We start from the raw sequence: 70,774 nt of genomic DNA, 5'->3' as shown, positions 1-70,774 counted from the left end.
CACTCAGCAAAGGATCTGCTGTAGTACTTCTTCCTCGTAGCTCTTCTGACTTTTCTGTTTGCTCAAAATTACGCGTTGGATCACAACAACTAAAAGTGAACCCTGACTTTTCTCTCAATGAATACAATTATGAGGGAATGGATTCCTCAGATTTTATTTCTAATGACCTTATGTTCAACAGGAATCATGGAATCAAACAAGTAAAGAGTTTTTATTCTGTAAAAGAGAAGTTTGTTACGTTGTGTGAAAGGAACAGGGTTTTGCCATTAAGTTCAAATGGGAACATATACACTTCAAGTTCAAAAACACTGCAAGGAGACAGTGAAAAGGAAACAGATAAAGGAGATGGATTGTCAGATCAGAGACTATTTTCATGTGTCACATGTGGAATATTAAGCTTTTCCTGTGTTGCCATTGTACAGCCCAGAGAACCAGCAGCTACGTACCTTATGTCGGCTGATTGTAGTTTCTTTAATGATTGGATTGTTGGTTCTGGAGTAACTAGCAATAAATTTTCAACTGCCCATGAAGATGCAAGTATTCCCAAGTCAAGAACATATACAGGCAGGTTATATTTATAAATGAATACACATCCTTAGGTATTTTTCACTCCTGTGTGTCATATGCCCATTAGGAAATGTATGTGAGAGCTGAGCTTCATGTACTGCTTGTACTGATAACTTTCTGCTGTAGAAGTGTAACCCAAATCATAACTTTTGCATTAGCATGAGCTAGAGCCATCCAGCTTTGTTATGTGCAGTTTTGGGGTTCAGTGATTGTTTTTTCCTCACCGTCTTTTACCTGAGTTGAAGAGTTTACGAGTGAAGAGAGAACGTAAAGTGGGAGATGTTTTCCATTGGTATCAATAAATAGGGGAGTTATCAATTCTTTTAAGTTTTGTTATGCCACTATAAGTTCTTGTTCTTTTCTTTTTTGTTTCCCTTCTTCTGGTTGTGGTGTGACCAGATTTTTCTTGCAACTATTTCTTAAAACATTATCTTCATATTTCTTTTTTCTTTAGAACAAATATTTCCTTTTCTGAATAAGTTTGATAGTAACATATTAGCTGAAGGAATAGTCGTTTGGCTTTAGTCCTGTCTGGTATGGGTCTTGCAGTGTTCTTGTAGACAAGGGAGATCGTTGAGTTGATTAGTTATACATTTGTCTCTTGAATGCTGAATCGCAGACTGGTCCTGCCATGTGCTTGTCATTCTTTACATAATGAGAGAGAAGAAATGTGCATGAGTATGCAAATCTTTATGATGTGCATATGAAAAGTAGCAAGTTACCTTTTTAAGCAGCCAGATGCCTTTTGTTTTGTATCTCTTTTACTTTTTCTATAAAATGTTTTTTCTGTATATAAATTCCTAGTTTCAATCTTCCTTGACTTAAGAAAAACCAGTGACACGTGTTGTTCCACAATGCAGGATGGACTAAACAAAATGCCCAACATGATTCAAATGGTGTTCCCATTCAATCTGTTGAACACCATGCACAGATTGCTGATGAAAATTATGAGGAGGCTTTAAATTCTGGAAGAGAAAAAGGCAATACAGCTCTTGCATTATTGGCATCAGCGTATGGAAACTCTTCTGACTCTGAGGAAGATCAGGGGGGATTAGATATTGCACTTGATGGTGATGAATTGAATACAGTAAACCATTCAGCCACTGATGGATCTCGGGAGATGTCTAGTATGCCTTCTCATTTTCAAGATCCACATGCTAGTCCCTTGGTTAGAGTCATTAGACTTAATAAAGGAGATGATATTCATTCAAGAAGAATAGACAATTATGAGTATTATATGCATAAGAGAGTAGAACAAATTATGACTCCTTTTGACTACTCTGTTAAGTCAGAAGATCATGACAACACTTCAGGGGTGGCATTTAGAAATACCAGGGCTGTAACCCATTCCACATTGAGTTGTTCCCAAGATACTCACACAGATGAAGACTCGTCTAGAATGCATATCTTCTGTTTAGAGCATGCTGTAGAAGCAGAGCAGCAACTTCGCCCAATAGGAGGAGCACACATATTGCTCCTATGTCATCCAGGTAAGATATTTCAATAATTTAGTACTCCCCCCTTTTTTTTTATTAAAAATGGAACACATTTTGTACTGATATTTTATCTCAAGCCCAAGTTCTTTGGAAAAACACACTGCCTTTTTTATTTGAAGTCCACCTTGGTCATCAAGCATGGGAGTCTTTGTTGGAATTTTTGTTCAATTTAGGTTGCATTGTATAAATGTGTGAATTTTTCCCCCTGTTGATAAGTCTATTCAAGTATACTAATATGAAAACTTCAAGTGGTCTGATTGATCCATTATCCTTGAAGATGTAAACACGTATGAAGTTTGATGTTTATGGTTCTACATGGACAAACTATACTTTTTTTCCTATTTCATGGTTTGAGTGAACATTTGCTATAATTAGTATATAGTGTTTGAACTCTTTGCTACTGATTGATGTTTGGTCATTATTAGCATATTTTTCATATTTGTGAGCTTGCCTTTACAGTGTTTAAAGCACACTGTAACTCGTTTCCCCTCCTTGCCAATCTTTCATGATTTGTTTTGCTTATTTCTACAGATTATCCAAAGATAGAGGCTGAAGCAAAGTTTGTGGCAGAAGAACTGGGGATTGGTTATACGTGGAAGAATACTGTATACAGGCAAGCCAACAGGGAAGATGAGGGGAGGATCCAATCAGCTCTGGATAGTGAGGAAGCTATTCCTGGAAATGGGGACTGGGCTGTAAAGCTGGGAATCAATTTCTTTTATAGTGCCAATCTTAGCCGTTCAGCACTTTACAGTAAGCAGATTCCTTACAATTCTGTTATATATAAAGCATTTGGTCAAAACCCTCCTGCAAGCTCGCCTACAGAGCCCAAGGTCTATCAGAGAAGGACCAACAAGCAGAAAAAGGTAGTTGCTGGGAAATGGTGTGGCAAAGTTTGGATGTCCAATCAAGTCCATCCCCTTTTAGCAAAAAGAGATTCTGAAGATGTTGAGGATGAAACAAGCTTACATGGGTGGCCATTGCCTGATGAGAAAATTGAGAGATCAGAAAGTAACCATAAAAGCTATACCTCAACTCGAAAATCTGGTAAGAAATGGAAAAAATCTGTTCAGAAAGGAGGAATCTGGGAAGAAAGCTTTGTCGAGAGAGATTGGCTTTCAGATAATTCCATTGAAGATAAATCCAATAAATATCAAAGGAGGATTATTGGGAGTAAGCGCTCCAGGCATATTGGGAGAGATGATACTGCTTCAGAAGGGGATTATTCTCCTCTGCCACTTCATAGAAAGCCTATAACGAAGCATTCAGAATCTAGTGAAAATGATGCAATGTCTAATGATTTGCTGGATGATGATTCTTGTTTACAGCATCGGAGGAGGGCTAACACCAATGAAGCTAAATTTATTGACAGTGATGTGTTTTCAGATGATACAATGGGCTATGGTTCTGATTGGTTGCGGAGAGGGGAGCTTAGCAATGAGCAAGATGCTATTTCAGACGATTCATTGGGTGCTGGTTCTCTTCAGCTGCGTGGAAAGACTCCCAAGGGCAAGTATTGCAAATACATTACTGAAGAAGACGTGATTTCTGATGACCAAAGGGAGGTTTATTTTTGGAAGCAGAGAGGGAAGATATGTAAAGGCAGACAAAGATCACTTTCTGCTAAAAATGAAGATGGTCTGAAGCACCATAGGCAAAAGCAGCAACAAAGGAATCTGAGAAGCAGGCAAGACAAGCCCCTTGGAGTAGAGAATATTACATCTGATGACCAAATGGAGGGTCGTTTGTTCAAGTGTCAAAGAAGGATTCCTAAAACCAGGCAAGCGAAGTTCATCGAGGAGGAAGATGTAATGTCTGATGACCAGTTGAAGGATCACTTTCAGAAGCCCCAAAGAAGTACTCGAAGGAGCAGACAAAATAAATACAGTGATAAAGATGTCATGAATGACTTGGCAGAAAATAATTTTCATATACTGTATAGAACTCGTAAAAGTAAGCAAGTTAAAGTTATGGACAAGGACAATATAGATTCAGATGATCAAATGGATGATATTTTGCATCAGCAGCACAAACGAACTCTTCAAAGTAAGCAATCTAAAGCACAGATTCTTCAACAAACAAAAACTAATCCGCTCCATGCGAGAAACAAGACATCCCGTCCTGTGAAGCAGAAACAAGGTGCTCACACGCTAATGAAATCAAAGGCTGCTCGGCAGGCAAAGAATCAGTCTGGTAACTCCAAAGACTTAACATTACATGTGGAAGAGGACGAAGATGGTGGACCTCGCACACGACTTAGGAAGAGAGTCCTAGAAAAAGAGTCTGAAGGAAAAGTAAAAGAAAAGAGAACCAAAAGGGAAAAGGAGAGGAATAAAACAGCTGCAAAGGTTTTAGTTTGCCATACCAAAACAAAGGATGAGGAATCAGAATATCAATGTGACATGGAGGGTTGTACCATGAGTTTTGGGTCTAAACAGGAGCTGTTGCAACATAAGAGAAACATTTGTCCTGTGAAAGGATGCGGAAAGAAGTTTTTTTCACACAAATATCTAGTGCAGCATCGTCGAGTTCATGAGGATGACCGCCCATTGAAGTGCCCTTGGAAAGGGTGCAAGATGAGTTTCAAGTGGGCATGGGCACGCACTGAGCACATTCGGGTCCACACTGGTGCTCGTCCTTACGTGTGCGCTGAGCCAGGGTGTGGGCAGACATTTAGATTTGTTTCTGATTTCAGTCGTCATAAGCGGAAGACTGGTCATGCAACCAAGAAGAATTGTTGATAGCATGTGTGCTAGTGATATATGTTAGCATTGTTGATAAATTTATTAATATATTGCTCAATGTCGTCTAGGACTAGGTGTTAATTAACTGTTTAGGATAAATTCCCTGAATCTGTCATTGGGAATGACTATTAATTCTGCTTGGTTAGGTGTTTTTGTACCCATTTATTTTAGTAGCAAGCAAAGCATTTTCTTAGATATAGAAACATGATTCTCATCCATCGCATATCTCCTGCTTGGTGCGGAATTCATATTCCAAGCTAGAAGGTCCTACTTATGAGATACCAAAGTCATGCTCTTTTGATGCCAACTGTTCACAAAATTTTATGGGTCTGATCTTCGGAATTGTAGCAGGCACATTTTTGTGCAGCATGGTCATGACTTCTATTTACCCTACACCAACTAATGGAATGGCCGAATTTCCAATCACCAATAGATTGACGTGCATTTGGCATATGGGGAATCTTCTTAAGATCAACATGTGGTCATTTTTAGTAATTTGTTCTCTTCCATACTCTTTGCTTACAGTTCCTTTTTCTTTACCATGTTTCCCGTTTTCATACTACTTTTAGTACTTTATTTTTAACCCCTACTCTATTTGAATTATAGAAACAGAAAAAGAGCTGTGATGGCGATTTAGATGAGGAAAGAAGAGGATGGTAAAGATACATGAAAATGGTTCTATATTAATAATGTCATTTGAGTGTTTTTAAGTTTACTTGGCCAACAATCTTTGTCTTTCAGACAACCAGGCTAGTGTCTATACCTTTGTTTCTCTCAATTTCACTGATTCTCTCTTTTCTTAATTAAAATTGTGTTGAATCTGTCGTAAAATTAAGGATGATAAATTGATCAATTAAGAGTTGGTTTCCTCTGTAGATTCTTTCTGATTACTTTTTTCTGCTTGATCACGTGTGACCGTGCGATACTTTTTCCTGGAACTTTCTTATCAGAACCCTGTTGGTAGGGAATTGTAGATTCCTGCATGAGTCATGAGCAATGGGAGAGAGAGCTTCAACAGAACAAGTATCTGCACTTCTACTATTATTTTGTGTTGGATTCAGTGCTGCTGATGGTGTGCTTGATTGATGCTCATTCTTTGTGTTGATTGCTGCTGTTCTTCATATTCATTATCAGTAACACTTCAAATCACACGATCAGTTAAAGGTGAGGATACTACTAGCTTCAGAATTCCTTTTTCTATACCTATTTGAAATTATGCCTTTCAATTATCAAGTGTAAGTATTGTTTAGTTAAGAGCTGTCTTGTAGCAGCGGCAATGTGGATTTAGTTGTTTCATGGAGCGCTGTTAAATGAAACGTGATTTAATTGAATTGTTTTGATTACACGTTTCACGCCCGTCAGACATTTTGACGGGATAAATTATATTCAGATTTTAAGATTTCTGATGCAGATTTTGAAAGACTAGCTCCTACATTAGTTGCCACTTTCTCCTTGCCGGCCATATCCTCTCTTTTCTTCTTTTGCAAATCTAGGCTTTAATGATTCGATTATGCTTTCACATGTGAATACATATTTTCTATTATTATTATGATGATTATTATTATTATTATTATTATTATTATTATTATTATTATTTGTAAATTAAGTCTTCTTTTCTTTTCTAACATAATGTTAAATAAGCTATATGTAAGTTGTACATAATCTAGTTGTTGATAGTGTATATTCTTGGCAAAAATGTAATAGTCAACTGATAATTTCCACTTTTTAATCTCTAATTCATTCTTAAATCCTTTTCTGGTCAAGTAACTCTTTTTTTTTAGAAAGGCCCACTTATATTTTTAAATAAATAATTTTTTTAAAACCAGTGTTAAAACTACCAACCTTCTTTAATTTTTAAAATCTACCAATTTGCTACTTATTGCCCAAAGCTTCTTAATTGCTTTTTTTTATGCTTTCCTAACACAAACTAAGGAAACATTTGTTTTATATTTCATAACTATTTAAACTTTGGTTCAAACCACTTTTGCATATTTTTCCCGTCTTTAACTTCATATATATATATATATATATATATATATATATATATATATATATATATATATATATATATATATATATATATATATATATATATATATATATATATATATATATATATATATATATATATTAACTATATAGTTGTTTCAGCACCACCCTTAATTATAGATATTTATTATTATTTTGTTTGTGCATCTGCCGTTAAGTTTATTTTCTAACGTAATTACATGAACTGTTCAAGTTTATGATGATTGAGAAGTTTTTTTACTTCATTTTCTAACGTAGTGTAACATAAACTGTTTACGTTTTTTATTTTCTAACGTAATGTTACATGAACAGTTCAAGTTTAGCATAATTGAGCAGTTTATAGTCTTGGTAAAACTGCATTAACTAACTCATAATTTCTAATTCGTCTTAAATATTTCTCTGACTGTATATATAACCACTCTTAAGAAAAAACTTTCCAATTTTAAACGCTTCAAAATATTCAAAAAACTGTAAACTAATTTTTAAAATCATGGGTAAAAGAACTCTTTTAGTTCGATTTTTCCCCAGACTTCTATTTTTAGCTGTCGCAGTTCGTAACCCAAAATATAAGTAAATACAGTATTACAGTATTATATTTTAATAGTAATTGTTAAATCTGCCCACCATTCATAATGAAACTGTCCGACTTCTTTTACTATCCATCTCATTTTATATATTTTATTTTATTGATATGTTTTCTTACTATTATGTTCTTGAGAGTAAAAAGTGTCTTTTGTTAGTTTGAGGAAAAAGTGAAGTCAAATAAAGAAAAAACATTTATCATTTTTAAGAATTATAATAAATAAATATATTAAAAATAAGTACCTGTTACTTAGCAGGAATACGAAGAATAATTTTGAATTATTAATTGTTAAGAAAAGATGGAAACTTGATGAAAAATAATATTTTGTTTTATCATTCTGGTGTCAATTTGGCCCCAAGTCTATGGGCCGGTCCTGGCCCACTCTTCATAAAGCTTCCTTTTAGGGGTCTCTCAAATGAGGGGACCAAAAAAAAGTCCCAGCCCCCAAAGTTCCCTCTCTAGTGGGTTAGGGCTAGGGCTAAGATGGGTTAGTCCCCCAAATAATACTACATTAAGTCAGAGTCAAAGATTAAGTTGAGCGACCCAAATGGGCCCGATGACCCGGACGGGCTCGACAACCCGGACGAGCCCAATGACCAGGACAGACCCGATGACAAGGACAGACCCGACGACTAAGATGAGCCCGACGACCAGGACGGGCTTGACAACCCGGACATGCTAAACAACACGGACGTGCCCAAAAACCCAGACGGGCCAGACGACCAAGATGGGCCCGACGACCAGGACGGGCTTGACAACCCGGACATGCCAGACAACACGGACGGGCCCGACGACCCAAACGGGCCCGAAAACCAAGACAGGCCAGATGAGCCCTACGACCCAGATGAGCCCAACGATCTAAACGAGACGACGACTCGAACGGGCCCAACGATTCAAACAGGCCCAATGATCCAGACATGCGCAATGACCCGAACGGGCCGAAGACTCGTATGGACCCAACGATCAAAACAGGCCCGACGACCCGAACGGGCCCGACGACCCGAACGGGCCCAACGAGCTAAACGGGCCCGACAATCCGAACGGGCCCGATGACCCAGACATGCTAGACAACCCGAACTGGCCCGACGACCCCGACGGGCCTGACAACCCAGACGGGCCCGACGATCCGAACAGGCCCAACGAGCCAAATGGGCCCGACAATCCGAACGGGCCTGACGACCCGAATGGGCCCGACGACCCGAACGGGCCTGACGATCCCGACGAGCCCGACGAACCGAACAAGCCAAACGATCCAGATGGGCTCGACGACCCGAACGGGCCCGATGACCCAGACGGGCTCGACGACCCGAACGACCCGATGACATGAACGGGCCTGATGATCCGAACGGGCCCGATGACCCGAACGAGCCTGACGACCTGAACGGGCTCGACGACCCGAACGAGCTCGACAACTCGAATGGGCCTGACGACCCGTTTGGGTTGTCGGGCCCGTTCGAGTCGTTGGACATCTCTGGATCATCGGGCCTGTCTGGGTTGTTGGGCCCGTTTGGGTCGTCGGTCCCATCCGGGTCGTCGGGTCCATCCGGGTCGTCGGGCCCGTTCGGTTCATTGGGCTCGTCTGGGTGTCGGTCCCAGTCTGGGTGTCGGGCCCGTCCGGGTAGTCGGACTCGTCCGGGTCGTCGGGCTCATCTAGGTCGTCGGGCTCATTTAGGTCGTCGGGCCCGTTTGGGTCGTCGGCCCCGTACGTGTCTTCGGGCCCGTTCGGGTCGTAGGGCCTGTCTGGATCGTAGGGCCCGTCTGGGTCATAGGGCTCGTTTGGGTCGTCAGGTCCATACAGGTTGTCGGGCCCGTTGGGGTCTTTGGGCCTGTCTGGATCATTGGGCTCATTCGGATCGTCGGGCCCATCTGTGTCGTCGGGCCTGTTCATATCGTTTGTCCCGTTCGGGTTGTTGAGCCTGTCCGGGTTGTCGGGCTCGTCTAGGTCCTATGGCCCGTCTTAGTCGTTAGGCCTATCCGACTTGTTGGGCCCATCTGGCTCGTCGGGACCCGTCTGGGTTGTTGGGCATGTCAGTGTCGTCAGTCCCATCTGGGTCGTCAGGCCCGTCTGGGTTGTAAGAGCAGTCCGGGTCGTCGGGTCCATACGGGTCATCAGCCCGTTCGGGTCGTCAGGCTTGTTTGGGTCATAGGGCCTGTTAGGTTCGTCGGGCCTGTCTGGGTCATTGGGCCCGTCCAGGTCATCGAGCCCGTCCGATCGTCGGGCCCTTCCATGTCATTGGCCCATCCGTGTTGTCAAGTTTGTCCTGTATTCGGGCTCGTCTTGGTCGTCGGGCCCGTTCGAGTTGTTGGGCCCGTTTGGATCATCGGGCCCGTTCGAGTCGTCGTTCTTGTCGAGGTCGTCGGGCAGGTCCTAGTCTATTCGGGTTGTCGTGCTTGTCCGATTCGTTGGGCCTATCCCACAGATAGTAATATATTTTAAAAAATAATATATTTTTCATGTGGAAGATGAAAGCCCATGGGTTGGCCCTGACCCACAGGACTTTTGTAGGGTTTTTGGCCCTATAGACTTCTTTGTTGGCGGCTTTTTTTCAATGTGGGCTTTTTTGGCCATGGCCCACATGGGCCAGGGCCAAACCCTGTGGGCTTGGCCAAATTGACACCTCTAATTCTCATAGTTAAACATAACAAAATAGAAAAGTATTTTTTTTTTTTTGTAAGTATTTAATTTTCAGTCACTTTTACATGAGGTCAACCTAATTCATGTTAGCTAAAATTGAATTTGATACTTCTTACTCTTAAACTAGAGCTGAAAATTGACATCAAGAATTTACTATGGTAATAAAATAATGATAATTGTTGTATATAAATTGGAGATGGCTGATACAATATTTTCTTTAACTTTCTTTGCACTTATATAACAATTTTCTTATGTATTACATAACAATCGCAGCTCTTTTATTTACTAAAATTGAATATAATTAAAAATAATAAAAAGTTTTGGGTTACTTGAAATAGTCTGTTAGATATGTAAGTAGTTATTCTTATGGACACCATTTACTAATATTTAACACATTACATGTCATATTCAATACCAAAAAGTAAGATAACTTAATTGATAAGAACAATTCACATCAATTTATTTAGTATTAAGGGTATTGCATAAATTGATTTTCAACATGTGTCAAACTTAGAGGTTAGAATGGAAGACTAGTCAAGGTTCTATTAAGATTATTGGTAGACCAAAGAGCTTCTTTAATGCAAAGAAGCATATGTTGGTGGTTTACTAACCATAATGTATATATATTTTGTCAATTCAATTCATACAAATAAATAAAAAAATGTGACCTTAACATAATTGTTAACATGGGAATAATATGAATTAACCAAAATATTTCATGCAATACAATACAACTTTGATTAAATTTTTAAAATATTTTTTTAATTATTTTTTCTATATTTTATTTAATTTTGATAGATTAAACTCTGAAGAGCGGATTCATGTTTTCTGACCCTTTAAGATTTGGTTTGAGCTATATATATTCTTTTGAAATCTATCGGTTTATATTTTCCTAAAATTTATTTTTAATTAATTATATATTAATAATAAAATTTATTTGCAATAGCTTAATACGATATGATACTATGTTGTTAATATTATTTATTTTTAAATAAGTATACGTTATAAAAAATATTTTAATTTTATATCTTAATTAAAGATGATGTGTAAATTAAATTAAGTTATGCATTATCGAATCTAAACAAATTACCGTTTTTAAGGGTGGAAGCACCCCAATCAATTCAAACACTCTCAAATCATTATTTTTCTTCTTCAGACGTCATTGAAATCACACAAATGCAGTTTTAAATGGACATGAATTTACTATGAACTGTTCTTCAAACTGAAAATCATAGGTATTTTATTTTAAAAAAATATGATTGACATGCCCAAATAACCACTCAACCACTGAGATGCTCTCACCTACAACCAAAATAATAATGATTAATATTATTGTATTGAAAAAAATCGTATAATTTAATAATGACATGCTTGACTTTATAATACAAAGAAGTGAAGTATGAAAAAAAAAAACTGAGTTGGATGTTACTTCTGTTGAAGCCACTATGAATTTAGACCAAAAATCCACCCATGGATTTTCTTTTATTTACAATTGGCAAATACTTCCAGAAAAAAAAAAAAAAAAAAAGAGGCCAAATTGAAAGATTCTTCCATTGTTTTGGACGTTAAACTGACACCTTTTATTTTAACTTCGACCCAAAAGAAAATATTGATGTAGTAATCATACATCATACATTCTCACATTTTCCACATGTAAAGACCCATTATTTATAAACAAAATAAACATTATAATTTCTTTAATTTTTTTTCTTCCATTTTTATCATTTTTCTTCCTTATCCTGACTCGCAGACATATTTTTACAATCGTTAAACATTATCGATGTTTGAATCTTGTAGAAGGAAAAAGAAAACATGGTAAAAGAATTCTACTAGAAAGAAAATCAACCAAATTCTCAAATCATATATTAATCAAAAACAAAAAAACATGTAAAAACTTCATAATTATAACGTGATGAGAATCTAAATAAAGTTGTCTTTTATTAACAAGAAAGTAAAATAAAATAGAGGGCAGTGTGGTTTCCAAAACAGTACACAGCACATCAACATTACAAAGTAGGACACTTTTTTTTCTCTCTTTTTATGTTCACACTCACTCCTTCACTCACACACTGCTTCTGGTTTTTGATTCCCCTCATATAAAAACGCAACCTTTTTCCTCCTCCTTTCTCTTCTGCTCTCTCTCTCTGCGACTTATTCCCTTTCTTTTCTTCTTTTGAACAAAAACCACCTTCTGTTATTAGGGTTTGAAATGTGGAGGGAGAATGGAAGGCTCTGAATCCGATTCTGCGCCACTTTCCATTTCCAATGGCGAAGATCCCCAATTGGGGGCTTCTTCTCCCCCTCCCTCTCCTCCTCCTCAACCGTCAGATCTCAATCACGCGGCGGAGCATGAGATACTGTCTGGGGAGCTTCACAGCAAGTTGGATTTGAAGGGTGAGGATGAAACTGAGGACAAAGTTTCCGACTTGAACGACCGTGGAGGAGTTTGCGACGAAGAAACCGCTAAGGGTGATGCAGATAGTAGGGGTTCGGAGACAAATAGTTGGGATGAGGAACTGGGTGTTGATGCTGATGAAGATGGTGTTGGTATTGGTGATGTTCATGGTGATGATGGAGAGGAGCACAGGGAAGAGAGAAACAGTGATGTAACTCACCACTACCCTTTGAGGCCCGAAGCTGAGGATTGTGCATTTTATATGAAAACTGGGAATTGCAAGTTTGGGTTTAACTGCAAGTTTAATCACCCTATTAGGAGGAAAACCCAGGTACTTCTTGTGCCTTTCTTCTTCTATGTATGCCTCATTTAGATGTTATGTTTGTTAGCGATGCTTTTGTTTTTGTATGATTGGTTTGTTTGCATTGATATCTGGTAGTGATCAATATTGCATTGTTGGAGGTTAAGCTTTAGAACAGTTCACTTGTGTAAAGGTTATCTTTTCTCCAAGGATTCCTTTACGGTGACATTGTATTATCTGTGGTGCTGGATTGAGAACAAGATAGTTTGCCTTTGGTGAAGGTATACTTTTGATTGAAGTGACTGGTAAATGGTCAGAACTGTTACATCGTGGCTGGTAGATACTTGATATTGAACTGTAATTTTTGGGGGCAGTGCTATTTTTGGTAATTTGCTTTTATGATTTTTTAATGTGTCTGTTTTGGTCGGTCTTTTTACTCTATAGCTTTGCTAAAATGACTTATTAAGGCTTCAAAATTTGCCTATTTTTGTGAGGTCACCTTTATTACTTCTTCAGACTTAATAAGGTGTTGGTGATTGAGTATGTCAATATATCAATGAGGTTCTCTTCACCATTTTCTGCCTGGAAATTTATTGTACAATGTTCACTTCTTAAAATACTGTTCTTTGTGTGGATGTTTTAACGATCAACAAAGGCTGTTAGAGAGAAGGCGGGTGAAAGAGAAGAATCTACAGACAGATCAAGCACAACAGAATGCAAGGTTATTTTCACAATTATGCTTCTAAGCAAATTTTAATTCTCACGTCTGTCATTTCTGCATTATTTTGACTTTTAATGTTCATATTGTAATTATTTAAATACAAGTTCCTCCAGCTATTTGAATTGCCATGGAAGATTGTGTGTAAGTCACTGTAAGGTCAAATCAAGGTGATTCAACCTAATTTATAATTTATATTTTTCATTTCCTTCCGCAACATTGAGATCATTGATCATTTATATGCTATATGTTCAATTTTGGGTGATGTCATATTCTGTAATTTCTGGACTTGTGGGATGTCAGTTCGGTAATGTATATAGATTGTATTCTATATCAGAATTCTTTTTTCAATATATATTTTCTGTGGCTGAGATTTAATATATGTCTGTTTTGATTACTTGTTTTTGGATTGTGATGATGTATGCTATCTTCATAGTTTACATTAGACAAGGACAGGGAAAACAGTGAAATGTCTGTCAAGATGGATGGTTTGGTTTATTTTTGTGGCATTTTTGTTGATTTAGCTCTTTCTCTTTTGCATTATTTTACCCTAGCAAAATGATGACAATGATATTAATTTTATTTAAATGAATGGATAAAAAAGTTATAAGCAAATGATATCAACTGTTCGGTTGAAAAAATTATTGGAACTTCAAAAGCAGCTTATGGAGAAAAGCAAGTTTGTGTATGATTTTTCTCTTGCTCAAACCATGTAAAATCAGAAAATTTCACCATTCATGACATGTTCATAACAATTTTTGTCCTGATCTTATGGCAGTATTATCAAAGATCTGGGGGTTGTAAGTTTGGCAAATCTTGTAAATATAACCACACAAGAGGAAAAATTTCAACAACACCAGCACCAGTACCAGTTTTTGAACTTAACTTTCTTGGCCTGCCTATTCGTCAGGTACAATTTTAGTTACTTTCCTATAACAAAAGATATATATGTGTGTGATGTCTGTCTCTTTCTGCAGTCTTCTGAAATAGTTGTTTCTTAGATATTAATAAGGTCATGTTTCATGATAGGGGGAGAGGGAGTGCCCCTATTACATGCGCACTGGCTCTTGTAAATTTGGAGCAAACTGCAAGTTCAACCATCCTGACCCTACAGTTGGAGGATGTGATCCTCCTTCAGGGTTTGGTAATGGAGGGCCTATGTCATTACAAGGTGTATCACGACCATCTGTACCCTCCTGGTCTTCTCCAAGATCATTAAACGAAGCATCTCCTTTTGTGCCAATGATGCTTTCACCTACTCAAGGAGTTTCTACCCAAAGTTCTGACTGGAATGGATACCAGGTAAATAGATAGATTCAATACCAATAAGCATCTGGCAAGGTTAATTCTCTGTTGCTGCAGATACTCTGGCATTGTTGCGTTCACTTTTACTTTTCCTTTTTGCAAATTTATATTGTCCTGTCATTGGTTTCCTTATGTTTTTTAAATAACTTTGTAAATTGTGAGATTATGTCATTGTCACTTGTTGACTATTGCAGACTTATCATTAATTTACATGTTTTGTTATAAGTACACTGAATACTGGAATAAAATAAATATTAAGCCATTTGAGGTTTGAGTGATATATACCCAAATCAATTAGTACAAAAATAGTTCTTATGATTTAGAATGTGCAGTTTTGTTGATCTGGTGTGACCTATTTTTTCACGTGCAAACATATTGAAGAATCATGCATATTAAGCAATGTATGTTTGGCTTTATGGCTAGAAGTGAATTTGAAGTTGCACCTATTACCGATCCTTAAGAGTCAAAATATGATTATGGCATGTAATCTTTAGATTTCTTGTGATCATTCTACAGCCCCATTTCCCTTCCTTCCTAGTGTCTGTTATTATTTTTTCGTTGGTATGCAATGCAAGACCTGAGTGGTCTTTGTTCCTTTACCTTAGTTAACGAACTATTCTGTCAGATGAACTCATGCAAATGGTTGTTTTCCCATTAAATTCACCCATTTGTTGTTTGTAAAGGCATCTGTCTACCTACCTGAGAGAAACATGCATCCACCTTCTACATTTGTCTTGAACAACCCAACAGTCGATACAAATGTTTACTTGCACCATCAAAAGCAGATATCCGTTGAAGAGTTTCCAGAAAGGCCCGGTGAACCTGAATGTAGCTACTTCTTAAAAACTGGGGATTGCAAGTTCAAATCTAATTGTAAATTTCACCATCCAAAGAACCGGATTGCAAGATTACCTCCATGCAACCTCAGTGACAAGGGTCTTCCTTTGAGACCGGTAAGGTTTTATATCTGAAAAGCTGGAAGATTTATTTTCTTTTGTTTAGCCTGTGGTTGTGTTAAATCTAAAATATATGGAATAAGCATGGCATTGTTACCTAGAGATGATTGTGTTTCTGATTCTGAAAAGATATATCCTTTAATTTGTTTAGTCAAATGGGACTACAAGCTTGATTGGGTAGTTTCTGTTATTTAATGTGAATTTTATTTGTGATGAAATGCAGGACCAAAGTGTCTGCTCCCATTACAGTCGCTATGGAATTTGCAAATTTGGACCAGCTTGTAAGTTTGACCACCCAATAAACTTGCAGCCCTTAATGATGTCTGGACTTGGTGACCAGCCATACTCAAATTCAGCTAGTGTTGAGGTGGTGGCTGGGATAGGTGAAAGTACAAGTGAAACTGATGTAACAATTCAGCAATCTGTGTAAACATGTCTTTGAGGATCTTCTCTAGCTATCACCAAATCTGTAGTTTTCTTCTTAAACATGATAAATTTATTTAACTTTTTTTCTAGCACTGTCCAAGTCCAATGCAGCACAAGCATTGCAAAGAATACCAACATATATATGTCAAACAGTTTATATGTATTTATCACAAGTAACATTTGCATGTGTAGATTATCTTATATTTTTGGTTTGTTTCTCTCTTTTGGATAAGTGTTGGATTATAATTAGTGTGGTTTGAAATGGTTGTTGTTGTGGGCTTTCTTATTTTACGTTTGTCTATTTCGTTTTGAAGTTTCTATTTTAACATGATAGTTTATTAGTTTTAGCTAGATTTATGGTTTGGATCTTTAATAAAAATGAAATAGAAAAATGATTAAAAAGTAAGTTGTATTCCTACTAGAATTCTTTAAACTTTATATCTTACATTTTTTACTTATTTTTTATTTCTCTCCATCTCGTTTTTTTTTTAACTAAACATTTTATTCTTCTCACTTTTTTTAAAGAAATTATACACCATGTTTTTTTTTTCTCTCAATCAATCACAACCTTAATTCCTAATACTGTGTACGTCTAGACCCAGTTTAATTTAACATGGCTCTAAAATATTTGTATGCTTAATTCTAACCATTTTTTAGGTTTTCACTTGTTTTCTTTTATCTAAATTTATGTTAAATTAGTAAGTAACTTGTGGATTTGAAAGAGACGTATTGGGTAGATTCACTATTGTTTTAGGAAAAAAAAAAATCAAAAGTACAATTGCAAAGCTTAATTGTAAAGTGAAAAACGATAACTTTAGCTCAGATCATATTACGTAAGAATTAGATAATAAGAGTTAGTTAACATTTTAGTACAAATAGAAATAAAATACCAATATTGAAGTTTAAAATACATAATTAGATAACATAATTTTTAGTAAATAAGTTAAATGTTATCATAGATGTTATTAGACCCTGAAAATAACATTTTTTTTAATGTTGTCGCAAATAATTAAAAATTTTAATGGAATAAATATGTAGTTCTCTATGTTTCTCTTCTTTAATTGCTAAGCAAGAGTCTGACTTACCTCTAAGTCCATTTAGATTTTATATTCCAGTAAACTAGAATATAAATAAAAATGACAAAAACATATTATATTACATTTTCTTTCTTTTTATTCGAAATAAGTTATATATGATTTCATTAAAAGAATATACCTATTTTTTAATAATTTAAATATATATATATATATATTTTTTTTTTTCTTGTGCTATTTCTGTAATAGATTTGGCTTTAAGGTAGATAAAAGTTAAAAAAAAGTTACATCAGTGACAATTCAATTTTGCTGACAAAGCCACAGTTTTTGACGATTGATATGACTACAAGTCTTCAAACAGTACCTACAAATAATCTCAACAAATGTAATCTGTTTTAATTTTAAATTAGCTTTTATGTGTTGTGGAACAAATTTGTACTTTTTACAATAATTATTACACATTTCTCTTTTCATTTTACTCAACGGTAAAATATTTTCTTGCCATAATAAAATGATGAAATAAGTATTATCTAAATATATTATTCGTTAACAAACGATAAAATTCATTAATGCATCAGTAAACGAAGGGATTTTAGCTTTTCACTTGTTTTCTTTTATCTAAATTTATATTTAAAAAATGTTTGAACTCATACATTTTTCAACATTTGTAAGTTTTTGATTGGTTTACTATTCCATGGTTTATTACAAGATTTGTTTTTTAAATTATTATTCTTGACAATTTAATAAAATCAGACTTAACCTACTTGACAATTTTAAATATTTTAAGCACCGCAAGAAAAATCAATTTAATTTCTAAATATTAGCATCGTTATTGATATTAATATCGGCTTAACCTACTTTAATACGATGTAAATAATTAATTGTTTGAAACAAATCGAAAAAAAATGTTTTTAATTTTTGTTATTAAATAAATATTTGTATCAGAATCAATTTAGAAAATACTAAATAAAATACATATTAAAAATAAATATGTATTTTTTCTTCAAATTTAAAGATGACAAATATTATCATTCATAATTTTTTTTTCTTATTTTTCTTATAAATATAATTACACTTATCTTTTTCATACACTCATATCTTTTATCAGCACTCATCTCTTTCACCAACGCTCATCTTTTTATTCATGTTTATCTCATTTGTTATCATCTTTTTTTTTCACACATATCTCATTCATCTACACATTTTTTTTCTTATCTTATTTATCAACATTTTTCTTCTCACCTCTCTCGTTTATATTCATTTTCTTCATTTAATTTTTTTTTTCATTTACACTCATATCCTTAATTCATATAGTTTTTTTTTTATGTTATTTGAATCCAGAGATGTTGTACAAATTTTTTAAAAGTTATTATCATTAGCGTTGGCCAAGCACAACGCAAATTAAACTAATACTAAATATAATAAAAATGTTTTAAAGTTGGTCAATTGAACTTTTTAATTAAAAAATAAATTTAAAAATTAGTGACAAATCAGTGAATGTTAGTTAGAATCGATCTTAAAGTCACAGATATGTTATTATAAGAACTATTCAACAATAACTCTTTCTTGTTAGCATTGACTTTTGACACGCTAAATCCTAGTTTTTTTTTTGAAAATTTATAAAATTTATTATTCAAAGATAATAAGTGATAACACAAGCACGACTATAATTATTGTTTTAGGTATATCTTTTAGAACTCTCATTAAGTTTAAGTTAAAACTAACAAAGAAATAAGTTTTTACTTAAAAATATTACCGATTCTCTGGGTGAAACCTTACATAAACCAACATTGAATTAAACATATAGTATTTCATATGCATAAGATTGTACACTCTTACTATATATAATATATATGTTCCGAGAATATAAACTTAAAGCATATATATGAGCTCCATGAAAAGTCAGTGAAATATGCACTTACTAAAACCAAAGTCGCACAAAGTACAAGAAAGTACGTTTCTAGACTGAAAATAGAGATAGCTCTCTATTGCATGGATGTAATACGAGAAAAAGTAAAGTTAGGCTTTTTGGTTTATCTTATTACAGTGAAGGTTGCTCAAAAACATTTGCTACTCAAATAATTGTTACAATGTCCATATTTTCTCTCATCTGGATAACATGTCTTAACAACATGCCTAAAAATGGATAGAGATAAAGACAGAAATATTGATGGAATTGCTACCGAAAAATCGTGAGAAGCCATAGAAAACTGTGATAGTGATTCGATTACTTAGACTAGAAAATAAAGGTTTAGTTCATCATGGCACTAAAAAATACAAAAGTGAAAATAAAACTAGAAGAGAAGAAATAACTATGACCAAGCCATTAACACTACATTAAATGGAAAAGATTGTTGTTAAAGGCTAAATATCAAATAAAAAATTCTTAATTTTGTTTTTTATTGTCGAAAAAAATCTCCGAGAATCATTCTATTATTAGAGAAATAAAATAAAATAAAATCATGAAAGTACACACACTCTCCATAGCAATAATTTAACTACATCTTACAACACTCTACTACAAGAGAGATAAAGAAAATCAAACACTAACTAAATGTATCTTAGACTAAGGAACAGACTTAGAGTTCATTATATAGTTACTAATACCCACCCCTTGATTATCCTAGACAAATTGGAACTTTTCAAGACATGTTATTTTCATCCACCCAACACTTATATTTTTTAAAATTCTATAATTTTTTCCCTATATTTTTCCAAACACTTAGATCTTTCATTTTTAATTCCCCATAACTTTAACCAACTTTTTGTTGCTTGAGAAAAATCCATGATACTCATGACTTGTTTTACGTTATTGAAAAGGATAGCAGTTGTACATTGCACAAAATAAGTGATAAAATTTGTAAAAATTAAACAAAAGTGATGTGTAATTAAAAGTCGTTGAGATCCAAGTAAGCTTAAGTCTTACATTAAGTAAAGATGTGAAAGTTGAGCACCATAAAGATGAAAATTCATAAATTTATTATTATAAGATTTTGGGTTAGAAATATTGTCAATTTCTTATATGTGAGTTAAACTCATATCTCATTGGTGTTGTATATCTTCTCAGTATATTAATAATTATTAATTTTTAGAAAAAAAATAGACAAAAATAATATTTTTCATTTATTATTATTAGTTAGGTTTTCACTCTAACCGTCACTATATTTTTCTTTGGCTATAACAATAAAGTGTTTTGGGGCAGTAGGGACTGCGCCATTGCTACAAGTGTATATTTAGGTTGAAGAACACAGAGCCATAAAACATAAGCCAACCTAACTTAACCACGAAGCTTTGAAAGCTCAAACCACCTAACTGTTTATGACAACAATTTTCATCACAATATTTAAGGTTTGTGGTTGCCATTACTCCCCCCACGTGGACATCATACATTCTCACAACTTCATACATATCAATTTGGAATCAAATTCCAATCCCTTATTTCCTCATTCATTCTCTTTCCCTTTTTTTATTTTTTTCAGTTTCTGTATAAACTATTTACACATCTTTAAACTATGTTTCACTGGTTTCCTCTTCTACAAGAAAAAGAACTATATTCCAATTGATCAAAAAAGACAAAGAGATGAACTCTTTATTTTGTTTGTGTAACTTTTCTATATAATTATTGATTCAAAACCATTGCTTATATAACTTTTAAAGTGTTTGGTGTAAAAATAATAAATTTATTATAAGTAATTTTCTTAAAAAAATATCATGTATCGTAAATTTAATTTAACTAACAAAATAAACTTATAAAATAAGATCTATATCTATTTATATATACTATAAATTTATCTTGTGTTTTGTAGATGTGAGATATCTAATACACATGGACATATAATTTTAAACGTTAGATTATTTATGAATGATAGTTTGATGAAAAGTAATACGATAAGTTCAATAAATAATAAATATCGTTAAAATAGATTTTAGATGATTTTGATGTTAAATTAAAATATGAATTTTAAATTTAATTCAATTCATAAAATAGATTTATAAGGTAAGATTTGCATTCACTTATATATTATAAATTTATTTTCTCTATAATCAATTTATAGTTAATGTGAAACTTCTAATCGATTTTAATAATAGTATAAAATGTCTTAATTACATTATATATTTTATTTTAAAAAATAAGGTGTAATAAAATAAAACAATAATTTACAATTAACTGTCTTCAAAAGACACGAGACAAAATTTGGGACGATGTTCTTTAGGTATTCACTGCAAAATTATATATATATATATATATATATATATATATATATATTTATAAGACTATCTCTGGCATTTGTTTACATTTTATTCAATCTCGTTTCACATTTCGTAGAAAATAATAATACTTTTCCAGAATTGAGACAGATATAAAGAAACAACGGAACTAATTAACATATATGTAGTTGGATTAACACATCAGGCTTTTACTACGAGAGAATTAGTGCAAACAATAAAAGAGATATCGCATCTATTTTATAATTAACATATTTTTGTTAATAATTATAATTATGTACTTTATAACTTTATAAAAATATAAACATTTTATTATTTATATATATCTCAAATGCAGGAATCGATTTTTTACCTATTTAAAATTTATATTTATATAAGTTAATATGGTTATAATTTGATTTATAAATTAAAATATTATTTATTCACTATTTTTCTCAATAATGGATTAGTCATAAATTATTAAAAATATTTTTTCTTAAAAACAATTATTTCACATGAAATCTACGCTTAGGAAACTTTTGACATTAGCTAGAAAAAATGGCCAGAAAAAGTTTTTATAACAATTAATGTTTCACTAGCCAATGTATATATGATTAAAATGTTAGGAGTATCTCATTAGAAGTTAGTGACTGACTATAGTATTAATTAGGAGTATATTAGGTTTTAATAATTTAGTCATATGTATTTAATAATTAGTTAGATTGAATCTCTCTTTTCACAAATGATATACGTTTAATAATGTCGATTTTCATTTTTTTATTAAAAACTAGCTATATATATATATATATATATATATATATATATATATATATATATTGGTTAGCTATCTTGATCATTTCCAGAATTAGTATATTTAATACCGCTTATGAAACATGTACTTTTAATATACTTTTTTTTATCAATATCTTCCACAAACAAATAAATAATTTTGTAAAGAGATATTTAAAAACAACCTTTGTCTAGCTAAATGTGACACAACATATATAATAAATCAAACGGTCCAAGTATTTTAAGAAAAAAATGTCTCTAAACCTCTCATCATATATTTTATAAGTTTTATTCTTCACTCTCTTCTCTTCTCTCTTCTCTCTTTCATCCCAACTTAATACAAAATAAAATATCAGCATTCATTAAAAACTAAATAAATATTTTGACAAAATATTTAACATTTTATTATTGACTTTAGAACTATGCTGATAGTTAGACACAAATTCATTCTTTTTGTTCTCATTTCTAACTAGTTCTCTTCTTTTAAGATAATAAAGATAACTTTTTCTTGTCTTTTGATAATAAATATTAGTTTAATATTTGATATTTAATATCTTTTTTCATCTCATGAGTTTTTTTTTGTATATTTATTTTTTGGATTAAATATACTTTTGCCCGTCATAACTTTTAGTGAAAATTGGAATTAGTTTTTCATCGAAACTTTGGTGCAATTTAGTTTCTAAACTTTCAAAATGTGTAGATTTTGTCCTTTTAACCAAATTTTGTTAAATTTTTTTTACGTTTTAAACGTGTTTCATATTAGCATTTGTTGATTACACTGGTTTAACATATTTCCGCTTCAATGTTAACTGAGAAACGTGTTTGAAATGTTAAATAAACTTAACAAAATTTAGTTAAATTGATTAAATTCACACATTTCTAAAATTGAATGACTAGATTGGACAAAATTTTTGAAACGGGACTAATTTTAATTTTAACTTAAAGTTAAGGGTACCAAAAACATATTTAACGGTTATTTTCTTATGAATATAAAAGGAAATGTTATGTATCATATGTTTTTTCATAATCTTTTTTTATTTGTAACTTAATTATCATATATTTTTCTTTTATTAATTAGGTCTCTCAATTTTCGATTAGATTTTGATAAATTATTTTTCAGTCTTAAATTTAAAAGAATGATATTGATGAAGAATAAAATATAAATTCATTTTTTTAAGTGGCAAAGGAAAGATAATCGTAAAAATGAAAACAATACATATTTACCTCTTCACATATTTTCAAGATATTAAAAATTTAATTATTGAATTAGAGGAACAATTTTTTACTAAAGATCTAATTATTGAATTAGAGAAACATTTCTTTAAGATTCAAAGAAGTATTGGTGGAAGTTTTATATTAATTATTTGAAACCTATTACAGGAAAATGTTCTTAAATATAGAAATATTTAAAACTATAATTTTTTTAAACAGAAACATATAAGGAGATGTGAATACTAAATCATATATAATTTTTTTTATTAGTGACAATATTAAATATATAAATTTTAAATATAGTATTTTAACCGTTTTAAAAATTTTGGTCAAGATACATCACTCTAATTAAACCTCTTTGAAAGAAAGAAAAATATTAACACTCATGAGATCCATAAATAAACTCCCTTGTTAAAAATATATGTTAAAAAAACTTAATAACCTTCTAGGGTTGAGTTTGTATATAAGACTTCTTTTATAATAAGAATAAAAATCTTAAATTTCAGTCATTATGAACTCGTTAACTCTGTAATTAATCTGTTTGAAATCATTCACCAAGATTTTATCAGAACTTTAATTCTAGTAGCTGTACTTTAGAACACTCTTATGTGTTATTTGGTAGAGTCTCACGAAAAAAAAAAAAAAATTGTCTTAAGAAAGAATGAGTGGAGCAAGAAGACAATGGTGGTTGGTGGCTATTAATGAAAGACACAACAAAGTAACAAAAGATAATAGCTCACGTATTTACTTATACTATACCTTCTATAGCCTTTTTAATTTCATAAACTCACCGTCAAAGGGGTTGGTTATGTGGGGACAACTCATTCAATTGTGTCTCAGTAATTACAATTTCAATCATTTAAAAAAAATGTTTTTTTCATCTCCTCCCCCAATATATTTATGGAAAGTATTATTGAAATTTTAGAATAGACGGCTATTTAATGCTAATAATGCACTTTTACTTGTATTAATTTTTAACCTATATTTTTCAAAAGTAGTACTTGTCAGTAAACTTTTATTCATGTTATTATATAAAGTTATAATTTGAACTTAATTTTATGTGTGAAAATTTTGTTTAATAAAATAGAAGAAAATTATGTGTGGTGAAGAAGTGTAGGTTCCCAGCTACCTCTAAGCAGAAGTATTAATGTAAGAGCGGTATTAGATCTACACGTCAGGACGGTGCATGAGAATCATAAGAGTATGGGCCAAAGTCAATTCAGGAACAAATTTAGTCTTCAAAATACGACTATGGATTTTTCATTTTCTACATTTTACTTTTCAAAAATAATTATCCTTATTTTTTAAATTTTAATTTTTTAACCAAATTTTTATCTTTATTTTCAGGACCTTTTTATTTAATCGGAGCTATCTTTGATTTTTCTTCTTTTTAGAAAAAAAAAGGTTATGTCAAGTAGAATTCTAAGAAAATAAATATCAAAATCAATTATTTAATGAAAAACTTTCATAAGAGAACGTTTAGAAATGATTTTATTTATTTTCATTTTTTATTTTAAACAATAAATGATTTAATCTAAATCATTAATGTATCGATAGATTAATATAAAGTTGTTTGACACTTAATTAGTAGTTTTGAGTTTGAGGTTTAAGTATTTTCGTTAACAAAACATCAAATCTAAAATCTTAGTTTTTAAGATGTTTTACTCAGAATAATAAAGTGATTGAATAATCTTAACTTTATAAGCTTGAATTTTTACTTTTAGCTTCAATTGTAAGCAATTTATGAAATTACAAGTCAAATACTATTCAAAAACAGTGTTTGTCTTGCATTAAATATATCATCTTATTTATTTACTGTAAACATATTTAAATTGAATTTTGAATCTTAACGCACTACACTAAATTAATTAAAAAGAACAACAAATTAATATGAGAACGTGTTAATGTAAAATACGATTTGAATCGTGCCTATATTTTATCTTTCATTAAAATTAAGTCATCAAGCGAAAGTATTTTTATAAAAACAATGGTGTGACATAAACTTAATAGGTTCTTATAAAAAATAATTTTAATTTTTATAAAAAAAAAATAGTTCTTTTTTCTGCTTTCACATAAAATAGAGTCAAATTATATATATATATATATATATATATATATATATATATATATATATATATATATATATTTGAGAAAATGGTTGAATCTTAAACCTTTTAAGGTAATGAACTGTTATATATATATAAGATGAAACTCTAGCAGAGTGGGATCTATACTCTTGTGTGATAATTAAGGTACCCTTCTGAAATGGGTTCTTCTGTGACATCCATGTCTTCTTCTACCATCCTCCTCATTACCATCTGCACACTGTCCTCAATTCTGTCAGCTTCTTCTGCAACAGCAGCAGCAGCATCTGAGGAAGGAAGGACAAGACCCTTTAAGAGGGTTTATGCCTTTGGGGATTCTTTTACTGACACAGGCAACACCAAGAACGCAGAAGGTCCAAGTGGCTTTGGCCATGTCTCAAACTCTCCCTACGGCACCACTTTCTTCAACCACTCCACCAACAGGTACTCCGATGGAAGGCTTGTCATTGACTTCGTCGCCGAAGATCTTTCGCTGCCTTACTTGCCCCCTTATCGCCACCGCAAACCCAACGACACTTTCGGTGTTAACTTTGCCGTCGCCGGTTCCACCGCCATAAACCACTTGTTCTTTGTCAGGAACAACCTCTCCCTTGACATCACTCCCCAGTCCATCCAAACTCAGATGATATGGTTCAACAGGTATTTGGAAAGCCGCGAATGTGAAGAATTAAATTGCAAAGACTTTGACGATACTCTATTTTGGTTTGGGGAGATTGGTGTCAACGACTACGCCTACACTCTCGGATCTACCGTCTCAGATGATACCATAAGAAAGCTTGCAATCAGTAGTGTCTCAGGAGCATTACAGGTAATAAATAATTACACTGCTTTTGCTTTTGTTTTCTGATTTTTCGTCTTCATGATCTATGATGTTGTAAACCTTTAAAGTTGTGATTTTGCAGGCATTGCTAGAGAAGGGTGCGAAATACCTAGTTGTGCAGGGTTTACCTCTTACTGGGTGTTTGACATTGACCATGTATCTGGCTCCTCCTGATGACAGGGATGAGCTTGGGTGTGTGAAAAGTGTGAACAACCAAAGCAATTACCACAACCTTGTACTGCAAAACAAACTAGAGGAATTTAGGAAACAGTACCCAGAAGCTGTCATACTTTATGCTGATTACTTCAACGCATACCGCACTGTGATGAAGAATCCGACCAAGTATGGATTCAAAGAAGTGTTCAATGTTTGTTGTGGATCAGGAGAACCACCTTACAGCTTCAGTGTGTTCGGCACGTGTGGCACACCTAACGCCACTGCCTGCACAAACCCTTCTGAGTTCATAAATTGGGATGGTGTTCACCTCACTGAGGCCATGTATAAAGTTATTTCTAGCATGTTTCTGCAAGGAAACTTCACCCAACCTCCCTTTAATTTTATGTTGGCAAAGAAAGAGAGGGCGGGGTGAATGCTTCAGCCATGAATAATGTTTGGGATTTGCTTGCCCTAAATGCTTTGATGCATCTGATTATTATGTATCTATGAGTGAGGGAATTAGGTTTTATTTGTTTTGACAGAACTTTGTGTCCACTGCATCATATATGAGAAGTTCAAAGGAGTATATGTTATGTTTTATTTGTATTATTATATTCTTCATCTGGGATTCAAATTGTGCTGGTTAGATTTCTTTGTATATATGTATAATAGATGGTGTGAATTGAGCAGCAATAAGTGGTGTTGGTCTAAGAAAAATGAATCGACTTATGATCTTGGAAATGAATGAGGGTAGGTCCCTTGGGAGTGGTTAAAGGAATTAAAGATGAAGAATCTAGAATAGTATTAATGGACCACATACGCGTAGCAGTAAATTCATGCAATATTAAGCTGGATTCCTTCCAAGTCTATTTGAAGTGTGGAGAGCATGATTAATATATAGTAATTAGCACATGCTGGTGGTTGTGGACAGTTATCGCTTCCTTTCCTTGGAAAAGAAATATAATTGAAAATTGAGCATATGAAACCAAACCAAATACTCTTAACAAATTTTCACACATTTAATACTAACCTAAGTATACGGTCATAATAATAATAATATATAGTCTTGTTATAATAATAATAAAGGATATGTGTTTGTAAATGAATAATGCAATATTCTTTATATTTGATAATTTTTTTTTTCGGTTAGTGTTTTCAATGAAGTGATTAGAATTTGAAATCAGATTAAAAATTTATAAAATAAGAAGGTGATGAGATGATTATGATTTCGTCTACATATTGTGCTGCACACTCTATGAAATTATTAATTTTCGATGAGAAAATTAATAGGTAATAACAAAAATTTGTCAGTAATTTCGGTGTATTGATAGATCATGGATGATAAAAAAATTGATGATAAAATATTTATTGATAAAGTTTATTGTCGAATTAAAACTTCGTCAATAATCGTTGATAATCTAAATCTATTTATTAATATTTGTTGACAATTACTGAAAAATTTTAGTCGTTGATAAAATTCATCAATAAATATTACATTTAGGTCCTTCTCTTATTTATTTTTTCTTTCTTTGTTTCTTATTTTTTCTTCACCTTTTTTTTTCTTCTTCGTCTTCTCTTTTTTCTCTTCCTCCTCCTCTATTGTATTGTCGCTAGATTATCATCGTGTCACCCCTATTACTTTCAAGTTCTTCTCTTCCTCCTCCTCCCTTTCTTTTTATATTCATATATAATTATCGACGAATCTTACGTTAATTGGTTAAAATCCAAAGCAAGGGATATGACATTATTTTATCGACTGTACAAATCCATCAATAATAAAAATCATAAATTAAAGATGAAGTTTTCTTGTAAAATTTACTAACAGATAAATTACCAGAGAAAATGTTCATTGATAATACAAATTTTAATTAATTGACAAATGTTAGCGTCTTATTTATCTTTAGCGAATATTTTTATCAATAATTGAAATTCTAAAATTCGTCAATGAATTTTATTTTACCAATAAATTTATTTTTTTCGTTAAAATTTTATTGATAATTGCAAAATTTTTATGGTTAATTGGAAAAAGAAGCTTATATAAAGTAATAAGTGTAATGTTATTTTCACATGGTAAAATATAATGTATTAGTAAAATATAAATTATCAAAATAAAACTTTTAATTTAATTAGAAAATAGCACCAATTTGTTCTTGCTCAAATGAGAAAATTTACATGTAATATATTTCCCCTCCTTACTATAAGATACCTTCTAAAAGTTTTATATAATCGCTTTTATTAGAAAATTATACTTTCAATGATGTTTTCCTTTACTCTTTTTTTTTTTTTTATTTGAGGTGTTTGGTCCTGTTTTGGGATTTGTCTTCAATGAGGAGAGATATAAATTGAACCTCTAATTTATTTAAAGTTTTATATCATTTTTAACTTCTAAAGATTTTGTTTTCTTTTTCATTAAACTTACATTGATTTATAGGTTATATAATTTCTCTTTATCTAACTTTGGATAAGTTATTTTCTAATTAAATATTCTTATTCACTTATTATTCCACTAATCCTTTGAATAATTACGATTTGGTTGATACACTATGGGTTTCACTATTACTTAATTATACAGATATATAATTTGTCATTTATACTTACATGATGTTTTTAAAAAAACACCAAAACGACAATGTTTCCTTTAAAATTTCAATATAGTGAAAAACGAAAATCTAATAGCAAAATTAGATATTTCGATTCGTGGACAAAATTATATATGAAAAAAATACTTATCAATTCTTGATTCACTATAATGCCTCATGAGATGATTTTGCTTATATAAAGAAATTCAATGTCTCAATTCATTGGTAAAAAATTCACAATAAAGGTATTGATTTGTAAACTTCCCAGGCATGATTCTCTTCTACAATTCCACTTCTCTTTTGTCCCATATTTATAGGAAAACTCTTAAATATCACAAAATATTTTGAATTCACACAAAAATTAAATGAATGATCATTATTAAAGCTAAGATTAAAGAAATGTCAATATCATTTAAAAAAATTATAAAAATTAGCTAACTTACTTTTTTTATTACTTTTTTTAAACCACATAGTTAATTATTATTATTACTATTATATTGTAACAATACGAATAATATGAAGAAAATAATAATAACGATAATTAATAAAATTACTATAAGTAATAATTTTTTCAAAATATTTAACACAACTTCATACTGAGACTCGATTTAATGATGTTTGATAATATTAAGCACATATTCACGAATTAGAAGACTTAACAGTTGTTTAAAACATTAATTATTACTCTAATAATAAGACATTTCATTTTTTTATTTCCATCTTTATTTATTAATGTGGTTTAATATGAATCATTCATCGATTCTTTAAAAAATCAAAACAACATAAAAAACAAATAAAGAAATAAGAGTCCAAATATAATTTTTTAATAATAAAATACGGACATTCCAATACCCGGTCCCAAAATGGAAATGACTTGTCATCATCAAATAAATTAGCAACAAATTATAGACATCTCACTTTATTATTTATTATTTAGTAGTTACAGAGATTTTTCTTACCTCTCCACTTCACAATCATACCAGAAAAGTATTGATTTATAAGAAATTGAATTTTTATTGGAAACAAGGGTAGCTTTTCTTGTAATATGTATAATTTATATAATATTTTTTTTTTCTGCATAAATGATATTTCTATTTTATTTAGTAAAGTGGGAATGCAATTATAATGGATGGGATTTATTATCAAGTTAGTATTTGTTCGGGGCAGACAATTTTAATTCTAAAAAAGTGTTAGAAGAAAATAGGTATGGAGAATAAATCACTACTTGATAATATTTATATTGACATGAGCTACATGTTTTGTTATTATTTTAATATATTTTTTCATTTTAAATTACCCAAAAAAAATACTAATAGATTTTATTATTTGCTTTTTCTAATGTTTTTATTTTATTTTTGCTATGTAAGAATATCTTATTCTTAATTTGGGGTTTTTAATTGAATAACTAAGTAATCTAATATTTTTTCTTTAATTTTTAATTTCATTTATTTTAAATTTTTCCTTTAATATTTGTAAAAATGATAGATATAATTCTCATAAAATTTAAATTATTTATACTTGTTTATTTGTTTCTATAATCAATTGATATTTATGAAACTATCATTTAATAATTTATATAATTATAATTTTATTTTTCATTTTGTTATTACAAAAATTATGTTTTTTGTATTGATTTTTTTAATATCATATTTTTTATGTATTTTTATAAAAAAAAATATTTAATTAATATTTAAGACACTACGGAAATAGATATAAATATACCATCTCTTTTTATCGAGATGAGATACAAATTTTACACAAAAATATATTAAGTTTTTTTTTAAGAAGAGAATTGTCCCTTTTTGATAAAAAATAAAATAAAAAATTGGCAAGTATTTTTTTTGTCCCACTAAGATTTATAATAAATAAATTCAGAAACACTTCTATGGATAGTAATATCTTTGATCCATTTGTATGATTGTGGCTTGGCTTTCCCACTACCAATCATGTGATCTTTTGAATCTCAACTTCTAAAATACAATTTATTTTATTTAAAAAATATACAAAATTAAAATCTCGGTCTGTTACTCGTAAGATAGATAAACACAATAATATCATTCATGCAACAATAGTGCAATAATAAGTGAGTGAACGACAACATAATGAAATTTTGTACAAACAGATGTTTAACATTTTTGTGTTGAACTAAATTAAGTACTCATAGTACATAAGGAAAAGAGCATCAGGAGTACAATGGGGAAGATTATTCACAAAGAGATAAAGACGCAACACATCTTCTCTGTTTATAGTTTGCATATCAATCACATCTCTACGACATGTTAGAACCCACAAATCCCCAGAATTCACTCTCTTTAAGCTTCTCCGGCAAAATGGACACGATTCTGACCTTGTGTTCCTGCACCATAAAGCCATAAAACATATATAGTAACTGTCAAGAATAGGTTAACATTCAAGGGGAAATGGGTTTGTGATTACCAGTCATTGTAACAATTTATACACATTGCATGGCAGCAATTAGGCAAAACCATTTTCGTGGTACATTCTAAGCAAATGCCACACTCATGCTCTCTCTCCAACTCCAAATCTGAGTTCTGATCATTTTCCGTGTAGTTGTGATCATTTTCTTCAGCAATCTTAGCTTCTACCAAATCACCATGAAGTCGTTGGAGTGAAGGTAATATAACACCTGCATGTATTTGTAGATTAATGAATGAAACTTAAGCACAAAAATGGAGATCAAATTTTTATTACATAAAGTATTTCAGGACAAATATGCAGTAAGTCATGAACACAATGAATACAAGTGAAGAAAGGGTTAGTACTTACTGTAGAACTCCCTTATGGTTGCTTTCCTTCCACTTGAATACATATCTGACTTTCCATTAGTGTGCACCTAAAACAGAAAAACATAAAAAATGAGGAAATCGAAGAAAGAAGAACAATTCAGCATAGAAAAAAAGAAAGGGAGAGACACTATTACACTAACCTTATACACAACTACACGGAAAAGATTATAATGAGTAGAAGGTAGACAGGAGCATGGATAATCCATCCATTGAAACAAAAACAGAAAAATCTGTACCAGTTCACTGTATACTAACTTCATTTGCAGGTAATCCCCGCCATTACTAACCCTTGGAATGGAAGCTGCCCTGCAATTAGTAACTATTTAAGTTTCACTTAACTTTTCAAGACAAATTAGTAACTATTTTGGTTGTATCCTAATGAGAAATTCACACAGATTGAGTTTGAGAATCCAAATTGTGAATATACTACTTAAGAGGCATGTTGAAGGTGCACATATCTGACAGAATATCAGTTGCACTAGTTCACACAAATGAACCCTTGCTCAACCAAATCAACAGAATAAGAAATAAAGAAAGAGTAGAACTTACAGCACATTGGCATGTTGAATATCAGTCTCAAGTTCCTTGAGAAAATCCATGAAAGAGGGTGCTGAATGAAGTATTTGGTAATACTGCATTGGTGAAAGTAGGAACTATGATCTTCAGGGTGAATAGAGAGAAAGGAAAGTGGAGAATAAATGGAGTCATAGAACAAAGAAAAATGGGATGGAAAATTGTTGGGAGTTGGAACTAGTTGACCAATAAACAGACAGAGAGAAAAGGCCTTTGAAGACGTCAGTGGCGCTTTGTTGACCAACACTACACAACAGTACAATCATTCATTAATTAGATTCTACGTTCACATTTCCTTTCAAAATTCAACTTTTTAATTAATGAAAATATTTTAAAGTAATCAACAATACAACAAACAATTGCAAAATATGATGTTTTCTAAAATCTTGTATACAATGTTTGGCTTTTTAGGGCTGTATAATGTCCTAGCCAGCCTTCACCTGTAAACAAGGAATCTCTCTTTTCAGCAGAAGAATAAATGCAGCAGTTGAACTACCACCATCATTTTTGTCCCTATATCATAGGTTTTTTGGAACTTTCTCTTTGGATTAAAACAAGTTTCTGAAATCGCTTTTAATGTTTTCCTTTAACACATCAATCTCTACAGAGAATAAATTTAGATCTTAAGTATATTGTATTAAGTTCACACAAAGACTCCTTAATTTTCGATTTCTGCAAGAATTTTTTTTGTATGTTTCGACAAATACCTGTAGCCATCACAAGCTTTTCATGAAAAAGCCCAACACTGGAAGGCCGGGGACACATGTGGGACCCAAAACCCGAGCCCACTGCACATACAAACACTTGGCACGCTCAACCCAGACCTCAATTCTGCAATGGCTGTCTCTACAATGTTCCACACTTTTGCACTACCCTTTCACCTTCCCAAAACCTTCTCATGCGCTTCGCCAATGGCTACAACAGCATCACCATCTCCGCGTGCAATTGGGTGCGATTGCGGCGTTTCAATCAAGGGCATATTATACCCTGCACTCTCTCATTCCAACACGCTTTACTTCAAATCAGCGTACAACGTGCAGATCGTAGTGGGCGATGACGAGCCCGAAGATAGAATCGTTTATCGCTTCAAGAAGGAGGTTCTCAAGGCTGGGGTGCTTCAGGAGTGTAGACGTAGAAGGTTCTTCGAGAACAAACACGACAAGATCAAAAGGAAAGCTCGCCAAGCTTCTAGAAGGAACCGAAAGAGGTTCACCTTTTTACCTCTAACCCCTCGCTTTTCTTTTCCTAAGAAATCAAATTATTTACGTTTTTTATGCTCGGATGGATGTCATGCTGTATCAGGAAGCCACTGTCGAGAGCTTTGGCACAAAATAAACACGATTCTGAAAAGAAAAAGAATGCTGATCACGATGATGATACTGGTATTGATAATTGGGAACTACCTGAGGTAGATATTCCATACACTTGACTTGATGTTCATGTGCAGGAACAAACAGAGAATAGAAAATATGACACTCTCTATTAACTTCGATGTCAGTCCCTCAATCTTAGGTAATTGATTCCTTGTGTTCTACAGGTCTTGTACAGATAAGGTGACTTTAAATGATAAGACTTGTATGAAAAATGATTGCATCTGTTCTTAGTTGGTATGTACCATTGTTTCAAACTTTTCTAGTACATAAATATAAATTTTTAACTTTGGTGTTTAAAAGGTAAAACTGAAGAAAACATCTTCTTTGATTTTCAGTTGAGATTGATTTGAACTGAATATTGTAATAACATGACCTTGAAACGTAGTTTGAAGTTGAAGTAAAGGTGGAGTGCATGCTTGGATTGAAGTTTGTAAACTTAAGTTTGAGTCAAAATTAAGTTTGTAATTGAGTTGGCAAAAACAATCCAATTCCTACTTTTACAAAACTGAGTTTTAAGATAAAATTTTAATGTGCAAACATATTTTTCAAAGAAATCAAAACAAGATATGAAACTGGGTTTCTTTTCTCTAAACTAGGTTTTGGAATGCTTACAACTGAACACCAAATACAGCCACTGTTAGTTTTACAAACTCGTTTTGTAAAATGAGTTTCATCTTAAGTTTGCAAACTTTAATCTAAACACAGGCTTAATCTTTGAAAAAGGACCTATAGTGGAGGCACATATGGTTTTAGTGATTATGATAGAGGTTTTTGCATCTTTTTTATGAATATTGTAGCTTTTACTGAATTTCTTAGAAACGAATTTGAAGTTGTAGGAATCAAAATTTCTGGTTGGGGAGGAAGAAGGGAGGGAAAGAAGATGGAAAGACCAAAAGAGGGCAAAGAGCCAATATGCAAAGAATGCAATTTCATATTATTTGATGATGAGTGAGGTCAATTTATACTTGATAGAGAAGGGGGATTTAACTGCGCATTTAGGCTAACAGAGTGAGCTAACTCACTGACATGGTGATAATGTAGTCACCAGAACTCACAAATATTTGAATAGCCACTTCACTGTTGGGAGCGTTTGAAGCCTGTAAATGTGTGATATAGCTTGTATTTGTTTGCACATTAGCGACAGGGGAAAATGCAGAAGCAAGAGATAATTGCTTCTGTCTACAAAACAGAAGCAACAAATACTTGCTTCTGTCTATAAAACATGCACGTTGATGTCCCCATCATTAGTTCTCCAAAAATTGTGACCCGGTTTCTGTATTTATAGTTAAATTTGCAAGCATAAGTTTTTTTTTTTTTTTTTTTTACATTTGTGCAGTCAGGGCTGACCCATGCTATTAGCTGGGGATATGCCTCTCTTACCAGAAAGTGTTACAGTATTATATGAACATATGTAATTCTTTAATAACCCTTATAAAGTTTAATTGAATCTCTTGTTCATAAATTACAAAAGTGAAAGCTGATGTCATATCTACGCCTTGACTTAAAATTGTAAAACAGTGGGTTTATTTCACATCTTTCTTATTTAGCACAGTTCCCTGAGGTCCGGGAAAATCTGTGGACTAGACAAGTGTTTGATCAGATAAACTGTAGAATCGATTAGCAGAAAATCGATCCAATGACAGGAAAAATGATAAAATTAAAGTCAGTAAAAGCCAGCAAATAGCTAATTCGCAGAAAGTCAATAAAAATGTATACACACTGATATTTTTTTTCTTAGTAAATATCTGTTACACTATATTTGGATCTGGATAACTTCTGTTTGTACGGACAGAAGTGGGGAAGAGTGATCTCTTTGCCTCGGTCTATTTGTGAGGAAGTAAAGGAGCGGATATGTACAAAATGAATTATGGGATATCTCATGTTTGTGAGAAGCCATATAAAGTTAATATTTATTGAAGATAGGTTTAATTAATAATTTAGTTTCTATGTTTAAGTATATGATTTATTTTTGTCTTTATATTTCTTTTATTTAATTGAGTTTTAATATTTTTTATTTAATTGGATTTCGATATTTATTAAATAGAGATGATTACTTATGTTCAATTGATCTTGATCTTGTTTGAAAAATATCATGTGTCAAAAGGTACTAGATGTCAAAATTGTATGAGTTTTAAGGTAGAAGATCACTTTATACTTTGACACATAGTAGATCTAGATTTAGATATGTGGAATTATCTAAAATAATGTTAACACCAATTTAACATGATCACATTAATTTTTTTTTTCTAAAAAATAAAAAATATATCAATTGAATTTTTTGAAATATAAAAAATTATCAGAGTACAAAACAAATATAAAGATCAACTTAATAAAAAGTCAAAATATAAAAATTAAATTACTAATTTAACTTAATATGATTGAGATCATTATCATGCATGCAGAACCTCTTGAGACTCCTGCTTATATGCAGTTAAAGAATGATTATATGTGGAATTGAATCATATAACTATATGAAATCCAAATAATACATGAAAAAATAAATTTAATGTGCTAACCTCGCAATCACTCTCTACACACAGGCTCCTTGGCTTCATGTATTCATGTATCCCATATTATCACAACCTTCTCTTGTTTCAGCGTATTGCCACGGTCTTGTTGTTGAAACAACTTTTGGATTTATGGAATCGATCGGAATAAAATCAAACACAACCATCTCGGATTGAATGTCAACTAGAATTGTTTCGTCTAAATAATAAGTCTATGCACTAACTATTATTATAAATTTTTTAACTATATTGACATTACATCTTAAAATTCATTTGTTAAGAATATTTTATTTGATCATCACAAATATGTTACAATAATGAAAAACCTTCTCATTAAGTTCTGATATTATTTTGAAGAAGTTTGATTTTGTATTGCATGAAATATACTGAGGACATCCATATATCAAAGCAAACCAAGAGTGCTTAACAACATTAATGAAGTATGCATGAGAAGTGCGAGCTTCAAACTAGGTACCCAAATAAATATATAAATATATAAAAATATAAAATATAATTTAAATTAAATTTAACTTGATAAATATAAATTAAATTTTAATTTTAATTTTTTGCGATTAATATGATACACGCAATCACTGACCTGTTTATAAACAAATATTAAAGTACTCTCTACCTACATATAATAAATTCTCGTAGGTACTAATTATCTCCCGTGTAAATTTTATTTACAAATTTTCGCGAACACAAACATTTTTGTCATCTCTATTCATATTTCATCTTCGTCACTTTTCTCCTTTTAAACCTCTCTTTAAACCAAAGTCAATCACAAAATCAGAGTCTTCCATAATTTACATTTTATTAATAAATACATTAAAATTAGATAGAGAAAGAAGTAACTTGAGTTGAATGACTTGGTTTTCTCTCTACTTCTCCTCACTCCAGCTAGTGTTATTAGATTAGGGTTATCCGCAAATCCTCATTTACAAATCATTACAAATTCCTTGAACCAAATATAATTGATACTTGCTTTTTCGTCCGCATAAATAGTTTTTCTCCAAATCCAAACAGAGAGTAAAAGTTCATATTTTTCATCAAAACAAAATAATTACTTCCAAATTTATTTAATCAAAACTTGTTTTTAATTATAATTAATTATACATTTAATTAACTATTGAAATAATTTAATCAAAACATAATTTATACTCGCTTTTTTGTCTACATAAACAGTTCTTCTCCAAATCCAAAGAGAGAGCAAAAATTCATATTTTTCATCAAAACCTAATAATTACTTCTAAAATTATTTAAACAAAAACTTTATTTTAATTATAATTAATTATACATTTAATTAACTATTGAAATAATTTAATTCTCGCAATTGTTTCGAATATAAAACTGAAAATTTATTGTTGAATTTGTTTAGCTTGGACTAAAATGTTCTCCTAGAAAGATTTAAGCACACTATTATCGTTAAAAAAACTACAATTAATTTTGAAAAACTATATAATTAAGAATACTCCAATAAACAAAGAAGAGTGTAATTTATTGAACTCTAATATTTCAAATAACACAAGTATTTGCTACTGAATAACAAATCAAAGTAAAAAACTAGCATAGTTAGTTTATTAATGCCTTCATTCTAAACATAATATTTTTATATTTTATTTTTGTTTCAAAATAATAATAATAATAATAATAATAATGTTGACAATTAGAGATATTTCATATCGAAAGAAGACGTAAATGTATTGAGAATACTAGTGTAAACACAGGCGCTATCGCGCCTGTGTGTACGCATTTTTTAAATTATATTAATAATTGATAATATTGTAATGTTATTAATTTAATAAACAAAATAAAAGTATATTTATAAAAAATAAAATAAAATGTACGGAAAAAATAAGAGAAAAATAATTGTTGATGAATAGTAAGAGAAAAAAAGAAAAAAGAGATAAGTAAATAATTTTATAAAAACTTGTAAAAGTAACCGTTAATTTTTAAAAATTTAATAAATAATTAAATTATAAAGGGTAAAATTGGAATTATGAAATGTGGACACAAAAGAGGGAATCCCCTTTATATATAGTTATAGATATTTGTATAAAATTGTGTTCCTTGATTTTAATAGTTACTGTTTTACTATTTTGAAAAGGAGGGAATGAAATCCCGTAGTTTATAATTACTGATTAATATTTTTTTTTTGAATTTAAGAATTAGGTGAATTTAGGAAAGAGGTCCGTGGTGGTAACTTGTAACTTGGGCTACGCATCGTTTTGTTGTGAGTTATATATCACACAGAAATAAAGGGAAAACAAGAAGACTGCATTTAGAAAAGTGAGGTGAAGGAAGCAAAACGCAAACGCAAACGCAAACGCAAAAGCGATAGCGGCAGTGATGGAAGGCGAAGAGGGTTCTCAGCAGCCACAGTTGATACTCGCCGACAAGCTCTTCCTTCTCCGGCAACCCGATGTGCAGGACATTGACAAGGTTCGCTACAAAGAGGATGTTTTCACTCACGTCAAGGAAAACGGTAACTCTCTCTTTCTCTAATCCCCTTTTCTATCTTCTTCATCTCACACATGTTATCACTCTTTTTTTTTTTTTCTGTTCAGATATGGTCCCTTTGTACGAAACCCTAGTCGCCGATTCCGTGTTGGACATGGATCGTGCCCTTTTGGATTCCATGCGAGCTAAAACTGAGGACGAGCTTAACAAGATCGACGAAAAGTGAGTTCCTCTCTCTTCATCCTTCGCTTTACCTACGATGCTTGCACCGACCCCGGATTTGGAATTTGGGATTTGAAATTTACTAGGTTAAATTGGGAATGTTCGTGAATCTGAAGGGGGAGTATGACCCTAATATGTTAATTTTATTTTCCAATTACCCTACCGTCTTATATGTATTTTGGTTTCTGTTATTTCTTGTGCATATTGCTAGTTGCTGGTCTTTCGTATTTTATGCTGATTGGTGCTTGCTGTCACCATCGTTGTTATCGTCACTTAGGTTGTGGTCTGCACCTTGGTAATGGAATTGAAAGAAGTGAGGTGAGGGATGCCTGACACTGAAGTATGTTTGAAACTGTGAATCCGTGTTTCTCTTAAGATTCTCACGACTTAAAAGTTTTTTCCTCTAGCGAAGTTTGTGGAGTTACTAAGAATAATGTTTTATGTGGAAACAATTTTTTGTTGAATTCAATATGATAAGCTAGGTTACATGATGCATTTTTGTGATTTGAGACTTGTGTGGAGAGAATATTTTATCATAATTTTGGTTTGAGTTAGGACAAGAAATTAATTGCAAGATAGAGATTGGTGACGACAAACCTTGGAAACACATGGCTTTTACCGAAGTGGTAATAAATAAAGCATGTGAAATGCAAGTTTAGCAAGATTAAGCTGTATCTTATAGGTAATTATTTCATAACATACAATACCACAAACTACTTATTTTAAGTATCTTGGGTACATCATACCAAATTATGAGGAGATAGAGGGTGATGTTGATCACCAGATCTAGCAGGGTGGGTGAAATGGAGGGATGCTTGGATGTGACTTATGATAGAAAAAATAGGATTAGGAATACAACCATTGGATACAATTCCCATTGTATAAAAAAAATGTTAAAGCCTCAGCTTTGTATGGTTTGGGCCTGTTTGGAGAAAATCTGCAGGAACAACATCAAGGGGAGCTGACTGGATGGAAGATAGTCCAACTGTAGGTGGTAGAGATATGCTAAAGAAAACTGTAGGTCAAACCATTAAGAGGTAGCTGGTCCGGCTTTGCCCATAGTGTAGGAGAAAAATCTATGGCATCATATGACTCATGTAGTTGACCGTTTCTAATGAAAATAATTGGTTGTATTGTTGTTGTATGCATGAAAATAATGGCTTTTCTTATGTATTTAAAAGTTTGTCATAGACCAAGTGACCGAAGGCTTGTATGGCTATAGATGGCAGCCGAGTCCAAAATATAAATGCTGCATGGTGGATGGAATAGTAGTGAGTGTAATTTAAGCTAGGGAAATAGATGAAAAATCACTACACAGAGATAAAGGTGGGCAAATAATGTATTATGTAAGTTTGAAATTTGATTCTGCAGTGTTTTTTCTGTGTTATTTTCACTAAGAAAAAGCTGAATGACCATTGTACCCCGTAAAACATAAATTTGAAGGCTGACTGAATTGAAGCTGTCACATAATGTTCCTCGCCACTTGGCTATAAAAGGCCACATCTACAACATTGATTCTCTTAGAGTTGTCTCAATGCATAAAATTTGGCCTACCTCTGCAGCAGTAATGAATGGTCCACATTCCACATGCTTTCTGGGATAGATTGCTCTTGCTTTTCTAGGTTGAAAGTGAAAAGAAGGAAATTACGTTGTATCCCCAAATATGATACCAGAAGAATACAAAATGAATAGACTGGGACAGATGTATTCACTCATGCATTTGCCATTTATGTGTGATTCCTTGGAATGCAAACTATGATTTCTGGGGTCTGCTCTATAATTCTTGCAGTCATGATAATACATTTGATGCCTCTTTTTAGGATTGCCGATGCCGAGGAAAACTTAGGTGAGAGTGAAGTTCGGGAGGCTCACTTGGCAAAATCCCTGTTTTTCATCCGAATTGGGGATAAGGTATATAATTATTATCACCTGCTTATTTCACATATGCTGCTTGAATTGAATTTTGGTAACACTTTTTTTATGTACCAGGAGAAAGCCTTGGAGCATCTCAAGATAACAGAAACCAAGACAGTCGCAGTTGGCCAGAAGATGGACCTGGTGTTTTATACTTTGCAGCTTGGTTTCTTTGACATGGATTTTGATCTCATTTCCAAAAGCATTGACAAAGCCAAAAAGTAATGTTTTGAAAATCAAACTTCTGCAGTTACGCTCTCTGCTATATTTTTCAGTCAAGAGTTGTTTTTCTAACTCTTTACAGCATATGGTGGCAGTTTGTTTGAAGAAGGTGGTGATTGGGAAAGGAAGAATAGGCTGAAAGTGTATGAAGGTCTGTACTGCATGTCCACTCGAAATTTCAAGAAGGCTGCCAAGTTGTTTTTGGATTCTATTTCAACCTTTACAACCTATGAACTCTTTCCTTATGACACCTTCATATTTTATACGGTTTTGACCAGCATTATATCGTTGGATAGAGTTTCCTTAAAGCAAAAGGTATGTTGATTCTTTATTGTTTACACTAATTGTCCTTTTCTTTTTAATGTTGTTTTATGTCTCGTCGTAAGTATTCTGTGTATTGTAAATTATTAACAAGTTCATTTGCATCAGGTGGTAGATGCTCCAGAGATCTTGACGGTGATCGGCAAAATCCCATATCTTTCAGAGTTTTTGAACTCCTTGTATGATTGTCAATACAAGTCTTTCTTCTCAGCATTTGGTGAGCAGACATCTGTCAAATCTCAGTAATTTTGTAGTGAATTTTGAAAGTTTTGATGCCTTACTTGAGACATTTTAACTATGCATGAATTTTTTTTTGTGGTGGAATTTGAAAATATTGAAAAACATCCACAATTTACAATAGGAACTTCAAAGTGCGGATGATTCCTATCTGTTTGGACCCATTCTTAATAGTATTTTTTCATTTTGAAATTTATTTCAGCTGGTCTGACGGAGCAGATTAAGTTGGACCGCTATCTGCATCCCCATTTCCGATATTACATGAGGGAGGTCAGAACTGTTGTGTACTCCCAATTTTTGGAATCTTACAAAAGTGTGACAATTGAAGCCATGGCCAAAGCTTTTGGAGTGACAGTGGATTTCATTGATCTGTAAGTAAATGCATTTTACAAACCCAATTTTGGTTCAGTACTTGTTTAGTTTTTAGATGGCGGAAAGTTACTAATTACAGTATCTGCTTCCAGGGAGCTATCCCGTTTTATTGCAGCAGGGAAACTTCATTGTAAGATTGATAAGGTTGCTGGTGTTCTTGAAACTAATCGCCCTGATGCCAAGAATGCCCTTTACCAAGCAACCATTAAGCAAGGGGACTTCCTATTGAACCGGATTCAGAAGTTGTCACGTGTTATAGATCTTTAGGCTATCTCGCATATTAGATCCAAAGTTTATTGGAAAGGCAGAGATAATGACATTTTTAAATCTGAAGGACTTCCTGTTGAATTCATTTTACTATGATGAGGGTGTGAGGCATGATATTTCTGTAGTTCTCATTTGATTTTTGTTTTAGTAATGAACAGTCGAATTTACCAAATCTAAAATTGTCAAATCAGTTTTCAATTATTTTGGTGATGAATATATTCAATTGTATGACTGGCCGTTTCGGCATGCACCGCAAACGCTTGATCATTTTGCTTGCTTGTAAAGCACACGACCCTTTCATTCCGTTACCCCATAATCCCCTACTTCCGCTAGGTTGAAACAGGACATGGTACTTATATTACCAACTCAGTGTGCCACGCTTAGATAGAGTTACATTCTAAACAGCACTTGGTAAGGTGCTCTTATTATCATCGAGTGTGCCATATTTAGATAGAGTTGCCTTCTGTTATTTTTCTCCTTCTTAATGTTTCCCTGCAGATAAAATCAGGTACCAATATGATGCGACATTGTTAGTGATAATTTATCATTTTAAGTATCTGATTGAAAACACAGCATTAGGTTATTTTTTTATGGAAATGTAATATTAAGTTTGCACGTGTTTAAAACTCAAAGCGGCAGATACATTAAATAATGTGAATATTCTGTTTGTTATATAGCGCTTTCGTATCAGTTCATGAAAGAAAACAATTTAAAATTATCTAAGAATCAACCCTCTATGCATAATCAAATGAAAAATGATTGATTACTCGTCAAAAGGTGCGTCATGAAGTTATAAATGAAATATATACTCTTATCTAATACAAAAACATTATGTTCTAAAACAAGTAGTTAAGTATGAAAAATAAAAGATAATTTAAGAGTTTTATCTAATTATACATTTGGTGACACTATAATTGCATTCAATACGTTTTATGAATATTCTACTCAAATACGAAGAAAGCATAAAAAGACAAAGCCAAATTGGAAAAGCCATTGCAAGAGAAACTTGTAAGATTGCAACGAATAGTTTTTTAGTAAGTCTATAGACACGTAAGACCTCCTTGAGAAGGTTACGAGTGTTGTGTTTTCCAAAAGCGAAAATTCTTGTAAATTATTCTATAAACAAAGTGTGCTCTAAGCTTACACTATAAAACTCTATCTTCCAAATATAGTTGAATGAAGATGAAAATTAATTCTAAAATGTTTGTATTTTTGTTGAAGATATTGAAAGCTAATTAACGAAATCTTATCCAAAATCTATAATTGTGTGTTTTAAGTTAATTTTTGCTAAGAATTTATAAAAATGAAAAAGTTGAGCATATATAAGGATAAAGACCTGTAAACAAATTGTCTAAAAGTTTTAGATTAGAGATAATGTTAATCTTTTATGTGTGGGTTGAACTTATGTCTCATTAATATTAAATATTTTCAGTAATCTCTCTCAAAAACCCAAAATATTTCTACATTTATTAGAGGATGTTTACACACATAAAATAGAAAAATAAATAAAATTAACACATAAGAAATAACTCCAAAATATATATATATATATATATATATATATTTATATCTAAAACGGTTTTCAAAAAGAAATTTTGAATTCTTTATGTTTGTTTCAGTTCATTGAATTTTCCACTAGGTGAGTGTGTAGAGTCTACATATTTACTACATCAATCCATTCGAAATATTGTAGTTAATTGATAGAAAAAACTTAAAAGTGTTACATATTTATTAAGCAAAATAGTGCAGAGGTGAGAAATAAAATGAGAAGGAGTAATTATCGAGAGGAGTTGTGTTTCCGACAGCTTTAGCCGTTGTTTTTGAGTGTTAGAAAAACCAGGCTTGAAAGCAAGGTATATAAAAAAAGTGAGTGTTGTTGTATCCATTCCCTGGTTTTATGGTTTATGAGCCACACACTCGACACTGAGTTCAGAAGGCAGCAATATATTTTAATTTATATGCGACACATCGTACTCGTGGACGCATACCATGTTACCTCCCGTTCCTGTTCCTATTGCTATTGATATCAACGCTATAAAAGATAAGCTCTCCTTTCAGTTGCGACCTTGGCAACGTTCTTTCCAATTCTGGGTTCGAGCCATTGACATTTACACCGGATACAAGGTCTCTCTCTCTCTTCTATTCATTAATATGCTTTGTGTTTTCTTCTGTTTTCCCACCAATTGCAATGTTCATTCCTTGTTTAGGTGTTTCAAGTGAGAGTCAATTTCGTCAAAGATGTGCAGAAGCAGGAAGCAATGTGGGAACGACAGCACGAGCTTGCTGCCGATAAGATTTTCGCCTTGTGCTCTGACCTCGGCGGTTTCTTCCTCAAGGTGTCCCACATTTTGAAATCTATTTATTTTATTTTTTTACTCATTCCTCTTTTTTCAGTTTTATGTATTCGGGTTATTTCACTCCTTAATCCTTTTTTAAATCGATTGGGTTTTAATTTTTTGAGGATTTTTATGACTTGGCATTTTTGTTTTTGCATGGCCTTATTATGATTGACCGACTGTGTTGATCATCCTATGGATTGATGTGATGTTGAGTATGATACAGATTGCCCAAATTATAGGGAAGCCTGATTTGGCTCCGGCTGCATGGGTGAAAAGACTTGTTACGCTGTGTGATAGGGCTCCTCCCACCCCTTTTGATGTGATGAAACTAGTTTTGGAGAACGAGCTGGGACAGGGTATTGACGATGTGTTCGAGAGGTTCGATGTTGAACCCCTAGGTTCTGCTTCAATTGCTCAGGTCCGTTTGAAACTTCTGGCCAGCTATCTTATTTTCGTTGCCCTTAATAATTTCCATCATTTTGAATTGTGATAATATTCTTTTACCTGCAAGATACAGTGTTTGTGCATCCTTCAACTGATCCATTAGAACAATAGTTATGGATAACAGTTTATTTTGCTATTGTTGGCTGTGGCGGCTTCAGCTGCTGCTACTCAGGTCACTGGAGGGGTCTGTGACCAGCCAGCTACCCATGGGGATTATAGTGATTTTTCATTTTCTGTTTTATAGAAAGAGTCTTTGAGGGAACAGTTAGTAAGAGTAGAAGGTCCATAATAACTTTTCTGAAAATCCCTGCACAATCCTTTATTTCTTACTACAAACAAGTTAATAATCAATAAATACGCTTATAGAAATAAATGTACTGAACTGCCCCATCCTATGAAATAACAGTCATGGAAAACTGTCCATAAGAAGTAGAAATAAGTTAATGTGTTTACAAAAATTACGAATTCTATAATGTTCCTCCTAAGAAATAGTCGTTATAAAACTATTAACGCTTATCTGCCACAGTAATAACAGGTGGCGGCGGTAACATCCCAACACGCTAGTATATGCTCCCTAAGCATAGTATTTATCCAGACATGCATAATAATTGATAACGGCACTTTATCCTTCATCCATCATTTTCCATTGCTGATAAACCTTATAAAATAGACACTACCACTACTCTAGCATTAAGTTTACCACAGCTAGTCACTCTCAAAGTTAGAGTTGGTTCAGTAGGCATCCACTATCCTTGCTTCGGTGTTTATTTACTTTAAGTGAATAATTGATGTTAATCAAGGGTTAACTAAGTGCAATGTCCAGGAAATTAAACAACTTTTTCCATGTTTTCTATTTCTTAAACTATCTTTATTCTTCTATTTACTGTTTAAATTTTTATTTCGCTTTGCCAATGCTTTCTGTCTGGTTGGTGGCAGAATAATTTTGAAGAGTAAAAACCTTTTTGGGTATGTAGCATTGTATTTTTTAAAGAATTGTAAAATCTAATAATATTTGCATTGCTTTGCTTCTTGAGGTTCATATTCATGTCCATATCTCAAATAAGCCCTCAGAAGGGTGATAGTAGGTAAAAAAAGTGTATTCGCAACAGTCTTGAATTATATATTAGGATTTAGTACCGTGTAACTGACAGATGTATTGTGGTGATACTAGGTTCATAGAGCAAGACTGAAAGGTGATACAAGTGATGTTGTTGTCAAGGTAAATGAATCAAATAAGCCCAATGGATTTGATTAACCAGTAAATCTCTGATTCTGATTTCTTTTTTATATAATAGGTTCAACATCCAGGAATTCAGGATCTGATGATGACAGATATCCATAACTTGCAAGCTTTTGCACTGTACATGCAAAAGACTGATATCAAATTTGATCTATATTCAGTGACTAAGGAAATGGAAAAACAGGTGGAATTAATTTTTTGTTAGATTGCTTCTTTAATCTATGTAGATTATTTGATTTCCACATGTTTTCCTGTCCTGTTTTATGGGTTTGTTTTTATATTACAAATTAACGTAGAAGTTCCTATTAAGAATAAAATGTACTGTCTAGCTTCTTTATGTGTGAAATGTATGACTGATAGGTTTAGGAATTTCGATGCAATTTATACTAGAAACATGCAATCAAGTGGTAAGGAAGTTCCCGACATATCTAACCTCTCTTACCCAATTGTTTTGTGTTTTCGAATGAATTACATTAAATATTTTTTGCCATAGGCAGGAAGTCATAATTCTTACAGAGGTATCTTGGAGTATGTTGTGATTAAATCTCATATTGAATCTTTAGGAATGTGGTGATTGTATTGCTGGAGTGAAAGTTCATTTAATTATTGATTCTTTCCTTTTTTTTTTATTATTGATTCTTTCCTTTTTTTTATTATTGATTCTTTTTTTAATTGTGTTACTAAGGTTTTGAGAGGAAAGTAGGTATTTATGCTTTATTTGGCTTTCCTTTGTTTTTTCTACTTATATTTGTTGAAAAACAACTTGTTATTTCTCTAAAGAAATCTGAACAAGCATATCTTTGATTAGAATGTAATTCATCTACAATACAGGACTAAAAGTGCTTTATCTATTAAGTATCAAGTTTTGATTGAGAAAAGCCTAGCCCCTTCTACTTGAGTTGATTGTCCTTGAATTCTGTACAAATTTAGTTTCTTTTCTATGCTTATCGCATCATAATCATGTTAATATTGTGGCTCTTCCTGCAATTAATCATGAAAATTTCTGAACATCTACCTGTTGATTTGTGACATTTTAGATTGGATATGAATTTGATTTCATGAGGGAGGCTGATGCAATGGCAAGGATAAGAAAGTTCTTGTATGAGAATAACAAAAAGACTCCTGTTTTGGTGCCACGAGTAATACGAGATATGGTTACCAGGTATATTATGCAGTCCAGCATCTTACGTAATCTTTATTATATAATTTAGTAATGGACAATAATGCTTAGCTCTCTATATGTTTCCAGGGAAAATTGCCAGCTATTTTTTCATTTGACTTAATTGTATGGCTGTTTTAGAACTGTTTGATAGTTTATTAGTTTCCGAAGTCCAAATTTGTATGTTAAATGTCAGTTGGTGCTAGCTTTACTAATTTCTTTATGTTGTCTCGTGAATTTTTTGGCGAAATGGTTTTTCCAATTGCTGTTTTTCTCGACTAAATATTAAAAATGAAAGAGTAGAAAAACTTGAATGGTGGTACACTGCAAGTTGTTCAGTATCGGGATCTATAATTACATACCATGCTTCAAGCATGCCATCAATTACTTTTTAGCTTTGTATACCAACCACGGTATGTTATGTAAAGACCGTTTATTGATAAAAGCAAGGTTGAACTGAAAACAATAAAGAAAAAATATCCACTATGTAAATTATTTTTCCTATATTACACATTCAATCTTCATCATATAGCCAGGAACAGTACGATACTATACACTCACACACACACACACACACACACACATATATATATATATATATATATATATATATATATATATATATATATATATATATGTATAACTATTTGCTTGGTTAAACTTTTTAAGACATATAGGTTCATATGCATATTGGTTGTGATGAGTTCTTTTTAAGTAACGAGGAGCTTTTTGGATAGTGCAGGAGGGTCCTTGTCATGGAATATATTGATGGGGTTCCAATAATGAACCTTGGTGATGAAATAGCAAAGAGAGGCATAAATCCTCGTGGTAAGGTTGCGGCAGCAGCAAAGCAGTAAGCTCCTGAGCTATATATCCCAAAGCTGGTCTTTCAAACCACACTTCTATGTTCATAGCTTATAATGACATGAATTCTGACTTATGGCATGTGCTTTTAGCTCTTGTCTATTTTCAGTCATCGAGATAAATTTATGCATTTGTTCGTTGGTGTCTTTGTTATTACGTTGAAAAAGAAATTTGACAAGGAAAGTAAAACATGGGGGAAGGACACAATGTTCTACTGAAGAAAAGGACAAGCATAAACAAAAATACAATTAAGATTGCGGCAATGTGGTAGTCACACTTAACATGAAAAATAGCCACTCCTCGACTAAATCATGAAAAGAATGTCATGTCATAAACCTAATCCTATCCCATAATGAGTTGAAGAGAGCAACATACCCTTAAAGATGTAAGCATTCAGCTCCAACTAAATGCACCAATGCTCAGTTTTCATGTTTTCTGCCAAAACCTCTACTACAAATAATCAAATCTTTGTCGTTTAGCAACATAGCTTAATAGAACAAATGAAAGTGCCTTCTTGCTCTTTTTTTGTTTTGTGTATAAACATTTCAATTTTATATGGATATCTTTAAATCTATTGAAAAAGGGAATACCAAAAAAAAGGTTTAGAACAACCTGACATTGATTTCCTACAATTATTTTTTGTTCCATGATCAAGTGTCGTATGTACTATGATGTTTAAATACATGTCATGGTAAAGAATCAATTAACAAATTGTAATACTAAGACAGCTTTGATAAATCTTGGCACTCATTCACTTTCCACATGTTTGGTTGTGGTCCTGCTTTTCTTAGGTGGGTGTAAACAAATGTCAGAACTAGATAACAAGGGGATAGTTAAGTTTAACGGCTCATCTTTTTCTGGGAGATTTATAATATAGATGATTTTTATTCATGTAATTTTCATAAGTGTATTATTACACTATTAACTTTCTTATAAAAGTGCAGGAGAATTCTTCAAAGCTTGACTCTAGCATATGGTCAAATGATTTTAAAAAGTGGATTCTTCCATGCAGATCCTCATCCAGGGAACATCCTGATTTGTAAAGGATCAGAGGCAAGTCATAAAATATATTTCTTTTCTAATATCTCTTTTTACTGTTATTTAATCTCTCTTCAGGTGAATCCGACTATTACTGTTATTTTAGAGATGTTTTAATCAAGATAAATTTGATGTGGAAATGACAGTAACAGTTGGTAGAATATTGAAAACTAGTTTTCAACATTGATGCATAAAATAACTTTTCATTCTTTTATTTATTTATTTTTAATTTTTAACCATCCTAACCTAATGTTAGTGACTCTAATAGAGATATTATATTTTTTATTCTCTTTTATTATTTTAAAAAATTCTGTTTTATGATGATACATATTAGGTTTTCCTTATTCCTTTATATCATGATATTTTGTACTCTATATATTGGACAAGTTTCTAATAAATAAGCAGATAAGCTCTCTTTCGGTTGTTTTTCATCAAACACCTCTTGTGCGTATTTGTACACATTTTTGTACGCATTATTTCTTCTAATTGCTTATATATATATATATATATGTATATATGTATATATGTATATATGTATATATATATATATATATGTATCTATATCTATATATATATATATATATATGTATCTATATGTATCTATATATATATACATGTATATATATATAGATACATATAGATATATATATATATATATATATATATATATATATATATATATATATATATATATATATATATAATAACATGGTTTCAGATTTAAATCGCCTTCCTCATTTTTTCCTTTCTTCTTGATTTCCTACTATGGTGAATCCTAATCCATGTTTTGATCATCTCACAAACCTTGCAAATCTCCTATTTCTTCACCTCGATGAGAATCCTGTTCTTGTCTTAGTGTCTCCTCTTCTGTCTAATAAGAACTATCCACAATGGCAACATGATATGCTTATTGCGTTGGAAACAAAAAACAAGGACTGTTTTGTTATCGGTACCCATCCATGTCCACCCTTTTGCATGAAACTTGGAAATGCTATAACAAGATGGTAATTCCGTGGCGGCTCACTTGCTCAATGATGCCCTCCATTAAACAATCTGTTATGTGGATGAAGTTTGGGTCCGATCTTATTCAACGGTTTTCTCATGGTGATAAGTTTCGCATTACCAATTTACAAGAGGAAATTCAGAGCTGTCGACATGGTGATTCCACCATTTTTCAGTTTTACACACGACTTCAAATCCTCTGGAAAGAACTCCTTTTGTATCGCACCATTCTTGGATGTACCTATGCTTCTCCTTGCACATGTGGCTTGATTTCCAAGATTCAGAAAGAGCGTGATGATGATTGTGTCATCAAATTTCCTTCGTGGACTGAATGATGAATTCTTTCAGGTTCGGTCCCAAATTATGCTTATGGAACCTATGCCTACTCTGGTGAAAACTTTCTCTTTGATTCTTCAACAAGAATGTAAATTTAATGCTACTTTCATTCTAATTCTCAAGACTCTATTGCCAATCTTGCCTTTAACAAGGGACATAGTAAAAATTTTCGCGGTGGTTTCTCAGGTAATCATGGATGGGGGCGCTTTCCTCACTCTGGTGACTGCAATCCCAAATATTATGACCATTGTCACCGAACCATTCACACCTCTGAACTATTGGATTAAGCATGGTCTGCCTCAAGGCTATCACCAAAACACTAAAGTCAAACCTCCTTCTTCAAAACCCTCTGCTAGTATGGTTGATACCGTCTTATCTATTGTCGATCTTCATGCCGGGAATGATGACAAAGCTGAAGCTCAATTTGAAGCTCTTCTCTCCTTGATCTAGCAATCTCAAAATGATTTTTCTCTCACAGTTGTTGTTCATTAATGTGCTACCAAACCCACAGGTTTTGTTTAACTCTTTTCTTCTTGGATTTTAGATAGTGGTGCATCTGACCATATTTGTCCTTTTAAATCTTTATCTCAAAATCTCAAACATATTTCTCCTATTTCTATACTATACAATTACCCAACCAAAACTCTGTCATCTCTTGGGTATCATTGTCTTAGGCAATCTTATCCTTTATAGCACCTTTCTTGTTCCTGAATTTTCTGTTCAACTCAATTCTATTCCTAGATTACTTAATTCTACTAATTGCTTTATGGTTTCTCCCAAAATATTTGTCTTCTCCTACAGACCGATACCTTTCAGACAATTGGAGCAACTAAGAAACATTAAGGCCTGTTTTATCTCTTAGATAGTTCTCAAGACAGACGTAACTTGAGTATATCTGACACAAATGTTTACTTACCACATTCTGCTCTCATTAATAATGTCAGTCCTTATAACTTGTGGCATATGAAACTTGGTCATCCATCTAATAAAATTTTAGAAGAACTTCTTTCTGATCATTCTGATATTTTTTCTCCTTCTATTATTGCTTGTGATGCTTGTGCTTTTGCCAAACAAAGATGTCTGAAATATTCTTCCAACACCAGTAAATCTCTTCAATTTTGTTAATTTATAGTTGATAATTTATCCAGCACCAGTAATTCTTCCATTGATGGATACAAGTATTTTTTAACTATAGTCGATGACTATAGCAGATTTACTTAATACTTTTTCTTAAAAATAAAACTGAAGATAGACATTTGCTTCAAGACTTTATTAATTTGATTGAACGTCAGTTTTCTTGCAAGCTTAAGAAAATACGTTCCGATAATGGCAAAAAATTTCTTCTTAATGATTCCTATAATAGTAAGGATAATTTTCATAAAAGTTGTTGGTTGTCTGGCTTATTCCAGTTCTGTCACTACTAGAAGAACTAAATTGGATTCCCGAAGCTTAAAATGTGTTTTTCTTGGTTATAAATCTAGAATAAAAGGATATGTTTTGTATGATCTTCCCTCCAAGTCTATTCTTGTGAATAGGAATGTTATCTTTCATGAAAATATTTTTCCTTTCTCACTCTCTTTGCCATCTTATAACTCTATTGCTTCAATTGATGATTCTCATTACTGTCATATTAGCATATATGATTTTCCAGCTTTACCTATTTCACATGCCACTGACCTTACTATAGATTTTGCTACTAGTCTTGTTTATGAAAATGCTGAAGTTACTGATTCTTATCTTAGAACTCCTCATAGAGTGAAAAACATGTCTCGATACTTAGATCAATATTATTGTGGTGCTGCTTCCACTTCATACTCTAATTTTTCCACATCTTATCCAATGCATTTATTTGTTTCTTATGATAATTGTTCTTCTGACCATATTGCCTTTTATCATAATATTTTTGCCCAAGCTGAACTTTTTTCCTTCAAAGAAGCTGTTCAAAATGACTGTTGAAAACAAACCATGGATGCTGAGTTACATGCTCTTGACAGAAACCAGACTTGGGCTTTAGTTCCTCTTCCTTTTGGCATAAAGCCAATTGGTTGCCACTGGGTTTACAAACTCAATCATAAACCAGATGGCACAATTGATAGGTTTAAAGCACAGTTAGTTGCTAAGGGTTTTACTCAAACTGAGGGGTTTGATTATTTTGAAACCTACTTCCCTATTGTCAAACTTACTATTGTACGCATCCTTTTAGCCTTGGCCACTACTAGTGATTGGTTTATTCATCAATTGGATGTTGACAATGCTGTCCTCCATGGACACTTACATGCAGAGATCTATATGAAGTCTCCACCTGGTTTTTCTCTTCCTTAGCCAAATCTTGTTTGTAAGCTTAATAAGTCTCTATATAGTTTAAAACAAGTCAATTGTAATTGGAATAAAAAATTAAGTTCAGAGCTACTTTATCTTGGTTACGCACAAAGTTCTGCTGACCACTCTCTCTTTGTGAAGAAATTTGTCTCTTTTGTTACTGTTTTATTGGTTTATGTCGATTATGTGGTTCTCACTGGTAATAGCATTGCTGAAATCAATGTTGTAAAAGTTCATCTTCATTTTAGATTTCATATTAAAATTCTTGATCTTCTCAAATATTTTTTTGGGCCTTGAAGTTACTTGTTCTCTTGATGGATTAGTTTTGAACCAAAGAAAATATTGTTTTAATCTCATTTCAGAGGCAGGGATGCTTGGATGTAAACTTGCACCAACGCCATCTAATTCTTCTACCAAACTCCATGCCAACGAGGGAGCTCTTCTACCATATCCTTCTTCCTTTTGGCATTTGATTAGATGATTACTTTACTTGACGAACACCAGGCCTGATATTAGTTTTGTTGTCCAACAACTCAGTCTGTTTGTTTCTTCTCCTCATGAACCACATATGCAGCAGGCTGTAAAACATGATCCTGGATATAACCTTTTGTATAAGTCTAACACCTCTTTTAAAATTCAAGCGTTTTTTGATTCTGATTGGACAACATGTGCCACTAATTATTTATATATATTATTAATAATAATTATTATATATATATATATATTATTAATAATAATTATTATATATATATTTATATATATTATTAATAAGAAACAAACCACTGTTTCACAGTCTTCTTCTAAGGCTGAGTATCGCGCCTTGGCATCCTTGGCTTGTGAACTTCAATAGATTCAATCCCTTCTTCAGGATTTGCATTTTTTCTCTTCTCACTCCATACATTACCTTTTGTGACAACAATTCTGCTATTCACATTGCCAAGAATCCCACTTTTCATGAGAGAACCAAACATATAGAACTTGATTGTCACATTATCCGACAAAAGCTTGTTGATGGCCTTATCCACCTTTTCCATGTTCCTTCTACAAGTCAACTTGCTGATATGTTTACTAAGTTACTAAGTCATTGCATCCTTATCTAATATTCTATTTTATGATGATACATATTTGGTTTTCCTTTTTCCCTTATATAATGAAATTTTGTACTTTATATATTGGACTAGTTTCTAATAAATCAGCAAGCAAGTTTTCTTAGAGTTGTTTTTCACCAAACACTTCTTGTGCGTATTTGTACGCATTTTTCCTTCTGAGACTTATACATATCTAACAGACTCCCTCAATTCAGGTTGCCTTGCTAGACTACGGACAGGTGAAGGATCTCCCAGAACAGTTGAGGCTTGGTTATGCTAATCTAGTTCTTGCTATTGCCAATCGTGACCCATTAAGAGCTGCAGAAAGCTATAGGTACTGGAACTTGTCTTATCCATATAATATAATGCTCTCTTTTTTGTTGAAAATCAGAACAGAAGTATATAATAATGCTGATTTACAAGCTGCACTACCAGTGCTGCTGGGAATAGATAACGAAATCAATGGATTAATTGGTGTAGAATATAAATATGTTTAAGAGATACGGGAGACTAGAGAGGAGAAAAAAAATTGAGGTAAATGTTGGAAAAACAATGAAATATCTATTTTACTTCTTCAATGGTAACAAAAAGATTTGATAGTTTTCTGTATTTCCTTCATTATACCTTGACAAAAGAAACTGGATTTGGTTCCTTTGAAGTGAGATGTAAGAATGCATTTACCCTTAATTTAAATTAAAATATCTCACAAACTTAACCCACTTTAAGTTAAGGGTGGATGCTTCCTTAATTAGTCACCGTAACGGAGCCAAATCAGAGAAACCGTGACTTGAGTCTCAATTTGTCTGCAATAATATTGAAGGTTCTAACCGTGAATGTATATGAAATCGAGACCGGGTCAATCTATACAGTAAACACTAATCACAATTTATGAAGTGTAGTGCCCAAAGTATATGTACCTTGGTATCTTTTCCTAAAGTTAAATTTTTTCCCCCTTACTTTATCTATCTCTATAGATACTAAAGTGTTTCACCAGAATAGTTTACTGTTAAAGATGGATTTTGTGAAATTTGAACTTCGCTGAAGGATGGCTGGCTTTTCACATCATATTTTGATTTGAAACCAGCTACTGCATGTGCAAATCAAATTATCTGACTGCTTGTTTTACTCTTTTTTTTATAGGGAACTTGGTATAGAAACCTTGAGCAGTTGTGAAAATGGGCTACAAGAATTGTTTAAACTAGCAGAGACAATGTTTGATACAAAATTGCCTCCTGGGGTTGTAATGCTGCAACCTTTCTCAGACGAATCTTCAATTAAAAAAGTTGCTGTTCAGGTGTGTTAAAGAATCCAATTTACCGTTTCCCATTTCCTGTTCAGTGTATAAAATTTATCATGTTATTCTGCTACACATGAGGTAATTTTGAATGTTACAATAACTACAATGTTAAAAGAAGTCTAGTTTCTTTACGTCCAACATTGCCTGTGGAAACCTTTTTTGACAACTCATTATTAGCATCTGAAAATATGTTGGCACTGAATCAAATTATTAAATAATGTAGTAACTATTGATGCATGCTAGTTAATTAATGATATCTATAGAGATGGAATAAGCATTATGCTTCTAACTTTTATTCACTGAATTTTCGTTTCTTTCTCTGCCTTTTTACGATAGTCCTTTCCAGAAGAACTTTTTTCTGTACTTCGGACAGTGCATCTACTGAGGGGACTTAGCGTTGGACTTGGAATCAATTATTCTTGTGCAGAACAGTGGAAGCCCTTTGCAGAAGAAGCTTTGTCCCAAGCTGGCAGATTAAAAGGTGGCACTACCACCCTTGCTTAAAACAAACTTTTGATTATAGATGGCAATAAACCGTTTACATTGATTTAAATTTTTATAATCTCTTGCATTTCAAAATCCCACACCTTACATGTTTTTGAGTTCTTTTATGTGTCTGTTTCATATTAAGATACCTCTCCATCCTACTAAACCAGCTGCATCTACTTCACTTGATGTTTTCACAGATAAGAATGTTAAGAGCAGAGGCAGGTAAAATAATTTTTTTGAAGGGATCAAATAGGAAGATCTATCAATCTAGTTTGTTGATTTTGATTCACTGGTCACTTCTGCGAAGTTGAAGAAAGGTAAATTTAAATTGTCCCTCAAGCATTGACATTGATGGCATTCACAGTAAGATTGTGGTGCCTCCTCAAGCAAGTATTCTTTTGGAATTTAATGTTTCGCGATTGTACAACGTTTCAGATACGAGTTGTTACATTGCTATTATTGAAATTTTGAGAAAAATGTTTAACATGGGTATGCGGTCTATCTCTTGATTAAGAAATCAAGGATACGTTGAGTTGTTCAAAGCGTTATTGGATATAACTCCAAAGTTGCTTGGCTAATGAGCAATGCAGAAAATTTACCAGCATGTCCACAAGGGAAACCAAGAACTATGAAGCAACAATGTTGTCGTTGCGAAGTCAAAGCGAATGTGTTGTAGATCCAACAACACGTTTTGGAATAAAACTGTTTACAAACTTATATTTTTTCTCATTAAGAAGTGTCATTAAAAAGGATGAGAAAAAAAGCATTAAACCATTATTAATGTAGAGAAGATTGAATTCATCTCATAGGAGAAAACCAAAAATTTATTAAAATTGTTGTAAAAAAAATACTACTAGTACCATATTAAGTGAGAAAGGGAAAATAATTGTTTATATGTATGTGTTTGCATATGTATATACATATATATAATAACAATGTTCTAACAATTTAAACAATGAAAAGAACAAAATAATTATTTATATAATATTTTTAATATATTATTGTATTTGATTCAAATAACTTGATGCATTTAAATATTATATTATATACACCTCTCTCTTCCCTTTCTATCTTTGTTTTGTTATTATAAAAAATTATACTAATTTGTTGCCTAAATCTATATTTCCTATATTACATGTAGTTTCAATCCTTGACCATCAATTCTTCATATTTTGTATCAAAAGCATTATCCAGGTGAAGTTTACTTGCATAACCTTTGATGCACGGACAAAAGTTATGTCTTAGAACTCAAACAGAACTGTCTACACTGAACAGCTTTAAGGCGTGATAGTTGAATTTAGATTTTATGCTCGGTTTTCCTGTATTATTCTTATATTATGTCTTTAAAATACATTTATGATTACTGATTTTAAAATTTTAAAATATATTAAAAAGATTTTTAAAATACTAAAAAAATATTTTTAATGTTTATTATAGAACAACACTAAAAAATCCAGTAAAGAATTTAGATCTGTGATAGTTGTTTGAACACATTAAATTCCAGTTTTGCTGAGTTTAAGTTATGAATAATGTTTTTCAAAATTCTCTCCTATTCCCTTCACAGTTTTCGGGTGACTTAATTTTCTTTTCAACCATTTTAAACCTTACTTGTATCGGTTGGTCTCGAACTTAAACATGAAATATGGAATATTAACTCTTGGAGGAGTTTCATACAAAAAAAATTCTTTCAAATTTTAGGAATGGACAAAATTATAAATTTTAGAAATGACTAAGATCGGTTTCGGTTGATAAAGATATTTCTTGAAATATTTATAAGTTTCCAACGAATACAATTGTAATGCATTATTTTACTAAAAAACTTATTTTTTTTATCACATTAATTGATTTAATAAAAGTAATAATATATTTGTTATGAAGTAAAACTTCTATTTTAATGTGAGAAAGATTTCCATCTCTACTAATGAAAAGTGGGCTAAGGCCCAGCCCAAAAGAGAGCCGCTACTTGGTTGAGTTATTTTTAAAGGAAAAATATTTCTAAAAACAAAAAGAAAGGGGGAAATAGTGGAGTCCCAGAAAAAGAAGTGTGCGGGGTACGATTCCCGCTCTAATTGCGTAATTGAATACAAAAAGGGCGGCAACAAAAATCTGCTTCTATCTCTATTTATGCTTTTCTCTCATCTTCTCGTTGCGGATTACCCGACCCGCACAGAACCGAAGCGAAGAGAGCATCACAAATGTTCGGCAGAATCAGGGCATCGACTTCGTCACTGGAAACCTTAGAGGGTTCTCCTTCCAAGATTCTCAAAGATGATACCTTCTCCATCTACGGTACACTCTCTCTCTCTCAATTCGCTTAAACAAAATTTAGGTTATCTATTTTAATTTTCAATGGAAAACCAAGAAAGTAAAGAACCTCAAATAAAATCACGAAATGTAAAACTTAAGTTTAGATCCAGTATGAAAGAATGTTAACCTGATATTGTGCATACTCTGTACCACTCTTGGCATTAGTGCGTAATTAAAAACACTGTTTGCGTATGTGACTTGATAATTAAAAACATTGTCTTCCCTTCGATTCAGAGGCTACTCTTATGAAGCTAAAGAATGGTGCGCGAGTCGATACAAGTGAGGTTATAGACGATTCTTCGGTTAGTTCACCTTGTGCTAAAGAAGCAAGTCAGCCAGATTTGAATCCAGAGAGCACTTCATGTTCCGAGAAAACGATGATGGAGACAGAGTCTGATAATTCTTCTCCCAGGGTTTGTGATATTGTTTCTAGTGGGGACTCGGAACAACGAAGACATGTTAATCTTACCATTCTAGATTTTTATAGAGTTGTGGATACCGGACATGCATGTGTTTCATCTTGTGCAAAGACAACAACCTCAACGGAGAATGGAAGTTCTGAATCTATCTCGTCAACTTCTGCTGAATATAATTGGAAAAGTGAAGTGGTCGGTGTGCAAATTTTCCAAGATTGTGAAATGTCGGATTAGAGTTGTATTTATCATGACCTGGAAGCAATGAAATGAGCAATTGTGGCAAGGTTACACAGATATATGTATACCTTCCACTGTCCCATGCAAATTATTTTCTGCTGTGTTGTATTGTATGTAATTCTTCTGTTTATATTGAGGTGTGGACCAGTTTTGTTTCAAGTAGAAATGCTAGTTAAAATCTTTAAATAGATTAAAAGAAATGTACACTATAAATCTTTTGCCTGTTTCGGTCATTATTCTTGTATACTGGTTCGACTCATTTTCAGGAGCAAATTTCACTAGATGGTAGATTTTCTATTATTGTTCAATCACAACACTCTTTTGCAACTAGCAAGTGCCCGTTTCACTGACACTTTAGTATTCAGGGAACATCCGTTTAAATCTGACATGATAGATTGACTAGAAGAATCCGATTCCAGCAAAATTTAACAAAATTTGAGCAACTGTTTAAACACGAAAATTAATGCAGTTCTCCATTTGAGACCGAAAACAATTAATACATTATTGAAACTAGAAATGGCATGAACAATGGAACTGGACATCTGTGATTTATTATTCTCTCAGCCATGGTGCCTGAACGGGGATCCAATCGCATAATTCGCCTTCCTTGAACCATAGAGCTGCCATACATGGAAACCACAGTTAATCAGGAATCACAATATTATGTGTACTATCTACACAAGTTCCCCAAACTATTAAAATATTATTTCCAAATACGATGGTATCATGTTTACATCAGATATTAGTGCCTATAACTACACCAGAAATTAAACGAGGAAATGTCATACCAACCAATTGTTTAAAAGAATAATTTGGGAGAAGTCAACAAAAATTTACTCTCTTTGAAATAAACCAGATTATTTGGTTTGCAAGACATTTTCAAAAGATTAAGAATAAAATTTTATATATGATTACAACCTTAATAATATATATATGATAACCCTGGTCTAAGGCAGCATTTGATTTATTGGCGACTTGGTAGAAATTCAGAACAACGGGTTGAATTGTTGCATAGATCTTGATCTAATAATGTATTCAATATGCATTACAATTGTCTGTAGTTAGGCTAAGCTAACAATTAGAAATGTATCATGATTCTACAGTGAACTCTCAAACAGTTACAAGTTTACAAGCACAGGGCACAAATGAGTTAAATTGTGTGTACACTAATTGAAGTTACAAACTTGGATTAATCCATGGTTTCAACATCACTGCACAGTTTTGGACAATGATATTGCATACTCAGCCCGAATTACTATGCTCTGCAACATATATTGAGATTATAATGCTAATTTGAAGTTTTCATTGTTATTTCTTTTTCTTGTTTTGTCCACTACAAAACAATCAAGTGCTGGGCTAAGCACAATATAGTAGTTAGGTCAATAGAATTATGTTTCATATTTTAATAGCCTAAACTACTTTCTTATGAAGTTTAAATGTTGGATATCAGTTAGGGTGCTATTATTTTAAGTTTGGATCCTGTTATATATTTTCTAAATGATTATTTTATAAGTGTTTGCAAGTCAAGCTTCTGATTTGAGTTTACTATAGTTCCATTACTTTACCAATTTTCAAGTTAAACAATCTAGTTGGTGGATAATACCACAAAATCACTCCTACAATTACTACTCTTGAAAGATATGGCTTTCTGTCATAAACATTCTACTAGTCCTTTCACCATTTGGTGGTAAGCACTTCAATAACAAATCATAATATTTTTGCAAAGTTCAGGTTCAAAGGGCTATTCCCACAAAAATGTTCCTGAAAATCCAAACTTGTCTCCAAAGCAATTTAAAATTCAAACTTTATTGTATATCCATAACACTTCAGCCCCCTTCTAAAGTTCAAATCAATGGCTAACTTTTCTGTTTTCTTTCACAAGATAAGAGGCCTTACCTATTTCACGCTTGCCATTTTCGGGACTGTCACTGCCATGAACAACATTCCTGCCAAGTCCAACATAAAAATCTTGTCACTCCTAAATCTTGATAATCAAGTCAACAAGGAATACACATATTCTGCAGCCTATCTTGATTCTTGAAAGAGTGAGGAATCTCAAAACTGAAAGTTAGATGAAAAAGATTAAAGGCCTTACCTTCCTGTTTGAACAGCAAGGTCTCCTCTAATTGTGCCTGGTTCAGCTTGAAGAGGATCAGTAGCCCCTATAAGCTTACGTGCGGATGCCACTACTCCAACACCCTCCCAAGCCTTGCAAACATAGCAAAACGACAAAACAAATTCAGCAAGTGCATTACAAAAATGTAGGTGAAATTGGGGTTCTGCTGGATTGGGTTTATACCATACTAACAACAGGACCAGAAGTAATATAGTCAATGAGCTTAGGGAAGAATGACTTTTGCTTTAGGTCCTTGTAATGCTCCTGAAACCACAAAACAGTCACCATAAGCCTTATAAACACAATAAGCACATTAAAACAGACAAACACGATAGAATCAACATTACCGCATACACAAGATACACAAGATGTAAGTCCATCATATGGTCAAGTATTCAATCATTTAATATGGATGTATTGGGTTATCTAATTGAATGGATGGAACCAGTTATTCAAGCAATCCATATAGTTGTAGTTCAAGCAAATCAAATCAAATGGACTGCGTTAACAATTATTAGGAAAGTATTTTATTAATTTATTTTCTATTGGAATACGAAAAAATGATTGAGTCTAATATACCTTTAAAATGATATAACACTTTGAATATATTACGATATCTTTGGTGTATCTTGAAATGCCTCGGAAGATCTTTTTGATACATTTTATCTTCTTATTGTAGCAGTACTCTCATTTATTTTTCTTTGATTAATTAGGGAAAAACAATCATCTTTATTGCATCATTAGTATAAATAGGATCACTGAGTTAATATGTTGTACTGATATCAGTATATATTCTATTAATTAAATATATTATTATTAGGAGGCTTCTTTCTCTATTTTCCTCCTTCCCTACCTAATACCCCAAAATCAGACCATGAAACCCACCTTGAAGAGAGCTTCTTATCTCAAGTTTATGGATCTCATGAAATCTTTACTCACCACCAAACCCAGATGCTGTTTTTCTTCTAATCTATTTTACTCTCTTCCAGCTACATTTTGAACTGTAGAGTTCTGCTCCAGTCCCCCCTTACCACAGAGACTCTGTTTGAGCCTGTCCAAGAACATGTTGGGTCTGTTCCAACCTGTCCTTTTGCAGATTGGCTCTATAGCAAAATGTGGTTTGGCTCCTGTCCCATTGTGTTCCCCAATGAAGGTACTTCTTCTGGCATACACCTCTACAAGAGCGCATCTCCTATTGCATGCATTACTGAACATAGAGTTGTTTTTGTGTTAATTTATAACAACCTAGAGTTTATAGAAGCAGTGTTACTATTGTCTCTTATGTATATCTTTGAATATCGTAGAAGATATTCGGAATATTTTGTGGAATCATTTAGTTCTCTAACCCAAGAAAGGATTTCCTTATTTAATTACAGTTAATTGTATCATTAGTTTGAGTAGGACCATGATTCAATACTTTATACCATTTCACGGTCAAAATTATAGTCCATATCAATTTGATAGAATATCATTGAACCTTCTTTCTCTCTTTTCCTCCTTTCCTACCTGCACCTACAATCCCAACAATAAAAAAAAAGAATGCACTCAACATATGATATTTACACCAACAAGTACCAACCTCAGCTAATTCTTTAGAGCACTGGAAGAGCTTCAAGCCAATCAACTTAAACCCCTTCTTCTCAAACCTAGAAATAATTTCTCCCACCTATACCAGATCAACACAACAAGAACATCCAGCATTGTGAACAGGAAGCATAAACAACATTATTCCAAATCACCAATGACCTAAATAAAAGCAATATAAAAAACAGACAAACAATTACAAGTTTATTTTTCTCCTTTATTCCTGAAACCAGAAGAAATAAAATTGCAAACACGAATTCATAAGGCTTACGAGGCCACGTTGCACGCCGTCGGGCTTCACCATTATGTAAGTCTGGTCAACTTGTTGCTGCACAATGGAACAACTAACAATTACAGAGAGGTTCAGATAAATTAGAGTTAGAAAATTGAAAGAGTCGAGAGAGAGAGAGAGAAGTGGAAACCAGAGAAGCAACTAAGTGTGGAAGGAAAATAGCGGGTTTGGTGGTGGTTCTGGCGCGGAGGGTTTTAGCATAGGGCGGAGGGTGATAGGAGAATAGATGAGATTGTGAAGGAAATGGTGTTAGGTGTTGGTAACTGACTCGGGATTGAGGAACGGAGCTTTTGGTAAGCGTTGATGAGCGCGGAAGAGATGAGACGCAAACCCCCCTTCCACACACAACTTCCATCTTCGTCTTCCACACACAAAACTACGGCTCAGAACCACAGTTCTTCTCTCTTTCTTCTTTGGATATGTTCTAAATAAATTTTTATCTTCTTTATAGACACCGTGGTAATAAAATCCTAGCAGAAAATAAATTCCTCAGAAACATTTATTTTTAGGTTAAATTATACTTTTAGTCCCAATTTTTGTAGTAAAATTTGAATTTGGTTCCTCAATTATTTTTTATCTCAATCTGGTCCCTATTTTGGGAAATTTGACCCAATCAAGTCCTTTCCGTTAGTGGTGGAGTAACTGTGTTAAATGGGGTGCCACGTGTCAGCTTCTGGATTTTTTGAATTTTTTTTTTTGAATTTTTTTTTGAATTTTTATTAATTTTTTAAAAAATTTTAAAAAAATTAAAATTTTGCCACGTGTCAAACTAACATCGTGCCATGTGGCAGTGACAGTGCCACGTGGCAGTGACAGTGCCACGTGGCAGTGACAGTGCCACGTGTCACTATTTGGAAGGTGTCATTTTCTCATTCTCAATTTGGTCCCTGTATTTTATCTTTTGTCTCAATTTAGTCCCAATTTTTGTAAAAATTATACAATTTCGTCCCCTCCAAATTGAAACAAAAATTATAAAATGTTATACAAATATTTTTATTAAATTTGATTTTTTTATTCAAATTGATATATTCAAATTGTTATTTTTATACTAACTAAAATATTTGTATAGAAATTATTGAATTTTACACATTTTAAAAATATGCAATTATTTAAAATATAAATTCAAATAAAAAACAATATTAAAGTATAATGTAATAAAATATCAATATAATTTATGAATTTTTTTATTAACATTATTTTCTATTAACAACTTTAAAACAATTTTAAATAAAGTTTAACGTAAAATATAAATTAAAATAAACTTAATCTTGTTAAAAATATTTACTTAAAATATCAATTTTGATAGAAATATTTGTGCATATTTATATAGAAATTAAATTTGGTTTCAATTTGGAGAGGGACAAAATTGTACAATTTTTACAAAAATTGGAACTAAATTGAGACAAAAAATAAAATACAGGGACCAAATTGAGGATGAGAAAATGACAACTCCCAAATAGTGACATGTGGCACTGTCAGTGCCACGTGGCACGATGTCCGCTTGACACATGGCAAAATTTTAATTTTTTTAAAAATTTTAAAAAATTAATAAAAAAAAATAAAAATCAAAAATAAAATAAAAAAAATAAAAAAAATTCAAAAAATCCAGAAGCTGACACGTGACACCCCATTTAACACCGTTACTCCACCACTAACGGAAAGGACTTGATTTGGTCAAATTTCCCAAAATAGGGACCAGATTGAGATAAAAATTAATTGAGGGACCAAATTCAAATTTTGCTACGAAAATGGGAACTAAAAGTATAATTTAATCTTATTTTTATTTATTGTTGTAAGTATAATAGTAAATGGAAGATGACGAGAATGTTAATCGGTCTCCTAGGTGTTCTAGGTACTCGTTAAAGAGTTAAACAATAATAAATGTGCGATATTAATATATTGGAAGTTCAAATAATTAAATACAGTACTTAATAAATTTTATAAAGATAAAAATATTTTTTTAAATTTTTAGATAATAACTTATTATTATTATTATAAAATAAGGACTTTAAAATTTTTAAGGTCTCTACTAAAAAAAATTCAATTAAGTCTCAAATAGACACTTTAATTATTCTTTTTTTTAACATTTTTAGATGTTTAACATTAATTTTTTTTGTTGGTTTTTCTGTTAATTTATATTTTCTTATGTTTTTTTTTAATTTTTAGATGTTTAACACTATTTTTTATTAGTTTTCCTATTAATTCAAATTTTCTTATATTTAATTTTTAGCAACATTAAAATATAGTTATTTTATTATTTAATTAATTTTTAACTTTTATTTGTGAATATCAAATAAAATATTAAATACACATGTACAATATTTATGAACATGTTTATCCTTTAAAAAAATAAAGTTGCATTAATGATTATTAGGTCAAATTTTATTTAATATCACACTTATCTATGTACTTTCGTAGGATCCAAATATTAATTATCCTTAATTAGTGCCCTTAGGACACTAGTTAGCAAGACCCTTAGGATAATGATATTTTGATTCACTCTTAATCTACTACTACTTTAATCACTCCTAGATTATCACATCACACCATTAAAATAAATAATTAAAAGATGATTGAAGTGACGAGTTTTATTATATTATTTTATCTTTAATCGATATGAATGTCATATTTTCAACATAATGAAATATCTAATTTATATATTAATAATATTTTTATAATGACAACAATTTATAGTTTTTATATTAACAAATTTATTACATAAAATTTTTTAATTTAATTCACACAATGACACTTAAATACTTATTATATTTTTAAAAGTTAGTGGGAGTGATTTAATTTTCAAAATAATCATAATGAAATACAACCCTCTAAATCAAATGATAGACTAATAGTCATTCATGCTCCTTTAGTTCAAGAGTGTATTAGATATTGGAGTTCCACAAATTGTTGGAGATACATCAAGTTGTTGAGGAACCACTTGAATAACAAGTTTCTCATCAAAGGTAGTAAAGCAAAGTTAAGAAGATCTACAAAGATCAAAGGATTAATCAACAATTTCTTATGATTATGAAGTGTATTTACAATAATTAGAATATAATTTTTGGAGTCGAAAATGATCTTGAACAGGAATAGATGAAGAATGTTTCATATGCTTCAACTGTTGGAAGTCTAATGTATGCTCAGGTTTACACCAAATTTGACATTTTATAGTTGGAGTTTTGGGAAGATATTAGAGCAATCTAGGTGTTGACCACTAGAAAGTAGGGGTGGCAAACGGGCCAGCCCGATCCGTTTTGGCTCGGCCCATATGTGGCCCATCAAAAAACGGGCTGGGCCAGGCTGGCCCGTCAAATAGAAACGGGTCAATAGTCACAACTTGTCCCGTATAGGACGGGCTAACGGGCCGGGCCGGGCTGGCCCATCTAGTTTTTATTTTTTTATTTTTATTTTTTTTAATATTTTTTTATTCTTTTTATTTTTTTAATTAGTTTTCAAATTTTTTAATTTGTTTTATTTTTTACATTTGTTTATATATACATATAAATTATTATTAAAGTCATATTTAATCAAATAAAATATTATTTTAACTTTTAATTGATTAGTTAATGTTTTTAATTAGATAAGTTAAAATAATATTAAATTTACATATTAAATTATTCAATTATAATTAATAATTCAAACTTAATTTGTAGGTGTTAATGATTTAAATTACAATACTATTATATATTTATATTTAAAATATATAATCTAAAAAATTAATCTTTTTGATTATTTTATTTTATTTTATTTTTTTTAAAACAGGCTAACGGGCCAGGACGGGCTGGACGGGACGGGTCAAAACGGGCTGGCGGGTTGAAATTTTCAACCCAGCCCGTTCCTTTTAGCACGGGCTGACGGGCTACAAAGATGGTAATCATATATCTTCAAGGATCAAAGAATTTCATGCTCATATATAGTCAAACTAATAGTTTGGAGGTAATAGGCTACTTCTATTTAGATCTTGTTAGTTGCATTAATACCAGAAAATCAACATCTAGTTATATTTTTATGCTAACTAGTGGAGCTATATTTTGAAGCAGCAAAAAGCAGACCTTGATTGCTATTTCCAGTATGGAGGATGAGTTTATTTCTTATTTTGAGGCTACCTCACATGGTGTATAGTTGAAGACTTTTATATTTGGGTTTAGAGTTGTGGATTCAATTATTAGGCCATTGAAGTTATATTGTGATAACTCTGTTGCGTTCTTTATAGCTAAGAATAATATAAATAGAAGTCAAATTAAGCACATTGACATTAAAAATCTAGCCATAAGCAAACATGTTAAGTGGTTATTGAGCACATTAACACTAAGTTGATGATTGTCAATCATTTGACTAAAGACATGCCATTAAAGAAGTTTAAGGATCATTTAGCGCAAATAGGACTTGGTTCCATGGTGTGACAATCACTTTTTTACTTTGATAAAAATCTTATTTAATTTTTTTCCTTTTTTGTTGTGCATATATTTGTTTATTTTGAAAAGAATTGTTTGACCTCGAATAAACATATGGTTTATTCATTATAGTTAAGAGTTGGTGAGAGACTTGATATATTGTGGTACATGGGAGATAATACTCACTTTTTGTTGGAAGTTCCACACCGACTAGAGATAAGGCAATTTCATAATATATAAGTGAGGTGGAAACTTGACCTTACAAGTTGATTTTGTGAGGTTGAGTTAGGCTTAAAACTCACTTCTAACATGGTATCAGAGTCATAATTTCATACCACCCGCTATTTCGGACCGTTATCGGACCACCCATTTCTAGTTCCACGCACGAGATGAATACACACATCGACTAGAGATATGACAATTTCATAATATATAAGTGGCATAGGTATATATATATATATATAATTTCTTTTATTTGTGGCTGAACTTGACCAAAAATTTTAGGGGGGTCGAATTATATTTTTTATATATAAATTATTTTTTTAATTAAAAAAATTAATTTCTTTTAATTAAAAAAATAATTTTTTTACATAATTTTTTTATTCAAAATAAGCACTCATGACAATAGAATCTAAACAATATAACAATAATATATATGAAAGAGTAACATAAAGTTTATATATATATATATATATATATATATATGTATATATATATATATATATATATATATATATATATAATTTCTTTTATTTGTGGCTGAACTTGACCAAAAATTTTAGAGGGGCCGAATTATATTTGTTATATATAAATTATTTTTTTAATTAAAAAAATTAATTTCTTTTAATTAAAAAAATAATTTTTTTACATAATTTTTTTATTCAAAATAAGCACTCATGACAATAGAATCTAAACAATATAACAATAATATATATGAAAGAGTAACATAAAGTTTATCATCAACAATAATATATAAAAAACAAAAACAAAAGTTACCTTTAGTCAAAGTGCTCCTTTACGTTCTTTCAATGACTTAAAATCTTCAATAATTGAATCAGAGCGGAAGCTAGTTGCAATATCCCTTTCAATATAGATTATCATAGTGCTTGCTAAAAATTCAGCCTCCAATTATTAACTTTCCTCCAATTCTTAAAACCTATCAAATAACATTCAAAAAGTTAAAACATATTGATGACAATAAACTCATTGCCAATTAGAATTCAATGAAAATAAACTCAATTACCTGTAACAATGAAAACATCTAAGTCAGGTCGTCCGCTTGGTTTTTTACTAAAAAGATAGCACGGTAAGCGATATGCAGCATCTTTTAATGGCGAATACTCTAACCATGAAGGAAATAAGCTAAACCGTGTACTGAAATCTTCTTGGATAATCATCTTTACCAAACAATGGATAATTTTCTAGACGCATTTGATATGGACCCCATTTTAGATAAGCCATTCGTACCTCATCAATTTGATTTGGTGGGTATTGCCAAATTTGAAGATGCTTTCCCGGATCACGTTCTAAAATATTTTCAAATTCATTATATGTAACTTTAGGAACCTTAGAAAAAAAGAGTTGTTTTTCGTTTTCTTCAATATTTGGATTCTCATGAAGTTTCTCAATTTTAGATGACGTAGATGCATTTTTTTCATCTTTATCACAAGCTTTCCTCTTGAGAAAAGAATCAATTATTTTACTCTTTATCATAATTTTTCACCTCTCACCTATTTACAAAAAGATAAAATTATGAATATCCCAAATTAAATCTTAAAAGCAAGACTCAATATTTTAAGAAAACTAATTAATATAAATAAATTAATAATTTATAGATATTATTTTTTAAATATATAAAAAAAATTAAAAAAATGGTCGGGGGAGCCGTGGCTCCCCACGTCCCTTCATTCTTCCGCCACTAAAAGGTGAGATATCCCAGTATATTTAATTTGATAAAATTGATTTTAATCATCCAATATAATCGATATGTATATATAAATTAATGTGATCTACATAATTATATAAAAAGAATATAAAATAATAAATTAAAAAATTGCTTTTGAAAACGTGTAGAATAACAAATTTGCATGGTTATATTAGTTTTCCCAAGCCAAGAGATGAGAACAAAAGTATAGTAGGCAAAGAAGTTATGCACTTAGAAGTTGTGGATGAACCAAATATGCTAATGTAATGGATTTTTTTATTTATTAAGTGGAAGATAATATTTGATAATGAGTTTTTTACAATGATTTTTTAATAATTAAACTTTGATAAATTTTTTTACAACATGAAAATTACATTCAAATAACTTTTTCTTATAATTTTTACAACCTAAAATAACATCTCTTAAATGGGGCAAAATATCTTTTTTTAGCTGAAAATAACTGTAGCAACCGCACGTAAAAAAATTTATATACATTAAATTTAATTCACACTATAATAGATAAAATTGTAAAAATTTAGTAGTTAAAATATTATTATTTTATAATCATAAAAAAAATTATATATATTGTTGAAACTAAGTTACCCATATACATATGTCACATAGTGTTGAGCCTAAATGAGTAAACATAGAAAGCGACGAAATGGATAATGCAATTTGATGAGGGAATATAGAATGGTGTGGCGACCAATCAGTGCAAGAAGTTCACGAAATTCCAAAAGGCTGGGAGCAACGATGTTTCGGAGATATCTAATTGATGTATAGGCTTTTCTTTGTTGAATTTGAACAGGGGTGTATATATGTAGAATCTAATGAAGAACATCAAAGTTCACGTCTACTAGTCCACTAGGAAGTAACGCATAAGTGATGTCATGGCGTGGGTGTATATATAGCATTATTTGAAGGGGAGGTTTCATAAATGGCCCCTTCTCAGTTTAATGCCTTAAACGGAGAAATCGATGGTCAAAATCTATCGTACGTGTTTGATGTATGGGCAACCGATCTTCAACTTAGATTATAATCCTCGATAAGGTAAAGATTTCCACATTTTTAGAATTTAATGTAGATGCTACTCAAATAATATATTTATCCATACTTTTTGTTTTAATCTCTGTTACAGAGTTCAGCATTCATATATTAATAACATTGTTTTAAATGCACCATGAATACTTAGATTTCCTTCGTATATTAATAATTTATTACTTCTTTTTATGAAATTAAATCTATTAGTAGTAAATCATATTTTATTTTAAATTAATTATATCTATTGGAACGTTATTTTAATTTTATATTTTAGAAATTTTAGCAAAATACATATTATTTTCTAATATTTTAATTATAAAAATAAAAGTGTAATCTTACATTTTAATCTATAAAAATGTTTTTTTCATCTGTCATATCCTATCACATATTTTTATAAACTTTTCATTCAAATTCTTTCATCTAATCCCTTAAAGTAAACATCTAAGTGCCTTCCTAGTATATTTGATTTGATAGAATTGATTTTGATGAAATTGATTTTAATCATCAATATAGTGTGT

General features: G+C 31.9%; 9 protein-coding genes across 12 annotated transcripts in view; 7 read left to right on the top strand and 2 right to left on the bottom strand.

The window, feature by feature from the left end:
- LOC114179638 (lysine-specific demethylase REF6-like) overlaps positions 1–5,349 on the top strand; it is an 8,274-nt gene extending 2,925 nt beyond the window's left edge. The window contains exons 5-7 of the mRNA XM_028066051.1: positions 1–564; positions 1,428–2,057; positions 2,595–5,349. The exon at positions 1–564 is cut by the window's left edge and continues 128 nt beyond it. Of these exons, the coding sequence (XP_027921852.1) occupies positions 1–564; positions 1,428–2,057; positions 2,595–4,804 (3,404 nt within the window). The 3' untranslated portion in view covers positions 4,805–5,349. The remainder of the gene's footprint in view (positions 565–1,427; positions 2,058–2,594) is intronic.
- A 6,696-nt stretch (positions 5,350–12,045) lies between these two features.
- LOC114178095 (zinc finger CCCH domain-containing protein 43-like) lies at positions 12,046–16,352 on the top strand. Its single transcript, XM_028063806.1, has 6 exons — positions 12,046–12,779; positions 13,405–13,470; positions 14,246–14,377; positions 14,497–14,769; positions 15,456–15,725; positions 15,952–16,352. Exons 1-6 carry the CDS (start codon positions 12,276–12,278, stop codon positions 16,156–16,158), a joined length of 1,452 nt encoding a protein of 483 aa, XP_027919607.1. The 5' UTR covers positions 12,046–12,275; the 3' UTR covers positions 16,159–16,352.
- Positions 16,353–25,573: 9,221 nt separating this feature from the next.
- LOC114176826 (GDSL esterase/lipase At3g48460) lies at positions 25,574–27,104 on the top strand. Its single transcript, XM_028062006.1, has 2 exons — positions 25,574–26,308; positions 26,403–27,104. Exons 1-2 carry the CDS (start codon positions 25,661–25,663, stop codon positions 26,907–26,909), a joined length of 1,155 nt encoding a protein of 384 aa, XP_027917807.1. The 5' UTR covers positions 25,574–25,660; the 3' UTR covers positions 26,910–27,104.
- A 3,990-nt stretch (positions 27,105–31,094) lies between these two features.
- On the bottom strand, positions 31,095–32,615 carry LOC114179586 (E3 ubiquitin-protein ligase AIRP2-like). Of its 2 annotated transcripts, none has more exons than XM_028065982.1 (5): positions 32,412–32,615; positions 32,003–32,168; positions 31,843–31,909; positions 31,492–31,702; positions 31,095–31,411 (listed from the first exon to the last, which is right to left on the bottom strand). In XM_028065982.1, exons 1-5 carry the CDS (start codon positions 32,498–32,500, stop codon positions 31,201–31,203), a joined length of 744 nt encoding a protein of 247 aa, XP_027921783.1. In that variant the 5' UTR covers positions 32,501–32,615; the 3' UTR covers positions 31,095–31,200. The 2 variants fall into 2 exon arrangements, with proteins under 2 accessions (XP_027921783.1, XP_027921784.1); XM_028065983.1 differs by having other exon boundaries at positions 31,195–31,411; positions 32,003–32,181; positions 32,412–32,523.
- Positions 32,616–32,981: 366 nt separating this feature from the next.
- LOC114177026 (30S ribosomal protein S21, chloroplastic-like) lies at positions 32,982–35,256 on the top strand. Of its 2 annotated transcripts, XR_003603094.1 has the most exons (3): positions 32,982–33,642; positions 33,738–33,947; positions 34,639–35,256. XR_003603094.1 is itself a non-coding variant. In XM_028062252.1 (2 exons), the coding sequence occupies exons 1-2, from the start codon at positions 33,272–33,274 to the stop codon at positions 33,862–33,864; spliced, it is 498 nt and encodes a 165-aa protein (XP_027918053.1). In that variant the 5' UTR covers positions 32,983–33,271; the 3' UTR covers positions 33,865–34,034. The 2 variants fall into 2 exon arrangements, 1 of the variants encoding a protein (XP_027918053.1); XM_028062252.1 differs by lacking the exon at positions 34,639–35,256 and having other exon boundaries at positions 32,983–33,642; positions 33,738–34,034.
- Positions 35,257–38,521: 3,265 nt separating this feature from the next.
- LOC114179445 (26S proteasome non-ATPase regulatory subunit 6 homolog) lies at positions 38,522–42,580 on the top strand. The gene is made up of 8 exons (XM_028065788.1): positions 38,522–38,800; positions 38,883–38,997; positions 40,818–40,908; positions 40,987–41,132; positions 41,229–41,448; positions 41,563–41,671; positions 41,894–42,062; positions 42,156–42,580. The coding sequence occupies exons 1-8, from the start codon at positions 38,665–38,667 to the stop codon at positions 42,328–42,330; spliced, it is 1,161 nt and encodes a 386-aa protein (XP_027921589.1). The 5' UTR covers positions 38,522–38,664; the 3' UTR covers positions 42,331–42,580.
- Positions 42,581–44,135: 1,555 nt separating this feature from the next.
- Positions 44,136–56,431, top strand: LOC114176426 (uncharacterized protein slr0889-like). The gene is made up of 12 exons (XM_028061468.1): positions 44,136–44,454; positions 44,538–44,666; positions 44,893–45,087; positions 46,285–46,332; positions 46,409–46,537; positions 47,391–47,515; positions 48,255–48,365; positions 49,321–49,429; positions 54,375–54,493; positions 55,300–55,453; positions 55,793–55,937; positions 56,143–56,431. The coding sequence occupies exons 1-12, from the start codon at positions 44,320–44,322 to the stop codon at positions 56,169–56,171; spliced, it is 1,428 nt and encodes a 475-aa protein (XP_027917269.1). The 5' UTR covers positions 44,136–44,319; the 3' UTR covers positions 56,172–56,431.
- A 1,526-nt stretch (positions 56,432–57,957) lies between these two features.
- Positions 57,958–59,132, top strand: LOC114174996. Its single transcript, XM_028059745.1, has 2 exons — positions 57,958–58,234; positions 58,487–59,132. Exons 1-2 carry the CDS (start codon positions 58,141–58,143, stop codon positions 58,900–58,902), a joined length of 510 nt encoding a protein of 169 aa, XP_027915546.1. The 5' UTR covers positions 57,958–58,140; the 3' UTR covers positions 58,903–59,132.
- A 92-nt stretch (positions 59,133–59,224) lies between these two features.
- On the bottom strand, positions 59,225–63,330 carry LOC114174995 (nucleoside diphosphate kinase 2, chloroplastic). 2 transcript variants are annotated; one of them, XM_028059743.1, is made up of 7 exons: positions 63,028–63,330; positions 62,877–62,933; positions 62,601–62,687; positions 61,205–61,285; positions 61,001–61,113; positions 60,802–60,851; positions 59,225–59,525 (listed from the first exon to the last, which is right to left on the bottom strand). In XM_028059743.1, the coding sequence occupies exons 1-7, from the start codon at positions 63,250–63,252 to the stop codon at positions 59,458–59,460; spliced, it is 681 nt and encodes a 226-aa protein (XP_027915544.1). In that variant the 5' UTR covers positions 63,253–63,330; the 3' UTR covers positions 59,225–59,457. The 2 variants fall into 2 exon arrangements, with proteins under 2 accessions (XP_027915544.1, XP_027915545.1); XM_028059744.1 differs by lacking the exon at positions 62,601–62,687 and having other exon boundaries at positions 59,277–59,525.
- Between the last annotated feature and the right edge of the window lie 7,444 nt (positions 63,331–70,774).

The sequence above is a fragment of the Vigna unguiculata genome, chromosome 3 (assembly GCF_004118075.2).
Source record: "Vigna unguiculata cultivar IT97K-499-35 chromosome 3, ASM411807v1, whole genome shotgun sequence".
NCBI lineage: Eukaryota > Viridiplantae > Streptophyta > Magnoliopsida > Fabales > Fabaceae > Vigna > Vigna unguiculata.
This window is presented reverse-complemented; position numbering and strand designations above follow the sequence as displayed.

Bases quoted from the DNA above. Each gene is read 5' to 3' on its own strand.
- LOC114178095 (XM_028063806.1), top strand. From the start codon at position 12,276: ATGGAAGGCTCTGAATCCGATTCTGCGCCACTTTCCATTTCCAATGGC. The intron at 12,780-13,404 runs GTACTTCTTGTG...CGATCAACAAAG, and splicing joins CTATTAGGAGGAAAACCCAG to GCTGTTAGAGAGAAGGCGGG. The intron at 13,471-14,245 runs GTTATTTTCACA...ATCTTATGGCAG, and splicing joins CAAGCACAACAGAATGCAAG to TATTATCAAAGATCTGGGGG.
- LOC114176826 (XM_028062006.1), top strand. From the start codon at position 25,661: ATGGGTTCTTCTGTGACATCCATGTCTTCTTCTACCATCCTCCTCATT. The intron at 26,309-26,402 runs GTAATAAATAAT...GTGATTTTGCAG, and splicing joins GTGTCTCAGGAGCATTACAG to GCATTGCTAGAGAAGGGTGC.
- LOC114179586 (XM_028065982.1), bottom strand. From the start codon at position 32,500: ATGCAGTATTACCAAATACTTCATTCAGCACCCTCTTTCATGGATTTT. The intron at 31,910-32,002 runs GTTAGTGTAATA...TTTCTGTTTTAG, and splicing joins TCCGTGTAGTTGTGTATAAG to GTGCACACTAATGGAAAGTC. The intron at 31,703-31,842 runs GTAAGTACTAAC...AAATACATGCAG, and splicing joins AACCATAAGGGAGTTCTACA to GTGTTATATTACCTTCACTC.
- LOC114177026 (XM_028062252.1), top strand. From the start codon at position 33,272: ATGGCTGTCTCTACAATGTTCCACACTTTTGCACTACCCTTTCACCTT. The intron at 33,643-33,737 runs GTTCACCTTTTT...ATGCTGTATCAG, and splicing joins TCTAGAAGGAACCGAAAGAG to GAAGCCACTGTCGAGAGCTT.
- LOC114179445 (XM_028065788.1), top strand. From the start codon at position 38,665: ATGGAAGGCGAAGAGGGTTCTCAGCAGCCACAGTTGATACTCGCCGAC. The intron at 40,909-40,986 runs GTATATAATTAT...TTTATGTACCAG, and splicing joins TCATCCGAATTGGGGATAAG to GAGAAAGCCTTGGAGCATCT. The intron at 41,672-41,893 runs GTGAGCAGACAT...AATTTATTTCAG, and splicing joins GTCTTTCTTCTCAGCATTTG to CTGGTCTGACGGAGCAGATT.
- LOC114176426 (XM_028061468.1), top strand. From the start codon at position 44,320: ATGTTACCTCCCGTTCCTGTTCCTATTGCTATTGATATCAACGCTATA. The intron at 46,333-46,408 runs GTAAATGAATCA...TTTATATAATAG, and splicing joins CAAGTGATGTTGTTGTCAAG to GTTCAACATCCAGGAATTCA. The intron at 55,454-55,792 runs GTGTGTTAAAGA...TTTTTACGATAG, and splicing joins TTAAAAAAGTTGCTGTTCAG to TCCTTTCCAGAAGAACTTTT.
- LOC114174996 (XM_028059745.1), top strand. From the start codon at position 58,141: ATGTTCGGCAGAATCAGGGCATCGACTTCGTCACTGGAAACCTTAGAG. The intron at 58,235-58,486 runs GTACACTCTCTC...CCTTCGATTCAG, and splicing joins TGATACCTTCTCCATCTACG to AGGCTACTCTTATGAAGCTA.
- LOC114174995 (XM_028059743.1), bottom strand. From the start codon at position 63,252: ATGGAAGTTGTGTGTGGAAGGGGGGTTTGCGTCTCATCTCTTCCGCGC. The intron at 61,286-62,600 runs GTTGGTACTTGT...TTGTGGTTTCAG, and splicing joins GCTCTAAAGAATTAGCTGAG to GAGCATTACAAGGACCTAAA. The intron at 59,526-60,801 runs GTAAGGCCTCTT...CATGTATGGCAG, and splicing joins AAATGGCAAGCGTGAAATAG to CTCTATGGTTCAAGGAAGGC.